Source organism: Harmonia axyridis, chromosome 7 (assembly GCF_914767665.1).
Source record: "Harmonia axyridis chromosome 7, icHarAxyr1.1, whole genome shotgun sequence".
In the NCBI taxonomy this organism is placed as follows: Eukaryota; Metazoa; Arthropoda; class Insecta; order Coleoptera; family Coccinellidae; genus Harmonia; species Harmonia axyridis.
The window spans coordinates 11,574,792-11,646,880 of record NC_059507.1 but is presented as its reverse complement, the minus strand read 5'-3'; the positions used below and the strand labels follow the sequence as shown (position 1 = coordinate 11,646,880).

The 72,089-nt window shown below is 34.6% G+C and overlaps 1 protein-coding gene across 9 annotated transcripts; it reads left to right on the top strand.

The window, feature by feature from the left end:
- The first annotated feature begins 35,408 nt into the window (after positions 1–35,408).
- LOC123685439 (UDP-glycosyltransferase UGT5-like) lies at positions 35,409–71,658 on the top strand. 9 transcript variants are annotated; one of them, XM_045625132.1, is made up of 4 exons: positions 35,409–36,284; positions 69,442–69,664; positions 70,842–71,058; positions 71,166–71,658. In XM_045625132.1, exons 1-4 carry the CDS (start codon positions 35,454–35,456, stop codon positions 71,440–71,442), a joined length of 1,548 nt encoding a protein of 515 aa, XP_045481088.1. In that variant the 5' UTR covers positions 35,409–35,453; the 3' UTR covers positions 71,443–71,658. The 9 variants fall into 9 exon arrangements, with proteins under 9 accessions (XP_045481088.1, XP_045481097.1, XP_045481096.1 ...); XM_045625141.1 differs by lacking the exon at positions 35,409–36,284 and adding an exon at positions 42,797–43,683; XM_045625140.1 differs by lacking the exon at positions 35,409–36,284 and adding an exon at positions 47,229–48,243.
- Positions 71,659–72,089: the final 431 nt, after the last annotated feature.

The window sequence follows — 72,089 nt, the reverse complement described above, 5'->3', positions numbered from 1 at the left end:
AAGAAACAAATTAGTAACTGAAACAGAAAATTTGATCTACAAAAGATTAGAATTCCTTAAACAAAAGAGTAATCCAAGTATTCGCTGACACTATAAAAACAGTTCATCAACAACAATTCCTTAATGTCATTCTTAAATTTTCTGTACTCCAAAACTTTCAGTCTCTCCGGAAGATGATTGAACAAAAGCCGTACCATAGCCGTACCAAAGCCGTGATACCATAGTAGGTTGGCGAGTGCTGAAATTTTGTTGTTCTATGTTTTGGAATACAGAGAATATCTTTATGTCTTGTATCGTAATCATGGTAATCAGAGCATTTTTTCAGCAACCTTGAGTTCTTTTTGATATGCAATAAACAATTTAATATGAAAACGCAGGGAAAACTCAACAATCTGTTGGAAATGAAGTAGGGTCTACAGGACTCCACTGGTGAAAGGCCGAAAATGAGCCGCATGATTTTTTTCTGTGCGATGAATGCACGATGACTCGAGGAGGATCCTCCCCATAACACGATGTTGTAGTTAAGGTGAGAGTAGGCCAAAGAATAATAGACGCAAATTAGAGATTCCTCGGAAAGGACTTGCTTGAGACGTCTAATTGCGAAATAAATGAATACAAAAAAAATTGATACAAATACGGTAGAATTTGTGAACTTATTAATAACGTAATATTTTCCAATTCAATTCGGAACATCTTACTCGGTTATACAAAATTAGGGAATACCGAAATCAGGGATTCGCGAAACGTCATTCAATTATGCAGGAAGACTGAAAGCCACTCCTCAACAGATAGGAACTGAAGACGGAATACTTTATTGCCATCAGCCAGTCAAAGGGAGCACGAAATCCGAGGGCGGGGGTCACATCAACGATTTACAGGGTGTTTTCTAAACATGCGGCAAAAATTCAGGGGGTTGTTTCTTGGACTATTTTAAGCATGTTTTTTCCTTGGATGATTTTTGAAAAACCTCTTTGTTTCGAAGATACAGGGCGAACAACATTTTTCATATTTTTAAAATTAATAATAGTTTAAATAAAAATGCGTACCGCACTGTGTTTACTAAGTAGGTACAATTTATTTTTAAATTTGTTTAACAACATTCCAATTACTAAAAACGGCCAGTTTTTTGACTAAAAATTGATAAGTGCAGATGGTAAAGGAATACAGATTAAACACGGTTTTCATTTGAATTCGTTTGCTGGGTGTAACTTAATAAGAAATGATCCTGGTGTTTTTGAAAGGGTTCGGCAGTCAATGAGGAGAAGATTGGATGCTTGTATGCTGGCTAGAGGTGGTCATTTTCAACAGTTTTTGTAGGTTGAGTTGAATTTTCATGTAATTTTTCATAATAAAATGTTATTATCTGAAATTTTGTTTCCCCTATATCTTCGAAACAAATAGGTTTTTCAAAAATCATCAAAGGACAAAATATTCTTAGAATAGTCCAAGGAACAACCCCCTGAATTTTTGCCGCATGTTTAGGAAACACCCTGTATTTTTCAGATAACCATTAAAACTTAGTTTGCTACGCAAACTTCATCAAGCTCAAATTTCGCGTAGCCAGAAAAAATAATGCGGCATTAAAATTCATAGGGTGGAGAAGATAGCGTTGCGCGCGAGCGGACGAAATGAGTAATTTAATCGTATTTCTCTCTTTTCGGCGGTTTATTTTATTCGTACAATTTTTAACTCGGTTTCACCATTTGCCCGGGGTTGCGCTGGGGGTTATTATTTTCAATCTCGCGAACAAATTTCACGGTCTTTTCTGCCGAGAATACCCTTACGTTGACAATATCGCAATGAAAACAAATCTCACTAGGGCATTCTTCGTCACAATTTTCTCTATGGCCGCCCCGGGCCAGACTGGGCATAACTCGAGTGACAAGAGTGAGGGATGATCCCTTCATATGAAATTGTGAAAAATTCAACACTTTGCGTATCACGTATCACGCTGAACGTCAGTGTACCGGTAAAAAATGGGACTGTACACACACTCTGCGAGTTGAAACTTTAATGATTGCTGCGAAATATTATGTGTGTGGGGAAGAACAACAAGAGTCTCAATCAGATGATTTGTGAATTCATTCATTCCCTGCAAGCATCGGTGGATTTAATGAGAATTAGTTTATAATAGTATGACTACTGCTCGAAAGATGGCTTTTCATGTTACAAGTTCACCATACATGCTCCTGCGCTTTGAATAAGCACACAAGCAATAGTATATTATTCAACGAGCGGTAATGTAGGTCATAACTCACGCAGATGATGTTTGCAGCACGAGCCGCAGGCGAGTGCTGTAATTCATCAAGTGAGTTATGACCATTACCGCAAGTTGAATACTATACTTTATCTACGACTATATCAATAAATACTAAGAAAAAAATACAGACTTAGAATAAAGACAGAAGGAACGGTAAATAAACATAATGTGCTCGATCCCGTACAAGAGAGATGGAAACTTACTGCCACCAATCACAATCGAACTAGCTTCGGCTAGCTCGAATCCAGTACACAGTACAGACATAGAAATTTATTGAAAAACCTTAATAATTGCCTATAAAAATGCATTAAAATATACCAAAAAATATTCTCTGTAAACGATGACTTAATGATCTTACACCCATCTTGAAAATTTTTTCAAACTCCTTTATATTTTTTCGGGCAATTAATTCTGTATGGTAACATTAGCTGTTTGTCTTTTGGAAATGTATACCTTTATAATATTTCATCTTCACTATCTGAATTAATCGTTTTCAGCAAAACATTCACAATAATTAGATATCAACTTAATTTGAAAACGTCAAAAGTGACATTCCCTCGGACTATCCTCCCCTCAATAACAATAATGGAATGTTCCTTTTCGGCCAATCGAATAGAAGCAGAGAAGTATAGAAGCACAGATCCATATTTTCCTATTTATAATAGTGAGTTATAGTAGTGAGTTATTATAAATCACGCTGTTTGTTAATAGATACTACTAATTGCTCAAAAGCAGTTGAATAATGAGTATATAATTCAATAGGAGTAGATAAATGTTTATTTTCCCCCCTTGCTGAGCAAATCACTGATTTAACGTAACAATAGCATTCTCAAGAGTGAACACTACCACATGACTGCTGCTCAGTTCAAAAAGAAATCACAAATATTGTTAGGGTTTTTACATAATTTTCTCAAGCAATAATCTACAGTGTACCTAGTATTTCAATATTTCTATTTGGCTAATGAGAATAAAAATAATTTCGGTAACTTTTCGTTCTTTGCAAAAGAATTGATGATATGGTATCCCAAGAAAGCACTGATATACATGGGCGTACAATTTTGCCTCCCCTGTTTTTTTTCGAGATTCAAGGCTTCATTGTAGAAAACTGGTTATACATTTTTGATTCAAAGTATTGTCCATCGCTGGCCACTACTTTCTCTCATTTTTTGAGCAGTGAACACGTTGAAAAAACTGGTAATCTTTCGAAGCGATCCACGAATTGATTCAATTTTTTTCTTCTTCATAAGACTGGAAGTGCTGGTCAGCCAGGCCGTGTGCAATTAATCGAAACAAGTGATAGTCAGAGGGAGCAACGTCTGGAGAATACAGCGTGTGGGGTAGGATTTCCCATTTCAATGTTTCCAAGCATGACTTAACCACTTTTGCAACATGGGGTCGAGCATTGTCATTCCGTAAAATCACTTCATCATGTATCTCGTTGCAGTCACATTTTGATGCAGAAATCCCTTCCGTCTTGCTTTGCATGCAGTTGTTCACAAGCAAACAAACGCCGTTCAACATATCTCGGCTTCAACTCGTAAGGCACCCAATTTCCTTGTTTCTGAATCATTCCCATGACTTTCAGACGTTTTGAAATGGTTTGTTGTGTCACTTCCAATGATCCTGCCAATTCTTGTTGCTTTCGACACCAGTCTTGATCAAGTAATGCCTCCAGTTCTGCTTCTTCGAAAACCTTCTCTCTTCCTCAGCCATGCTAATCTTCGAAATCAAAATCACGACGAAAGTTGGAACTAATGTGAAATCCCTGACTTATAGTGATCATTCAATCGTTCTGGCAATATCGCACATAAGTTTTGAGCCTCCTCCTGTGAGCAAATATGGACAGATCACGAGAATGCCATGTGATGGTGTCCCCTCTCGATAAAACCGAGTTACATAAACCTTTTGAAAATAAATCACGAATAAACGATTTTTTTTATTTGCGATTTATTTAGATAACCAATCTGTTGACTATCTCAGCTATTGAGAGCCCCAATTGAAATTTCAATACTCAAGATAATCATTTTTGATTTAATTCAAATCTCATTCTCAAGTACCTACCTATGCATTAAAATAAACGGAAATTTTACATCTCATATACAGGGTGGCCATTTGAAAACGAAACAGACGAGATTACAGACGAAATAAAGTTTTTCGATAGAAATGCTCGGACAGGTCGATTTCTGTTTCGAGGGGGACAACTTAAGATGTAGGTTACGGACGCATAGCGCTTCAACCCTTGCTGCTACAACCCCCACCCCCAATTTTTGAATAGGGAAGATGGGGTGAGTGATACCTCAATTTAAAGGTATTTTTATACTGATTTCAGCACAGTAATTGTTTTTTCATTTTATGCATTAGTTCTCGAAATATTCATGCGTTAGTTAGTTAGGAAGGAAGCCACAGTCATGGTTGTTTTGAAGCTCAAAATGTCGATTTTTCACAAAACACTACAAGTGCCATGAAAACACCACATCATTTTCAAATACTTAGTTAAGAATAATTCGAGAACTAATGCATAAAATGAAAAAACAGATACTGTGCTGAAATCAGTATAAAAATACCTTTCAAATGAGGTATCACTCACCCCATCTTCCCTATTCAAAATTTGGGGGTGAGGGTTGTAGTAGCAAGGGTTGAAGCGCTATGCGTCCGTAACCTATATCTTAAGTTGTCCCCCTCGAAACAGAAATCGACCTGTCCGAGCATTTCTATCGAAAAACTTTATTTCGTCTGTAATCTCGTCTGTTTCGTTTTCAAATGGCCACCCTGTATAATATAATATCATATATAATATCACAATATGGATCTTTACAATTTAGAACCTACATTTCCCTGAAATTCCTTCGATGATGGATCATTCATTATCCGTGAATTCAAAGAAAAACCCGATCCTTAACACAAAATCAGAACTTGCTCAAGATATTCGATGTTTTGAAAGCTAAATGGGTTGACTGGTTGACAACAGTATCTTCCAATTGAGGCTCAACTAATTTATCATAAGTAGCACGATAACATTCGCCCTTAATCATTACTGCATTAACTGTCTTTGATTAATCCAGACTGTAATGAATACCACACACTAACACGTTTCAGATACATCATTTTCTCATGAATTAAACATAGGTATTCTGCTGTCTGTTAACGAAGCCAAATTGGTGAAAATGCAGATCATCAACTGAAAACGATTCTGTGCTCAAAATCGGCATCCAATTCTTATTGATTAAGATTTTAATTGATGAAGTTATTACATCGTGTGAAACTCTATATAAACCTCCTAAGTTTTCCAAAATTTTTATCTAGTTTAACAAATAGATCTTTATTCAGGAAAACCTATCCAGAACGATAATATACAAATCTGTCTCAATCTAAGAGGCTTTTGTTGTGAAGCTCGATCCAAACTCAATGTAGGTAACTAAAATGAGGCAATCCATTTAATATGCACCATAAAAAAACGAACAAAAATAAGAAAACATATATGATGCAAGAGTGCTATGTCAGTATTCGGACGATGCGTGGCTTAGCAGCTTAGCATCTTTTTCCACATTAAAACCTCTGTATCTTTAGTATGGGTTTATCCGTCATCAGTTCAACTTCTTAGAAGTTGAATGCTGTGATGAGATAGGTGATAATTATTCACAAAGGTTTGGATAGCAACAATGTTTAACTAATTACTTTTGGGCATATTTTTTTGTGAACATACTGTGGAAATACCAACTCCTAGCTGCATTCACATCTTTTTCTTATGCACATGATACCGTATAATAACCATATTTCAATAAAATATTTGCCATACTTTGAGGAGTCCTGTCATAGAATATTTCACCCAGTTTGGAAAAACCAAAATAGGACTCTTCGTAGTTTAAACCCGGTGTATTCAAATATTGGACTGAACTTTTCAAAATCTGATAATACTGACTTGAGGTTAGGATTAATCGTACCTAGTGTAAAATCTATGATAATTTTATCCTCAAATTATAATAAAATAATTTGAATTTTCTGTAACGTTTATCCTCTTTCCCAGAATAACCTATCTCACAACAGACTCAGTTAAGGTATAGTAAGCATAAAGTAGATAACAAACAGTTCGATTTGTCGAGAACTGAGGCGAATAACTCGATTATCTCCCTTAAAAAGTTCGTCTCAACAAGAACCTCTCAACAACTCTTGTAGCAAGAGGGGATACACTCGAGTTATTCGATGCTACTCGAATGTTACCATTTGGTTTAACACTCTGATATTTCACTTCCTGAAGGAAACTATCCAAGAGGGGAAAATATAGTACTTGATTGAAAAGCATCATTAGCAGGGCGTTTAAGGATTTTCAGAGGAAAGTATGCTATAGTTTTGTGGGACGCTTAATAAGTTTGCGTACAAAAATTTAACGCAGAAGCTGTGTTTGATGGAACTCTTTGTTTGAATTTTGGCACTTTTTCCAGTTTTTACCGAGGTTTTTACCATGTTTGCAAAAATTGCATAAATACGAATTAGAAGAAGCAAGTAATAGATGCGGACTTATACCTATGAAATTTTTCTTTTTCTATTCAATGTGTTGAAAATTCAACCTTATGTAGGTATCATTCGAGAATAATTGCCCCCCTGGAAATTTCCACTGTTAACGTTCTGGAATGTAATTATCATAGAATCAAAACACGAATAAAGAAAACCTTGGAAAATAATAGATACATATTCGTAAGAAATTTGATGTAGTAATGATCCTACTTTGAGAATATGGTACATTTTGAAAAATTTTAATCTGCTAAAATTCACCTCACAAAATTAAGAAATTTTAAATGTGTTATGTCATAATTGTGTAATTTTTTTTAGCGCAAAGTTCTAGCTCCAATAGTTTCGAAGGAATAAGTTAAATACATTTGTGTGAGCTACAATTATGTTTCAACCACAAAATAATAAATAGATTATGATAATAATAATAGTCGGTAAAATACAAAAATTATGTATGGAAATAAGTGAATGTTTAAATGAATACTTTCACTATCTGAAATATCCCTTTGATATACTATACTTTTTTGTCTAGAAATACAATTCCAACTGACAAATTATTGAAATCAACTAAAAGAACTGAATTAACAAAAAGACAGAAGTACGTTTCGGAATTCTTGTATTTTTCAACACAAAGATATCATAATTTTGATATTTATGTAAGGAGATTGTTGTATGTTACATTGTATGTCAAAGTGACAGAAATAATTAAAACTGAATTTTGTATTAGAGAGAATTTGAATGTTGAATTGAATTGATTGAATAATTAACTTTGAATGTTGTTCATTTTATTTCAGGTATGTTTTATAATTAATTAAATTGTGTTACTACCTGTTGTATTTTCCATGATAAAAAAATAAACTTTTATTTCAGAGAAACACTTCAATTGATTATTCAGTGACAGTTGTTTTTTTTGGGATATAACATTATAAAACAACATTCTTGTTGATATCACAAACATGGACAAGCTACGGTTTGATTTTAAGATATGTGTAGAAGATTCCAAAACTAATGTGCTTTGCATAACTTCTATTGAAACTACTGATGGCCGTAATTATGAAATTCCCGATATGTATCAAAGAGCTAGTTCACATACACAAGTAATAAAAACTTCAGCTTATAATAAGGTTAAAAATTCAATTTCCAAGAGAAACCAAATGTGCAAACGTTAGGTTGCCTATTTTTTTCCGGTCACAACTCTCGGTTGCCAGGTATAAACAGGTCAATCTATACTAGCATTTTGCAACGGTCTGACTATTTGATCAAAATCAATATGATTAAAGATTATTTTATTATGAACACGGTGGTATAGGGTTGCCTGCGAAAAATCAGTCCAGAATCCCGGTTGTCGAATTTTAAAAAGTTAAATATTGCTGCGAGTGAGGACACAGCATAGCAGCTGTTTGAAGTCCGTCCAGTGAAAGAAAGAGAGTGCGCATGCTATTTGTTCTTGGAAATGAAAAGGATAGCGATAGACTCGTATATGCGTGCATTATTTTGGAGCAGATAATTATCAAAATAGATGAATAGTTATTTAATTTCTTTTTTAATCAATTAATTATTTATTTGAGTATATTTTCTATGTGACACTAAATGAAAAGGATAGCGATAGACTCGTGTATGCGTGCATCATTTTGGAGTAGATAATTTTTGAAATAGAGGAATAGTCAATTAATTATTTATGTGTGTATATTTTTTATGTGACACTAAAGAATCTTTACTAAAAAAAAAGGTTATAGTAATACATATATAATACTAATCTTGCAAATTTCATCTTTATTATTAGACGACAAAATGAAAAACAACAATTAAAAAAATACTTCTGTTTTTCATGAAAAATTATAAATACAAAAATTTTTTGAAATTATTCAGGTTCCGAGTCATCGGACATATAACTATGATCTCCAACTTCTGAATCTTCTTCGTCATCATCACTCTCCGTTTCAGTTCTTTCGACAATGTCTTCTATCTTCAAAGGTGTATGATCCCCAATGAATCCTACTGGTTTAAAATATTCATCTAAGAACCAACCGCAGTTCTCAGGCTGAAGTTTCACGCATATTGGATCCGTTGCATTAAGCCACATGGAATTTACAAAAATAGTTCGTGATATTTTTTGAATTAATGGTATCCAGCATGGTGGTATGGAGTTGGAGTCGAAGCCTTTTATTTTTTCTAAGAAGTGCTCACTGTCTTCTTTGGCACAATAATTTTTCATAAAAATGCGATATCTCATGCGAAAATAAAACAAGATTTCATTTCAAAATTTGAACGACAAAAAAAAAGGAGAAAAAAACCGAACAGAAACAAATAGGATCAAAATAGCAAATATAAACAAACAAATTTATATATTCAAATAAACAAAAGGATATAAATAGAAATAAAAACTAAAATCTTTCAGATAAAAATAACATTAAATAAAGAAATGAATTACTACAGTTGAACATAAAAAAAATTATTGAAAAATCAGTATCAATGTGCAGTCAAATCATCGTCTTTAACATCCAGACATAAATTTTCACTATCCATCGAATCGAGCATATTTTTTGTAGGTTGAAAACGACAACAATCACCTATCTCTTCAAGTCCTTCTTTAGCATGTTATAATATATAGTAAAGATGGCGGGTGATGAAGACGTATGTGAAAGTGGCTCTGACAAAAATGTTAGAGAAATGGAAATTAAATGCTATCAATGCAGAAAAAAAGTGGTGGATTCAGTGAAATGTTACAAATACTTTGATATTTTCCACCCCAAATGTATGGATATATCTGCAGGTTCAAAATCTACATCTTGCAAGCACGAAGAGGGTAATATTTATAAACTCGCTAAAGAAATCAGTGAACTCAGAAGTGAAAAAGATATCTTGAATATTGAGGTACTTTACCTGAAAGAACTTTTGAAGGAAGTACAAGAAAAAAACAAAATATTGATGGATAATAACTCCCTATTGAATGAAAAAATTATGACTCAAGGTGAGAATATTGATAAAAACAATGAAATTTCTATCAACGTCAACAAGATAAACAAAGATAAGAAAGTATCAAGCAGCAAAGAATGTCAACAAAGTCAAGAAGTGAGAAATGAAGTTAGTCATAAGAAACCAACGTATGCTGAAAAGTCAAAGCCTAGATCACTTGAACTACTAACCTCTAAAAATAACTTGACAACTCAAAAGACAACAAGTATACAAACAAATGATAAGATTACAGAAGACGGACACAACTTGAGAAGAGAATCTAATCGAATTAATGAACAAAGAGGACCTTCATCACAAGGAAACAATGAATGGAAAACAATAAGTCGTAATAAGAGCAGAACAAAAAGGAATATTATATGCACAGGTGTGAACAAAACAACTAACTCATCTATCAAAGGTGTAATGAAAAGACGATGGATATACGTTGGAAGAATACAAGGTAAAGATATATCTGAACAAACAATCAAAGATTATCTCAGGGACAAAATTAAGAACGAAGAAATTGAGGTTAAAAAGCTAAACACACTGGGTAATAATTCTGCATTCAGTGTCGGTGTCCACACAGAGGAATTATTCAGTTCCATTTGTAACCCTGAAAACTGGCCGGAAGGAGTTATCGTAAGGGAATTTTCTTTTCGTAGTTTATTTCGAAAATCTGAAATATAAGAAGAACTTGCAATCGTCAACATTCATAGGCAACACACAAAACATCAATATAGTGAATCAAATAAAGCCGGCAAATTGCACTAAAGAATTTCGCATAATTCATAAAAATTTACAATCCATTGGTACAGCATTCAACAAATTGGAAGTTTTAATTGATCAAGAAAATTGTGACGTGGTTGCAGTGACGGAACATTGGAGAAGTGAGGAGGAGCTTGAATATTACAAGCTCGGTGGTTTCAACCTGGTGTCGAGTTTCTGTCGTGATTCGGGGAGGCATGGAGGTACCGCCATTTATTGTCGTTTCAATGTTGAGGCAAAGGAAAAAGGTAGTTTTAAATCACTTAGTGTGGAAAACGTCTTCGAGTGTTCGGCAGTACAAATAAATTTTCATAATATTAAAATTATAATTGTCTGTATATATAGGCCAAATTCTCCACCTCATGGGAACATAGATATTTTTTTTGAAAAACTAACTTACATACTGGAACAAAGTTTACTTGAATCAATGAAAGTTATTATTGTAGGTGATTTCAATATAAATCTTTTGGATAATAACAAGTCTGCACGTGAATTCAGATTGCTTCTAGCTTCTTTCAATATCAAGATAACAATCAATGAACCGACACGATCTGCTTCTATGACTTGTCTTGATAATATTTTAACTAATATTATTGGTACATCTAAAGTTCTTGAAGCTCACATATTTGATCATTCGGCCACAGAATTCAAATTTAACATCACAGTGAATGAAAAAAATTATACTGAGACAATTTTAACTAGGCATATTAATGATAGATCTATGAGTAATTTTCTATCTGATTTACAAGATATTGTCTGGGATGAGCTATATTCGATGGAATCAGAGCAGGTCAATCAGAAATGGGAATTTTTTTTCACTCTTTATAAAAATAGCTTCGAATATAATTTCCCCCAACACAAGATTAAAGTTAATAAACAAAAAAAAATACTATAGAAATGACTAAGGAGGTTAAATATTTAAAAGATTTATTGGATAAACTTTTCATTCTTTATAAGTTCAGGCCAGAACTCAAGATGCAATATAGTATTATCAAAAAACGATATGACACTGAGCTATCTTTAATGAAAAAAAAGTTCTATTGTGATTTCATAAAAAATTCTAAGAATAAATCTAAATCAGTATGGGAAGTTGTTAACACAATTACTAATAACAAAGAAAAAAAACTTGATGCGAAGAATATGATAGGGAATCCTGGTGAGTTAGTTGAAAACTTCAATAATTATTTCACTGATATTGCTCCAAATATCTGTAAAACTCTTCCACAGCTGGGAGATTACTCTATACCAATATTTTCCTTCCCAAACTCAATATTTATGTTTGATGTTGATGAAGCTGAACGCTGAACTGGTAGTTGGAGTCAACTCGTTAAAGAATATTAATGCGAGAGGCTATGATGATATTTCCCTTAGTGTAATAAAAAAATCCTTACCTATAATTGCCCCACACATCTGTCATATAATGAATTGTGCTTTTAAAAATGGTATTTTTCCTGATTCTCTCAAGATAGCAGTGATATCACCCCTGTATAAGAGCGGCGATTATGATAGTTTAGAAAATTACAGACCAATCAGTTCTTTGTCGTCTTTTGCGAAAATTTTTGAGAAAATTCTTTCAAATCGATTGTTGAATTTTTTCGGAAAGTTCAAGATTCTGAATGATTGTCAACATGGTTTCATCAGGAACAAGGGTACTGAAACAGCTCTATATGATCTGACAAGAGCAATAATCTGGTCTTTGGAGTCAGGGGAGGTGCCGATGGGTCTATTTCTCGATCTATCTAAAGCCTTTGACTGTGTGGATCACACCACTTTGCTAGGTAAAATGGAACAATGCGGTATAAGGAATAATCAACTTGAACTGATAAGGAGTTATCTGAGTGGTAGGAGGCAGAGAACAGCTTTGAATATTGATGGCACTACATATGTATCTGGTGAGAGACAGTTGCTGATGGGAGTGCCTCAGGGCAGTATTCTTGGACCCCTTTTGTTCGTTGTTTACATAAATGATTTCGCTGGATTATTTGATTTTACACGAACTCATCTCGTTATGTATGCGGATGATACAAATATTTTGATAAAGAATACCAATATACCTTTGTCAATCGAATCAACCAAAGAGATTCTGAATTGTGTGAGTCAATGGTTTGCACACAATAAACTAGCATTGAACGTCAAGAAGACCGAATGCATCATGTTTTCTCCTAGATCTCGGGATTTCAGCACACAAGCCTTATATTATAATGATGTTGAAGTAAAATTTAGCAGTTGTAGCAAATTCTTGGGTGTATTGTTGGATGCACAGCTTAAATGGGAGGAACACACAGAATATGTCCTGAAGAGACTCTGCTCGGTGGATTACAGTTTAAAAGTTGTAACAAAACAAGTAGGTGAAATTATCCTCAAAATTATATATTATGCAAATGCACAATCAATAATGTCGTACGGTATTATTTGCTGGGGAAGCACTAACCTGAGATCAATCTTCGTTGTGCAAAAAAGAATATTGAGGAATATATTTGGATTAGCATATAGGGAATCTTGTAGAGGCATATTCAAGAAAAATAATATACTGACTATTTATGGTCTGTATATATTTAGATTATTTTATTTTTTCATAAAAACCAACATCTTTATAGTTCCTACAAGAATACAAATAACTCTAGACGACTAGAACCATATTTTTACCCTAAACATTCACTATCACTAACTGAAAAACATCCAGAGTATGCTGCATTGAAGTTGTTCAATGCTTTACCTAGAGCTTTGCACCTAATAAGTGTACATAAAGAATTTAAAAAACTAGTATATAAGTTAATACTTGATTGTGAGCCTTACAATATAGAAGAATATTTTGATTTTTGTAATAGATAAACTTTGTTATTCGTTGCATTTTTTATGAATTTATTTTTAAGTTTTTGAAATCTGTTGATATTTAGTTATGCCTCTTGTATTAGTTTATTTGATTTTTCAATATGCTTATATATAGGGGTTATTTTTGTAATTTGACCATTTTCGTAATTTTGTCATTTTGATGTGATAATTTGGGAAATAAAGTTATTATTATTATTATTATTATTATTAATAATGCTATATTTTTATTTAGAAATCTGTTTCTATTTTTTGTTTCGATGCGGTTAATAGCCGAAAATATTCTCTTGCATTTGGCATTCGAAATCTGAAATATGCAGCCACCCAAATTTGTCGATGAAATTCCAGTTAGACATATTTTTTTCCACTGAAGAGAATACCAAATGTGAGATAATGGTATATTTTCAACGGAAGTTTACACACCACCTGTTTTCAATGAGGCACCCTTCGGATATTCCATCATTCTTCGTATTTATTCTCAGCCGACAGAAGTTTTATGATTTTATTATGTTTAAGTAGGTACGTTCTTCTAGAAACACGTAGAACGTAGAACCTCAATGAGAATGAACAATGAATTGATTCATAGAAACAGTCTAGACATCCGAATTTCCATATTCCCAATCGCCTCGGTTATATTTTTTAAAACTACCAAAATCTACTAAAATCTACCAAAGGATTTCTTCCTACTAAAAACTCCATGAAAATGCGAAAAATCTACTAAAAAAGTAGATTTCTACTAAATCTGGTCACACTGTATTCGAGTCTATCGCTATCCTTTTCATTTCCAAGAACAAATAGCATGCGCACTCTCTTTCTTTCACTTGACGGACTTCAAACAGCTGCTATTTTGTGTCCTCACTCGCAGCAATATTTAACTTTTTAAAATTCGACAACCGGGATTCTGGTCTGATTTTTCGCAGGCAACCCTATACCACCGTGTTCATAATAAAATAATCTTTAATCATATTGATTTTGATTAAATAGTCAGACCGTTGCAAAATGCTAGTATAGATTGACCTGTTTATACCTGGCAACCGAGAGTTGTGACCGGAAAAAAATAGGCAACCTAACGTTTGCACATTCTATGGGCTTCATACTTTCGATTGGTATAGAATTTATCTAATAAGCAAACCGGTGAAATGTTCGAAAAAAAAATTTTTTTTAATTATTAATTAAACCTACTCTGGACTAAAATTTGTTAGGCAACCCATATGTGATATATTCATTGACATGTTGAATTAAATATAAAATACGTTTTATCAAATAAGCATCTCGGTGAAGGTCGTTCTATATCGGGATCTTAGACTATGTCTTCTTAGAAGAAAAGCTTGAAGATCAGCTGAATGTCTCTGTGAATGCCTCTGACCAGCCACTGATTAAAGCGTTGGAAAAATTACTTGAAAAGAGTGGAGGTCAAACTTCACTTAGAAACATAGGCGGAATAGCAGATAAATTCACCATCGAAAAATTTGATGGGAGAACTTCGAGCGCAGATCAATGGATTACTGGATTCGAGAAAGAATGCGAGCGATTTCAGATATGTGTGGATGAAAACAAAATTGAGATCCTGAAATAATTTATGGATAAAGGTGCTATGGATTGGTATAGTTGTACACTAATGAAACTAACCATTGAATCAAAATGGGAAATATGGAGAGAGAGTTTCTGTGAAACATTCACAGGTAAAGGTTGGTCTTCTATAAGATTTGCGTTCTCATTCAAATACCAAAAAGGCTCTTTATTAGAATACGCAATAAAAAAAGAAAAACTTCTGCTAGAAGCAAGAAATTCAATTGATAGTGGAACATTGATAGATCTGATTGCAACAGGTTTGCCAAATTTTGTTATCAACATGATTGATAGAGGAAATTTAAAAATAGTAGAAGATCTTTATAATGAAATAGGAAAATTAGAACATTTGGTATATAAGAAAAATTTTGAAAGGAAAAATGACAAGTATTACTCTAACAAAGAAAATACAGTCAAGTCACCTTGTGAAATTTGTAAAAATAAAGATAAAGGAATACGTTTCCATCCTACAGCAGAATGCTGGTTCAAAAAAAAAGAAGAAAGAATGCAACACGTTAATAATTCAACATTAGAAGTAGAATTCAACACCACTGATCCAAAAAACTAATAATTCCACCATTAATTAAGCTCAAGGTAACATTGAATGACACGTTGGAAGTATCCGCTATTTATGATACAGGCTCAAATGTTTCTTTAATAAACTCGAAACTCATACATCTAAAATCAAATGAAAATAAATCTATACAAGGAGTTAACTTGAGAACAATTAATGGTGTGAATAAAACAGATGGTATGATAACAGTAAAAGCAAAAATATTGAATATAGAAGAATACATAGATGTATTCATAATAAGTAATGAAAATTTTGAAAATGATTTTTTAATTGGATTAGATTGCATAACAAAATTTAGATTGATACAAAATGAAAAATTGGAGATAGAACAGAAAATTCCTGATTCTACCAGAAAACCAGAAGTGTTTCAAATAAATTTCAATGAACATGTAGACGTAGATATTTTTGAAGTCCTAACAAGTAATTTGAATAATCAGGGAGAAACATCTATTCAAAATCTTGTATGATAGATAAATATAAAAATATATTTGCTAAAGATAAATATGATGTTGGCTCGGTAAAAGATTATGAAGCCAGAATCGATCTTATAGTGTATAAATACTGTAGCAAAAGACCTTATAGATGCACGATTGAAGATAAGAAGGAGATAGAAGCACAAATTTCAGAATTACTTAAAAGAAATATACCTAATTGAAGAATCTTATAGTCCCTCTGCTGCTCCGGTAACATTAGCATATAAAAGAGATGAAAACAAAAAATCAAGACTATGCATAGATTACATTTTTGAAGTAGACTCATTTAACTTTTATAATATAAAGTAAATCAAAATAATATAATAATGTAAGTAAATAATTGTATTGATTGGAGTTACCATCAACCAAAAGATAAAATCAAATTCTCGAAAATTCTAATAACAATCGTATGATGATTTGCTTACTCATTTCACAGAAGAGTAAGTTAGGAGATCTACGACTTCAGCTCTTGAGATTTGGATCTCTGTGAATATTACCAGAGGAACTTTCCTTTCGTTTAGCCTACGGTGTTCTCAAATGCAAGTAATTTTTCACTAACTTGCATATGAGAACACCGTAGTCTTAAAAATACAATAATTCCGAAACGTACGTATGTCTTTTTGTTAATTCAGTTATTCAATTGTACAGTTTTGAATAATTCAGTTTTCTTTTGGTTGATTTTGATACTTCTTTGTCAGTTGGAATTCTATTTGTCGACAGAAAGATGATATACAGGGTGGCCATTTGAAAACGAAACAGACGAGATTACAGACGAAATAAAGTTTTTCGATAGAAATGCTCGGACAGGTCGATTTCTGTTTCGAGGGGGACAACTTAAGATGTAGGTTACGGACGCATAGCGCTTCAACCCTTGCTGCTACAACCCCCACTCCCAATTTTTGAATATGGAAGATGGGGTGAGTGATACCTCAATTTAAAGGTATTTTTATACTGATTTCAGCACAGTAATTGTTTTTTCATTTTATGCATTAGTTCTCGAAATATTCATGCGTTAGTTAGTTCCATGTTTCGTTTTTTATTAGCCACGGACCCGCTTTCTTGAAACTTTGACACTAATTCCAAAACATACTTCCTATTAACATGTTTATCTCAATGATACTTAGTTAAGAACATTTCGAGAACTAATGCATAAAATGAAAAAACAATTACTGTGCTGAAATCAGTATAAAAATACCTTTCAAATGAGGTATCACTCACCCCATCTTCCCTATTCAAAATTTGGGGGTGAGGGTTGTAGTAGCAAGGGTTGAAGCGCTATGCGTCCGTAACCTACATCTTAAGTTGGTTGTCCCCCTCGAAACAGAAATCGACCTGTCCGAGCATTTCTATCGAAAAACTTTATTTCGTCTGTAATCTCGTCTGTTTCGTTTTCAAATGGCCACCCTGTATAAGAAAGTGAAGGTTTTGTAATTTTGATACTTATTTTTGATACAGTGGAGTTTGTGGAAAACGAATCGCCATCATTTTCAATGAATGTGGCAAAATACTTGATGAACGTATAAGAATATAATAAACCGTTCTGAAAAAAGTTACAGTGTTTTTGTTAGAATATTTTCTCCACAAATTGAAGTATCCCGTGGTTTAACGAAAATAACGAACCAGCGTTTAAACTCACAATATCTTCACCCAGAACGATGCAACAAGATTGTTTCATGAATAATAACCATGATGATGTTATGATACGAATCCCACCTTTAGCGTCTTTCTCTTTTCCCCCAACATCCTACACTGAGCGTGTCGGTCCAGGAAAGCCTAAAATGATAATAGCATTTCCTTAATGAAACAAATGCAGAGATGAGCATCGAAATTAGCACTGGTTATGAATACAACCGGCAGAGGTCGGCTTATCCGACTCCTGATATTCACAGGGTATATGAAGTTTACGTGTGCGGATTATTAAATTGGGTAAGGTGTGTCGATGGGAGTATGCAAATGTTCTACAAGCGTAGCGCCACTTTTATTAAAAGGAACAGGTTCGTTGCTGGCAGTGCGGGCATTATATTGTTTCCTCCCTCTCGGTTTTATTACTATCGGCGTTAGGAAAGGCAAATTCAGATCGAACGAGAGAGGGGCCATTTGCGCCTTTCCAGGAATTTTTCACGGTCGAAAACGTTACGGTTTGATACAAATGAATTTTGTGGCCATTCGACAAGGTTGTTCTTCCGGTGGTAGGGAGGGTATCGGTTCGTGGGTGGCGGAGGCAAGTCATAACGTGTATGTACAGGGTGGGCAAATAAGCAAGGTAAGCGGCTTATCTCAAGATCCACTCATCTTAGAGACTTGCGGTAAAATTTTTTACCACTAAATTGTACAAGGAAACACACTGGAAATTGTTTTGAAGTTCATACCTCTACCGCTAGGGGGCGTAATAGCTATCGTCGAGTAGAAAAATGAATTTTAATCGAAAATGTTTCATATAAAGTGAACTAAAAATATCATCACTGTAATCCTTGGAAAATTCTCTATCTTTTTGAATTGTCACTTTCGATTTTACGACATCAAATGAAGGTAGGTGAAAGGGAGAAATCTGACTGATTGAAATGCCTGTAACTTCAGTTTGGCTCAACATTTTTGAGCAAATTAGATCTCGTCTGAAAGATAATATCTTGTTGATTGAGAACAAAATAAATGCATGATAAATTTGTTTTTGCAGCTTTCGATAAGGGGCGCTAAGTCAGAAATTGATTGTTTTGTTCATTTTACTCCGAAATGTCAAATGTAATGATAGGATTCTCTTAACAGAATAAAAAATTCCATCAAGTTTGCATGAAAAAACCTGCAGGTCGCAAAGCGATAGTTTCAGGCTTTCTGAAGTTATGGCCGAAAGAAGATATTCTTCAACTAATGCACTGCGAAAAACCAAATTGTGTCTTCAAGTGCTGACAGAAAAAGAAATCCCATCAAATTTGTATGCAAAAAACAAAAGGTCGCGAAGCGATAGCTTCAGGCGTTCTGGAATTATGGCCGAAAAAAGATATTCTTCAACTGATGCACTGAAAAACTAAATTGGTTCTTCTTTCGGCCATAACTCCAGAACGCCTGAAGCTATCGCTTTGCGACCTTTTGGTTTTTTCATACAAATTTTATGGGATTTCTGTTTCTGTTAGCACCTAAAGACACAAATTGGTTTTTCGCAGTGCATCAGTTGAAGAATATGTTCTTTCGGACATAACTCCAGAACGCCTGAAACTATCGCTTTGCAACCTTCAGGTTTTTTCATGAAAATTTGATGGAACTTCTGTTTCTGTTGGGAAAATCCTATCATTTCATTTGAAATTTCAGAGTAAAATTAACAAAACAATGAACTTCTGACTTAGCGCCCCCTATCGAGAGCAGCTTAAACAAATTCATCATGAGTATATATTCCTTAATCAACAAGATGTTATCTCTCAAACGAGATCTAATTTGTTCAAACATGTTGAGACAAACTGAAGTTACAGACATTTGAATCAGTCAGATTTCTCCCTTTCCCCTACCCTTATTTGATGTCGTAAAATCAAAAAAGATAATTTTAAAAGACACAGAATTTTCCAAGGATGACAGTGATGATATATTTTTTCAACTTGATATAAAACATTTTCGAGGAAAATGCATTTTTTTACTCTACGATAGCTTTTACGCCCCCTAGCGGTAGAGGTATGAACATCTAAACAATTTCCAGTGTGTTTTCTTGTACACTTTAGTGGTAAAAATTTTTACCACAAGTCTCTACGATGAGTGGATCATGAGATATATCCGCTTACCTCGCTTATTTGCCCACCCTGTACTTATTGGGATTTGAGAGGGAATACTACCATGTGACTGCTCAGTTCAAAACGAAATTATAGATTTTTTCACTTAAAATCACCGATTTTCATGGGGTTTTCACATGATTTCTTTGAACTATAATCTGAATTGTAGTGTAGTGACTCGCTTGCCCGAGAGGTGGCGTTGCCGGCTTCGCGTCACTCTCTAGCGAGGCATCGGTGGATTTATAAAGACCCCCCATTTGTGCAGAGTCACCACTCCACGATGGCGTCAAAGGGTGTGTCTTGGGTAGAAATCGCTGGATAGCCCAATTGATGAGTCCATCAGCGATTTCGGGACGAAACTATAAAACTTAGTGCAATATCGGTATTGCACTATGTTTTGAATTGGGAACTCTCGATATTTTCTCCTTCCACTTCTTGAATTCATATTCTAAGATCATTTCGTTGGCCGTTTCTGAATCTATTTCATATAATTTTTTTAATTCCTTGAAATCAGTCGAAGAGTCATTACTCTGATCAATCAAACATGTTAATGATGATAACACAGATTGATAAGTAATTCATTTGAATCTGCATATCCTACATATCAAAGTTTCATTTTCATTTTACAATTTTATATCCTTGATTTTTCCGGTATCATTCATGATTAAAGAAAATTAAAGTAGATGATGAAGAATAATTCCTATGTATATCCCATATTTCAACAATTTCTTCATTATCCTTGTGAAACGTGCAACTAATTGGTCGCTTATGGAACTTCAAGTAGTTTTGAGATGCTTCTGGTTCATGTTCCATACACTCGCGCATCTATACATCATGCAAATGTACGTGACTTGCATGAGCAGTGTAATATTTCCCAAATTTTTAGTGGTTCCTTCTTTTTCTCGTTTATCTTTGACTGTACTAGAGATTCCTTGTTGTATTGATTACTTCACGATTTCCAACAATTAGCTGTATGATTTTGATGACCCATTAGATCATTTTTTTGCAATGGCCAGGTTCTCAGGTTCTCTATTATCGTGTTTATGAAAAAACGTCTGGGAGTTTTGTTTGATTACACCTTCCCTGGTCAAATTATCCTTGGAATAGCATGCTCAAGTTCAATGCAGGTAGTTTTTGAGGTCTGCTATTATACCATTTGTTACCTTACTACGAACGGTCAAGTATCAATCCAATCCTCACAACATTTAGCAAAGTTTTCCTGGCCATATTTCAAGGTTCAATCAAATCAATTACTGTAAATCACACAACCATTTTGCATCAGCTTTCATTACCTTCCAAATAATAATTTGTTGTGTATCAATGAGTAATAACTCACTGATTTGGTATCTCACATCATAAATTAATGAACTCCACCTGTTAAGTTTTCTCATCTCGCTGAATTCCTTTTTCATGAGCTTTAAGCTTTATTGAAATAGAGTCCCGTTCTCCAGTTCGTTATTTGTCATCGGCTATGAAATTTATGCCAGGAGCTGAAATAATGGCCCGTATCTCAAGACACAGTCATGGGATCAGCACTATAGGGAAATCTAACCAGGGCTGCAGATCCAGAATTGCTTATAAATAAATCACGGGCTTTGATTATGACATGAGATGCGCAATGCGCCTCAGTGTTCCGTTATGCAGGACTCTCATACCATAGCGTGCTACAGCGGTAATAAATATTTAACATGACTAACTGTATTATCATTGATAGCTCAATGTATACTGGGCGGAAAAAATTTATGCAACGAAGTAATGTGTCTAGGTCGACTAGAGATGATTCTTCTATCCTCATCGATTAATATAAAAAATACCAACAATTCAGAGAAAGTTTGTCTGATGGATTAACGTTTATTATTTATACCAGCATGTATTATCATTGATATCTCAATGTATACTGGGCGGATAAATTTTATGCAACGAAGTACTGCGTCTAGGTCGACTAGAGATGATTCTTCTATCCTCATCGATTAATATAAAAAATTCCAACAATTCAGAGAAAGTTTGTCTGATGGATTAACGTTTATTATTTATACCAGCATCATTCATTGCTTCGATGATGAAACCTGCCCCCATGATTTCATCAGAAAATTATTTTTTCTAAAAAAAATATCATCTTTTGATAGTTGATAGCTACCTTCTGAAATCACGATGATCTCCATTTTTTATTTACAATTTCTATGTGCCCCAATTGGAGATATTGCTTACAGAAAATTACTCCTTTTGTGCTATGATGATAGTATAATGTGTTTTTTTTTCGAAGTGTAATGCCAACTTTAAGTTGGCATTACTGTTCAAGATGGCGACCGATTTAACAGCTGTCAAGTGATTTATTCTCAGTTTGGTTTGGCAATTCATCACAAATAGATTCACGCCTAAACAACGCTTGCAAATAGTTCAATTCCATTTCGAAAATAATGATTAATAATGGGTATCGCGCACTACGTCCATTAGCGATGAAGCGCACTTCTGATTGAATGGCTACGTCAACAAACAAAACTGCCGCATTTGGAGTGAAGCTAATCCTCAAGTGTATGTCGAAACACCGTTACATCCAGAAAAACTGATTGTTTCGTGCGCTTTATGGGCTGGTGGAATCATTGGTCCGTACTTCTTCAAAAACGATGATGGCCAGAACGTTACAGTCAATGGTGATCGTTATAGAGCCATGATTACTAACTTTTTCATTCCTGAATTGAACAACCATGATGTCCAGGAGCTGTGGTTCCAACAAGACGGCGCAACATGTCACACATCTCGTGCCATAATCGATTTATTGAAAGACACGTTTGGTGACCGCCTAATTTCACGTTTTGGACCTGTGAATTGGCCTCCAAGATCTTGTGATTTAACACCGCTAGACAACTTTCTGTGGGGCTATGAAAAGTCACAATAATAAGCCACAACCCCTTGACCTTTTGGAAGACAACATTCACCGTGTTATTGCCGATATACGGCCACAAATGTTGGAAAAAGTCATCGAAAATTGGACGTCCAGATTGGACTACATCCGAGCCAGCCGTGGCGGTCATATGCCAGAAATCATATTTAAAATGTAATGCCACAAGATTATGTTGCGGTTAAATAAAATTCATGTCAATCGAATAATCCATCGTTGTTTTATTGCAATTTAAAGTTCTATAGCTCTAAAAAAAACACCCTTTATAAGAACCTCACAACGTCAGACTGGTACGAAAGCTGTTAGTTTCTATATGTAATCTCCCCAATAGATTCATAAAAGATTTGCCATTAAAAAAAATAGATCAGATGAAATATAACATTTGAAACACAAACTAGAAACTTTATAATTCAGAGGATTATCGTATTCTTCAAATCAATCACCACAATTCATCCAATTGATACTGAACAAGTGAGAATCAGCTTCTGGCCAGGCCTCAGTGCTCTTTTGAATTTTTTAGAGTAAAGTTCAACACAAATCAATCCACATCATCGTCCCGGAAACCAACAGGAACCTAATTAGACCGGAAGCCATATCGGCTATCCCTCGCTAAAATCCAAATCGGAAGTCACTTAGCATCAATCATGAATTATTGATAATCTTTGACGTCAAAAATCTCATCGAATCATAGCCGATCATCCGTAGACAGAACAAAGATCAACTAGGAATTCGTTTTAAATCGCGCTAATGAAAATCAATCAAATAATGGCTAAACTTGCCTCATAGTAGAGGGTAATAAAAGTAAAAGTAGGTAAAACACTTTCATCTATCAAACCTTTATAACAATATAATTGCTAGACATTATGTGTGATATACAAAATCATCTAAATGTCCTCATCGTGATATCTTATAGTACTCGATCATTGTGAGGTAATTTTCGACGACTTGCAGGCAAATTTTGGGTAATATTACTGTTTGTTGTACCATTTTGCTGGACTCTCTTTCAATTCCATATTATTAGTTCCAGCCCAAAAAAATAGGTAATAATTGGGAAATTGACTGTTTGAGTGACATTTTCCTTATTTTCAAAGAAGTACGGGCCAATCAGACAAAAATGCACACCATACAGTGACTTTTTGTCTTTTAGCAGTTACATAAGGATTTTCATTTCTCCCATGTGACAATTTCGCTTGACTAGATAACCACCGAAAGTAAAATATGCTTTGCCGCTGAAGAAAATCGAATCAAAAAATCGTCATCTAAACGTTATTGTTCATTGGCATATGTTTTACGCATTCCTAGTCAGCTTGCTTTGGTTCTTGTATCAGCTGAACCTTATGAGGCTGGAGAAGCAAATCCAAATGCAAAATACGCCAAAGCGTGCCGTAAGAGAGGAATAATAATAAATTCACAATTTACAGGGTGCGGCAGAGCCGCCTGACGAGTTTCAAAGGGCTATTTAAAAAAAATTGCGAAAGTTGGAGAAAAACGGTTTCATTCATTCGAAGCAGTAGAAAATATAGTTATTTTGCTCAAGTTTTGAGAACGAGATCACTAAGATGGCGGCCGTCGGCAGCGACACACTGATGTAGTCGATTTTGGAAGTCTTAGACTGCTTTTTGGCATATCTCGAGCGGTACGGCCCGAATTTCTTCGGTTACTCGCTGCTTGAGTTCTGACAGGATGTATGGACGATGTTTGAAGACGTTATCTTTAAGGTGGCCCCAAAGAAAGAAGTCGCAGATGCAGATGAAAACTTCTCTCTTAAAACAGCTAATTAAGTTCACGCTGTGTGGGCTGTAGCGCCATCCTGCTGGAACCAGATGTCACCCAGATCGTGTTCTTCAGCAAGTTCTTCCAATTCATGCTGTAGGAAAATTTACAACATTGACACATAACGCTGGGAAGTTACTGTGACGGTGCCATTTTCCTTCTAGAAAAAAATAAGAGCCTATCACTCCGAATTTAGGGACAGCACGCCAAACTGTGACTTTAGTTGAAGAGGATTACATGCAGCCCGCTGAGTCGCGATCACAGAACGGTTGTTTTCGTAAAACTTGAGAACGCGATGCACTTCGATCCAAATCATGGTACTGACTAAAAACTACTGACTCTAAGGAACACAAAGACCCTTTCCGCACTGACCTGCCTCCACCACATCCTGAGCAATGACCTGTCAAAACTCGTCAATCGGCTCTGCCGCACCTTGTAGTTCATAAACGAGCCATATCATTCAAACCTTCAACTGAACATTAGGACGATTCGTATGACAGTTCTGTTTGACATATGTCACTGACAAAAAATATATTCATATTTATATGAAAGCAGAAAATTACTCGTAGGATTATCGAACTCTAAATCTCAATCACTAAAATGCTTTCAATTAATACCAAACGAGTGTCAAACAACTTCTGACCAGACGTCACTTCTCTTCCAGAATTTTCACAGTAGATTTCAACGTCAAATCGATCCACATCATCGTCCCGGAAATCAACAGGAACCTAATTGGACCGGAAGCCATATCGGCAATATCTCGCTGTAATCCGAACCGGGGATTCCCTCGGCATCAATCACGAATTGGTAATCTTCGACGTGAAAAATCACGTCGAATCATAGCCGATCGTCCGCAGGGAGCAGTGTATCGAATGCGGAGTGCCAAATGCAAAATTCAGACAGATATGCCATGCCACTAATCGCCCCTGATTCAATTAAAAGGTAATCAGAGAGAGGCGGACGCCAGGACGTACGTAATCAGCAAGTACACTGTTCGCGATTAGCTCAGGATTCGAAGAGGTGGGGAGGGTTGAAAATCGGTTCTAGTATGGCCCAACATGATAATATACCATCCAATAATTGGTAGTATGATGGATTTGTTGATTACTCATTCAGTACTGCGGAACAACGGACGTTAATCCTTGAATGGATATTGGTGCGTACTCATTTGTGTATTTGGTGTCGTTTACAGTAGGGGACACCACTGACGGATCTGGAGGAGGGGTTGATTTTGATTGGAATATCGAAAAGAAATGAAATTGTTTCAAAAATCAGACAAAAGTGGGTGATATTCATCAAGGAGCTTCATGAATTATCTCGTAAAAAAACTTTTTTATTGGTAGAACAAAATATTGAAAGTAAAAAAATAGAAACATACTCAGTCGACGCAAAGTAGACAGACGTTACGCACGAAAATCTGGAGCACTGGTGTACTTATTCCTGATTCAATTAAAAGGTAATCAGAGAGAGGCGGTAGCCAGGACGTACGTAATCAGCAAGTACACTGTTCGCGATTAGCTCAGGATTCTGGGGGGTGGGGTGGGTTGAAAATCGGTTCTAGTATGGCCCAACATGATAATATACCATCCAATAATTGGTAGTATGATGGATTTGTTGTTTACTCATTCAGTACTGCGGAACAACGGCCGTTAATCCTTCAATGGGTATAGGTGCGTACTCATTTGTGTATTTGGTGTCGTTTTCAGTAGGGGGCACCACTGGTGGATTTGGAAGAGGGTTTATTTTGATTGGAATATCGAGAATAAATGTGACATCTGAAGTTGATGCGTAAATCAGATAACAGTCAGTGATATTCATTCAGGAGCTTTATGAATTATTACGTAAAAAAAACTTTTTTTATGGGTAGAACAAAATATTGAATGCATAAAGACAGAAACATTCTTAGTCGACGCAAAGTAGACACACGTAACGCACGAAAATCTGGAACACTGGTTTCCTTATTCCTGATTCAATTAAAAGGTAATCAGAGAGAGGCGGTAGCCAGGACGTACGTAATCAGCAAGTACACTGTTCGCGATTAGCTCAGGATTCGGGGGGGTGGGGAGGGTTGAAAATCGGTTCTAGTATGGCCCAACATGATAATATACCATCCAATAATTGGTAGTATGATGGATTCGTTGATTACGCATTCAGTACTGCGGAACAACGGACGTTAATCCTTCAATGGGTATAGGTTGCGTACTCATTTGTGTATTTGGTGTCGTTTACAGTAGGGGGCACCACTGGTGGATCTGGAGGAGAGTTTATTTTGATTGAAATATCGAATATAAATTAGATATCTGAAGCTGATCCACAAATCAGACAACATTGGGTGATATTTCTCAAGGAGCTTCATGAATTATTTCGTAAAAAATATTGAAAGTATAAAGACAGAAACATTCTTAGTCGACGCAAAGTAGACAGACGTTACGCACGACAATCTGGAGCACTGGTTTTCTTATAAGCGAACAAACTAGCACAAATTGACGCTGATTGAAGGTAACCGTCGGCACCGATCTGGAATATCCAGATTTTCCATACCTAACCATCAGAAAATTCGAAAAAATTAAAAGTCCCTCCATGGGAATTTTGTATCTCATCATCGACTGAATAGATTACGTGGAACTTGAAAATGCTTACAGTCTGAAAATTAGTCCATTATTTCAATACCTAATTACAGGTTATAAACTGAAATTTTCAAATAAAAATTTGAAAATTTTCTCGACGTTGTCATTTCTCCTGAACGCGAGTTACGGACTTGAAAACTCATTTTGTTGTAGATCAGAGCTCGATCTTCTATAATTTTCCATACCTAACATTAAAATATTTGAAAAAATTGAAAGTTTCTCCATGGGAGTTTTGTAGCTTTTCATCGATTGATTATATTACGTGGATCTCGAAAATGCTTACAGTCTGAAAATTAGAAATAAAAGGTTATCAACTGAAATTTTCAAACAAAAATTTGAAAATTTACTCGACGCTGCCATTTCTCCTGGACGCAAGATACGGACTTGAATACTCATTATGTTGTAGATCAGAGCTTGATCTTCAAAAAACGTTTTTATTCGAGGGGTCTGAAATGAATATTTCAGGAGATATAACGATTTTTGTATAGATATTCAATTTTTACTGATTTTTTCCAAAATTTCAAAGTCGAATATTTTTGAAACTGTGAGTTCTGCGAAAAATCGGTTAGCGGTGTTAGGTGTTAGCATTGACTTGCCTAAGTACCCGAAATTGGAACCCACCCAAAAATTTCTATATCGAAAAATTTTTGATAAATTTTCCATACCTAACCCTTCGAAAAGTCTCTCTATGGGAATTCTGTACCCCTGTAATCATCGATTGATTAGAATACGTGGATCTCGATAATGCTTACAGTCGGGAAATTCGTCCATTATTTCAGACATTATAGGTTATAAACAGAAATTTTCAAACAAAAATTTGAGAATTCTCTCGACGCTGCTATTTCTCCTGGCAAAAAACGTTTTCATTCGAGTGGTCTGTGATGAATATTTCAGGAGATATAACGATTTTCCTTAATAATTCTTCGTATAAGAATTATTGCCGAGTTACTTTACCTTTTTGGTACGATGTATAACCTAATCTTCACTACCATTATGACGAAATCTATAAATTAAAGCAATATTTTATAGGTAGTAGCATCATTGAAAGTCTAATACTTCGAATGCAAATTCAATTTTTGCATCTTTACGAAAATGTAAATCTATGGAGATTTCACGAAATTGGTAGTGGACAAAAAAAAACCCAAAGATTCAGAAAATAACTCAAGTCTTGTTGGCCATAGTTCTTAACGCATTATACACGAGCACAACTTTTTGTCCGAGAAACTAATGTTGCCAGGGGAACAAAATGTTGTTATTTCAATTCATCTGAAACCTATCCATTAGACAAATCGCCCTATAAATCCCGTAAAACACATTCAATATTGACAAATTGTTGTTTGTAAATCAATAAGTTTACCTAAGGCGTTCCTTGGACGATACATTAGCGATTCTATTAGCTCCATCTATTGTGTTGTGGTTATTTTTCGGTTTCATTCTGGTCAGGAAGACGCAATCGCATCATTAATTCATATAAATTGTACCGATAAAAAAAGTAATTACTTTCAGTGTGGAGTTAAGTGAATTAGGCCATTTCCCGTTATTTATTATTTCAATGTGCGATATGGTCTTGAGCGATGAATTAATTATTATTTTATTCTGATGGAACGGAATGAATATACTATTGAGCGAAATCAATATGAACAATTCGAGAAAGGAATGTAGATGATTTTGCTCTTCCATTTATATTCGTAATTCCTTAATGCAACATATTTCAATGATCTCGTTTTAGTATTTAGTAAATAGAGATGAAATTGATAAAAGCTAATGACATGGATTTAAAATATTACACATCATGATTTATAAAGAGAAAGAAGAAATATTTGAAAATGTATCTATTAACTTTGAGAACAAGGAGGTATCAACAAGGAAGTATCAAGAACAATCGTAATAATTTTCGTACAATGATTCTCTTGAATCTTTTGTGCCTCTTCTGATGTGTCAACTCATCCGTTCCATTCTTCAAAATTGCTCCTCCAGAGCAAACATTTCCAAAAGACTCTCTGACCTTAGAGATCTCGAAGCCAAGGCAGTGTGTTCTTTCCTCTTCTATATTCAGAATACACAGCCGACACCCCCAAGTCTGAACTTCTGTAGCCATATACCCAGATGAGGGGTCTGTGACTAATATTTTAGGAGATATAACGATTTTTGGATGTGAATTAAATTTTATTGTTTTTTCCCAAATTTCGAGTTCGAATTTCCCTTTCTTCCAGTAATATTCTGAAATTTTCCAAAAAAAATTGTTACATCTCTAGAGGCTGCTACTTCTTCTGGACATAAGCTATGCATTTGAAACCTCTCTATGCTTTAGATCAGAACTCGATCTCTGAAAAACGTATTCATTTGAGGGGTCTGTGATGAATATTTCAGGAGATTTAACGATTCTTGGACAGAAATTCAATTTTACTGTTTTTTCCCGAATTTCGAGTTCAAATTTTCTCAAAACTCTGAGTTTTACGAGTAATCGGTGAGCGGTGTCAGAATCGACGATATCTAATTGACCGAATTTCGAACTCGCCCGTATATTTTTTTGCCGAAAAATTTTTACAGAATTTTCCATACCTTTCAGACCTTAGAAAATTGAAGGAAAATTAAAAGTTCTTCCATTGGTATATTGTACATTTTGGTCGATTGATTCGATTACGTAGATCTCAAAAATGCTTGCATTTGGGCGATTAGTCCATAATTTCATGAATTATAGGTAATCATCTGAAATTAAAAAAAAAATTTGATAAATATCTAGAGGCTGCCACTTCTTCTGGACATAAGCTGCGCATTTGAAACCTCTTTATGTTTCAGATCAGGACTCGATCTCTGAAAAACGTTTTCATTTTAGGAGTCTGTGTCAAATATTTCAGGAGATATAACGATTCTTGGATAGAATTTCAATTTTTACCGTTTTTCCCGAATTTAGAGATCAAATTACCTCAAAACTATGAGTTTTACGTAAAATCAGTGAATGGTGCCAGAATTGACGATCCCTAAATAACCAAATTTCGAACTCACCCGAAAATATTTTTGTCGAAAAAATTTTGCAGAATTTTCAATAGAACCCTACCTTAAAAAATGTTGAAAAATTAAATCTTCTTTCATTGGAGTATTGTACCTCTTTATCGATTGATTCGATCACGTAGATCACAAAAATGCTTGCAGTTGGGCGAGTAGTTCATCATTTCAGGAATAATAGGTAATAATCTGAAATTAAAAAAAAATTATAAATTTCTAGAGGCTGCCAATTCTTCTGGACATGAGCTACGCATTTGAAACTTCTCTATGTTTTAGATCAGAACTCGATTTCTGAAAAATTCATTCATTTGAGGGGTCAGTGATGAATATTTTAGGAGATATAACGATTCTGTTTTTTCCCGAATTTTGAGTTCAAATTTCCTCAAAACTATGAGTTTTACGAGTAATCGGTTGTCAGAATCGACGATATCTAATTGGCCGAAATTCGAACTCGCCTGAATATTTTTAAAGACTGCCACTTCTTTTGGCCATAAGCTAAGCATTTTAAACCTTTTTATGTTATAGATCAGAACACGATCTCTGAAAAACGTTTTTATTTGAGGGGTATGTGACGAATATTTCAGAAGATAGCATGGTTATATTTTTTCCACGACCGATTTGTAAGGTTTATGATTGTGAATATTCAAAGAACAAGAAGGTATCCTAAACTAAATCAACTTAATCTGCAATAACCGCGGTAATGTGGATAGCAATGTGGTATTAAAACCGCTGGAAGTTCATTTAAAATTCTCATTATCTCATCTAAAAACTGGATAGATTCCCTGTAAAGTTTTTCAATATTCACAATCGAGGGAGTTGTATGGCCGTGGGGAATGAGTTGAAACCTAAAATAATTAAAGCATTGGAAGAATTGGATGGCTAATCAAAATGAATTCAGAAAAGAGCGCTACTCAACCTCAATCTCTGCCATTTAACCCCATTTAGATCGGGATGAATGAGTATATGACTTGTGTATTCCAAATAGCAGGTTAGGTTTAATGAGTATAAGAGTCTAACATTCTTCGACCTTTCATGAGGTAGTCCGTTCATGAGGATTTAATACCCAAGGACTTCCTCTTGTTTCAACATCCGAAAAGGAAGTTGATGACTTCAGAATACAAGTTTTGGAGTAACCTGATACGCAGAATTGTTTTGAAAATTGGTTTAAACGTATGGAAAAGTATATTCATCTTCATAGCTTTATTGTATTGTCTTATCCATTCCAGAAATATTAAAGGCAACACTCGTATGTCTCATTTCAATAAATAATTCATTTTTTACTTTGAATAATGTGCAATTTAAACAGAATAAACATAATTACTGCGGTTCACTGCAAATCATGGGACAATGTCTTCACAATGTAAAATTGATGCACAATGATTAAATATTAGGGATAGAAATGTAAACATGCATTACCCAAACACATCATACAATACGTTCAAGAGCGCCAAAATATGTATCCATAAAATAAGTGTTAATGTGCTTTAAGAAGAATCTCTCACGTTGGTGACTTCTTCAATTTTGTGCAACAATGTTCTGGATAACCCGTATTTTTCATCTAGAAAAGTATGAAAGCAATTAAGACCATATCGCGAATGCTCCTGAGCTACTTGCACAAAATTCCCTCTTTGATTCTCTGTGGTAATTATCAAATATGCCCCTGAATCACCCCTTCCCTCTTGAGTGGTTTTCCCATTATGCTGCGGCAGGGCTCAGAGTCGCCAACTTTAACAGTTATCAACGTGATAAAAATCTTGGCCAACCTAATGACCCAACTTTCCCCTATGTTGGCGTAAATGATCGCACCGAGGTAAAACGAATATGACACTGGTCGAAAAATCTTCCGGCTTGTCGTCAGAAGTTGGAGTTATATTGCATTGCGCATCAAGAAACATACTGTGGGACCTGGATATTCCCGGATCTCCTCGTTTAAAGGCGACACATACATGGGCCACCGAATGAGAGCAGGGAATTCAACAACAATAAGGTCCCATCACAACATACGCGTTTCAGGAAGTCCTATTTGGCTTCCTAAAAGGATCGCACGTCTTGACGGAATGATTGCGGTTTGTACGAAAAGTTTTGGGATGGATAAAAATTTTCTAAGAGTGGACGAGAGGATACCATTAACTGAGAGACTCTAAAAGTGAGTGATGGGCGGAATCGAGAACTCTCGAGGATTGTATGGTCATTCGGGAACTAGGAACATATACTCGAAATAGTGTTATTTCAGTACTCGAAATACCAGAAGAGAATCTATAGCTAACGGGTGTTTTTTTTGACTGCATAATAAATTTCGATGGTTGTTGTCTATGGCTTTTTTTTTGACAGTTGACAGTTGAGAATGTCAAAATGTGTTGACATTTCAGTTCAGTAAGGCTTTGCATGAGATTCACTAAGATTCACTGATCAGATTTTGTCTAAGACCTAGAGTAATCAACATAGATAGAGGAAGATAAGCAATTTTTACATGTCCCCAATATGGTTAGATTATGTTGTCAGATTGTGATATATTCTCAAATCCACAATTTTACTTCGAGTAAATTGTTATGAATGTAGACTATATTCATTTGAGTGATTCCCAATTGAAAATGCTAATTTGAATACTTGGAATAAGATATTTTTTCTACTTGTCGAATTTACAATAAGCAGAATATTTATTATTTTCTGCATCTACCTGCTGAAATCCAAGGTTTGGGAACTTTTGCTTTCCTAGTGTCATCGGTTGTTTCACGTCGTTCGGTGCACTTGCAGTTTGTTTTCAGAATTTCCGATATATTTAGGTATTTATTTCAATATATTATGAGTTAATATAAAACGGTGATTCCCTATGAAACATAAGAAGTGAGTTCTTTGTGGAGAAACTCGCGAATTGAGTGAAATATTGTATCACTGATAAGGTTTCATTTCCGCGCGCTTCATGTCAAATTTGATAGTTCATGTTGGGACAAAATTTGCTTACTGAAAATGACAGATGCTTCCCGCTTCCCGTATCTAAGTTTATTACTCTGAGGTTTAAGCGTATTCTGACGACTCGGCTCAGTGATTTCATTCATATTATAATCAATCGTCCAGCCGAGATTGATCTTTCATCGTAATTTGTGACATGAATAGTGATGTAGCAAACCAAGATGAAATGACTCAATCTTCTCAATCCTAGTCTTATCTTGGAATCTATTGATATTCTGTAAGGTAAAATACCTCTACTGATTATCTGAAATTGAATACGCATAAGAACATTGACTTTTATCATCCTCAGGCGATATATGAGAGTAAATTGGAATTGGAAACAAAAACCATAGCAACCGCTGTTTTATCATGCCAGAGGTTCGAGTATATCAGTGCGATGAGGTTTACGAGGTGTATCCATCTGGGCGAGATTTTTAAGTCACTATTGATACATAATTATTATCAGGGTTTCGGGAGAGTCATTTGAAATCCTGATCAAACTGCTCACACACTTACTGCTAAGTACTAGTTGCCTTGGATTTGTCGTTAGTCTCGTCTGAGTAGGTATCCCGAATCTTCTGATCATTAAGTTAGGACTTGCATGAACATCCTGCATCTTGGTGATGCGGGACATTTGTTTTGATTGAGATGGTTAAGTTGAATCTCTTGAACATATTTCACAATACCTTAGGTCTGAGAGTGTTTGTTGGTATACCGGGATACTACACAGCTTAACATTTTGAGATATGTTATATTTATTTTAGCAATGACCTGATATAATGCATGGCGACTACTAGATGCCAACCGTATCCATCTTGAAAACGCATACAGAACGAGTAAGGTGATTTCTGTATTTTTTGTTGAAAATCCTTTGCTATGTTGCCGATATAATTATTGTTATTAAAATAAGCGTATTCATTTCATTCGTAATACAAAATGGTTCTGATTGATTTTGATTTAATTTCATCTGTGTTAATCAGCATTCATGTGTAGTATCGATTTCATAGATGAATTAATCTTTCAGTATAAAATGAAACGTTTGGAATAGAATCTCAAAATTAATTTGGTGAGTAGTAGAAGGATTGTTTTGATATTATGACAACGACATCGATCGCTGATGTCATGCCATGGCTAAAATGAATGAACTATAGTTACCTTCACGTCGTAACCCTTTCAATTAGGTGACATAGTTCTGGTGATTGAGTTGCAATTTTAAGACTTATTGAGTACTATCATTTTTTTTGCTATTTTTATTATTATTATGACGGGGTATTATTTCACCTTGACTCAGAGGTCCTTCGCCCCCACTCTGCATCCGCCACTGCCTTTCAGTTTTCAGGAAAAAATTCTGAAGATGTTAAATTACAAGATATCGGTGGTCAATTCAGGAAACATTTTTGCAAAATTACGATTGTTTTGGTACTTGTTTGGCACTTGGTGTCGTCTTGTTGATAATAAACCTTAAGACCTCAAAATTAAGCAATCTCTAGCAGAAATTCGGAGGATCAATCACTTATGATTTTGCTGACATTTTAGCTATTTGTTCCTTTTCCAAGGTTTATCATACAACTAACAAAATATATAATTAAAATGACCATATATTCAAAATGCAGAAGTAGTTTTTTATGTGTGCCATTCTGTAAAATATGAGATATTGAAAAATTGCTTAGTTTTTTACAAAATACGGTGTAATGTCGTTCGAAGAATGCCGAGGAATCGAGAAACCTAGGTCTTCTTCAACACTGAAGGCTACATCAGCAATATTTCCTATTGTAATTGAGAAACGCACACGGTTTCAATTCTTCACATCACAAACGCCTCCCAACAGCTCAACACTTTTCATCAGCTTCATTATTACCAGACAGAAGGTGCTGTGACCCAATGCGATGTTGAAGCGTTTATCTCTTCATTTTTAGTAATGACATCTTCGAAAGTGATAGCTGACCAGATAGCGGACCATTGAAAATGAACCCACTCATTAGAAAACCATTATATTGTAATGAAGTTGTTTATAAATGGTTTTCTTATTTTTGATATGGTATAGTGTTTATCGTTTGACGGAAGCATTCTTCTTCAAACTAATCGCTGCTATTTTGAGCCCTTCTCTAACTGTTTAAATCGAAAGCTACTTAGATAACAGTATCTAAAGATACTTCGGCATGCGGAAGATTTCGTTATAGATTCTTATTCAGTTCATTGATGTGACCTACCTGGCATTCAATCGGTAACCGCTTCCAAGTGCGAAATTGAAATAAATTTCTGTTGAAAAAAAAATTGATCAAGAATCGAATCGAAAAATTATCTGCAAATTATTTAAGTTTTTTTGAATGTCCCCCGTAATATCATATCGAGTATCAAAAAATTCCTGTGATAACCGAAATTAGAAGGACAAACATTAATTCAACCGGATATTTTTTAAACCAATTGAGCTGATGAAATCCTTGTTCATCGCAAATTTATTTGCTGTATCGTTTGTAATCTAAATACGTTGATAATCGTGAATTAGTGTAGCGAAAATGAAAGTTGTTCTTTATATTCTCGCAGTAATAGTGTTTTTTCAATCGTGTGTGAATTCTTACAGAATTTTAATAGTTCTGCAAGAACCTGTTAAAAGCCACTTCAATGTGTTTAAACCTCTTGTTCGGGAGCTTGCTAGGAAGAATCACAATGTTACTCTTGTTGCGCATTTCTCGTCAGGAATTGAAGAAACAGAAAATTACAGGGAGCACCTTCTGGAAAATAAGCACGACTTGGCAGCATATTTCTCCAAGATCAGAGAAGAAGGAAATGTTAAGTTGGACCGATGGGGCTCTGTATCCAGGTTTGCCAAAGCATCGTTGATATTTTGCGATGACGATTTATCTGACAAAGCCATCGTAGATCTTAGGAACAGCCGAGAAGAATATGACCTTATCATTTTGGAACATTTCTGCAACGATTGTTTCTTAGGAGTAGCTGGTGTCTTCAATGCTCCTGTTATTGGTATTTCCTCCACGGCTTTACTAACTTGGCACAATGATAGATTTGGAAACATTGATAACCCATCGTATATCCCAAATCCTCTCTACTTATTCTCTAACAGGATGAACTTTTGGGAAAGGTGTGAAAATTTTTTAGTTACCATGTACACTAAGTTATACTATAACATGATTACAAGTAATAACGATATACGTTTTGCCGAAAAATATTTCGGGGAGAAGATTGACTCAATGAGTGAGTTTGCTGCTAAAAGGACAAGTTTGATATTTGTGAACACGCACTTCACATTGAGTTTTCCAAGGCCGTTAGTACCGAACGTGGTTGAAATTGGAGGTATACATTTGCCGGAAAATCAGAGACTTCCTCAGGTGAGTGACTGCTACCATTGTATATATAAAGGGTGTTTTTTTTAGAGCTATAGAATTTTAAATTGCAATAAAACAACGATGGATTATTTGATTGACATGAATTTTATTTATCCGCAAGATAATTTTGTGGCATTACATTTTAAATATGATTTCTGGCATATGACCGCCACGGCTGGCTCGGATGTAGTCCAATCTGGACGTTCAATTTTCGATGACTTTTTCCAACATTTGTGGCCGTATATCGGCAATAACACGGCGAATGTTGTCTTCCAAATGGTCAAGGGTTTGTGGCTTATCCGCATAGACCAATGACTTTACATAGCCCCACAGAAAGTAGTCTAGCGGTGTTAAATCACAAGATCTTGTAGGTCAATTCACAGGTTCAAAACGTGAAATTAGGCGGTCACCAAACGTGTCTTTCAATAAATCGATTGTGGCACGAGCTGTGTGACATGTTGCGCCGTCTTGTTGGAACCACAGCTCCTGGACATCATGGTTGTTCAATTCAGGAATGAAAAAGCTAGTAATCATGGCTCTATACTAGGGCTGCCATAAATGTTGGAACATCGACCGGGACAAAAATTAAAACTCCATCTGAGAAGTATTCAATTATTTTTTCTCAGGGTTTCTAGGATTATTGACTTTTTTGCATGTTGAATTATAACACATTCTCCAATAAAATAAGATTTATTCGGACATATCCACTGAAATAATTTATAAAGAACAAAAATAATATCAACTCGCAATAAAAACAACATGAAGTCGCAACAATAAACAAGTAGGTATGGTACACTTTTTTTAGGCTTGATCTTCGGTGCCATTTTTTTTAGACCAGTTTTGGCCTTTTCAAGTAATTTTTTCTGACATAATTATAAAATTCTAAGAATGTCATTTTATAATTATAAATAACTTTGAATATGCTCTCCACTGTGCTTACTGTGCTTGATGCATTTCGTTCTAAAACCACTGTAAAGATCTTATAGAAAACACTCGTTCCACATGAACATTGTGTTCCAGAATGGCGAGAATATATTGGCACATTTTGATGATATTCGTCTTTATTTCATGTTCTCTTGTTTTATTGAGAAATGACATCTATTTATTGTGTATGTTTTTAGTTTTCTACTCATCTGAAATTTCTGCGAAAATAAAAGAATTCAAATAGGTACTTAGATTTTTCGTAAAAGGAATCTTCAAGCGTGGAACCTTTCCCATTCAATATACAACAGTTTCTTCTACTAGATTTGATCAAGGAACAGCATTCAAAAACAGTCATACAAATATATCGAATTTTGTCATTGGCCGAGTCCATTATATTCGAGATATCGGGTGTTGTGAAAAAACTCTGACTTCACTGTCAAATTTAACTTATTGCATTGTATTCATCGTGCTTTAGTTTGTTATAGACTTGTCTTGTTTGGTTCCCAAAATATTTATTTAGTAATCTTCTATACTCTTTCTTAGTACCTATCCTCTCAATTAATTTTTACTTTAATAACAGTAATTAATGATTTTTCAATCCTTTCAATCGGTTTGTCAATCAGAAATTCTTGATTGTGTAGAAATAGAGTATAAAGTTCTAATAAAGAGTCAAAAAAGAATCGGTTACAGCTTTTGAGGCCCTTTTTTCAGCTAAGAAATTTTTTTTCAATGACCCCATAGCTTCAGCGAGCGTTCAATAGCTAGAAGTAGTGAAAGCCACCGAATTCTAGAATATGAAAGTACCTTGCTGTAAGTGGTTTCTGCATACTCACGAATACCTTTCATCGTTCGACAGAAAATATCGAAAAATATTTGAAATTTTAAGACCAATGGACAACCGATAGTTTTGTTGTCTTTGGAAAAAATCTCTTCTAATTAAAAAAAATCGCCTTTATTTTACTTCGAAGTAAGTACCTATTTGTGTTATCCGCACTGACAGCGAACATATTTTATATGGAAATATTAAGGTCCTCTAAGGATCCAATACATAATAAAATGATTGTATAAGACGATTTATTTGGCCATGTGTCCAATTTTAATAATTTTATTTTCAATACTTCGGTTTCTGAAAAATAATGTTTGAGCAAGGGAAACAGCATTTCAGATTTATGATTACTGGAATCCATTGAGATTCCATAAAAACAAATTTTGTCTCACCTACTCTGTATAAGGAAATATGAATCTCATAACGGTCAAATTACTGACCGGGACAATTGAATAACTAACCGGGACACGGGGACTCAATGGTCCAAACCGGGACATGTCCCGGCGTACCGGGACGTATGGCAGCCCTACTCTATACCGATCACCATTGACTGTAACGTTCTGGCCATCATCGTTTTTGAAGAAGTACGGACCAATGATTCCACCAGCCCATAAAGCGCACCAAACAGTCAGTTTTTATGGATGTAACGGTGTTTCGACATACACTTGAGGATTAGCTTCACTCCAAATGCGGCAGTTTTGTTTGTTGATGTAGCCATTCAACCAGAAAAAAACGGATAAAATGGACGTAGTGCGCGATACGTATTCAGCACAGAACCATTATTTTCGAAATAAAATTGCACTGTTTGCAAGCGTTACTCAGACGTGAGTCTATTCATGATGAATTGCCAAACCAAGCTGAGAATAAATCATTTGACAGCTGTTAAATCGGTCTCCATCTTGAACAGTAATGCCAACTTAAAGTTATATACCTCGAAAAAAAAACACCCGTTACTACCTTGTGAGTAAATTGTACATTTTCATGATTCTGACACAATATTTTGGATTAAGCTTAAAATTGTTAGTTTATATTGACTCTCAAAATCTAAACTCGATTGAATCTGTTGTTAGACGAAATTTTGCACGAAGCTTTGTAAAGTTATTCTATACAATCTATACCGGTGAGTCAATAGTGCTCGATTATTAGATAATTCTTGGAAATTTTGGGCTAAGAGAATAATTCAAATTTTGAAGGAATCGACAATACTCGTGCATAGGCTTGAATTATTTTTGACTCTATAGGCTGTTTCGAAATCGGTGAAACTCGATACCATCCTGTTTTTTTGAATGCTTAATTTTTATATCATACTCATATTCTCCATGGAACTCTGATTTGAAAATACTCCACTTGTCATAATTTATCTGTGGCACTTTTTGACGTAGGCCACTTATTTCGAAAAATTCAATGGATATAAAGGTTTAAATGAAGATCATTTCTTGAAAACCGTTCGAAATAATTTTATGATTTTTTTATTGAATTCTTGAAAAGTTTTCAAGTCTGATGTGAATTTACGTATCAGTCTACAGGTGGCCCGAAAGACTCTGCAATTACTTTATGAATGATCTTCAAACATATCAATAAATCCATTTATTTGGCATGCCCTAATTTTTTTTGCCTGTCGGATACACTAGTATTTTTTGGTGAGACTCTCAAATGAATAGTTTCAAAATGCTTCTCGTTTCATGTTTTGTACAGAGGCTGGCATTATACTTTTCATGCATACAGTTTCGAAGTGATAAGATTTCTCAACTCTACTTACTAAAAACTTAAGACCACTGTTATGTATCCTACCATAGTCCTTATACTATGATCCTACTATTGGTATGCCTATGATTGCTGACACATAGTGTACTTAATATTGTTCTGTGTTTAGAAAATGAGAGTATTCAGAGGTAAGAAGGTATTTGGTTGTGAAATATTGAGAAGTACAATATCATTATATTTGATGGCGAACAGACAATTTTTTAATTCCGGAAAAAGTACCTCCTCGTGCGGGACTCGAACCCGCAAACTCCGAATCACTAGTCCTGTACTCTCACCAACTGAGCCTAGCGATTCGAAGTTGTTAGCCATCAGATGTTATGCAATTATAATTAATTTGAGACATTAACCAATTTTTTTCAATTGAGAAGTACTTTGGAAATTAAATACAAACTAAACAAATTGGTAAATTAATGAAATTCGAACAAAATGATAGCCTGTTGCCGATTGAACCAGACGCCCTAAAACCGTTGTTCCGCAAAAATGATTTTGATTTTAAAACTATAAGGCAACACCACCGAACAAGGTCAAAAATAAAAAAACGAACGATTCAGAGGAAAATGTAAACGAGATATTACATGTTATCGTATTCGCAATGATATCGGCACACCTTTGATGTGTAATAACTATGTACTCGTAACTCGGTGAAATTTGAAGCGTTTTAATATAACATGACATAGTTTCACAGCCCTGTGCGAATGGACAAATTAGCGGAATTATATATTAAATGGTACAAACAGAATAATTTCTACGACAATGAATTCCATTGATGCTAGAATTTTAAAGCGCGAATTGTAGTGGTTTGTATATTTCAATTCACGTGTTCCAATCTCTATGACAATCACGCATTGATGAAATGTTCGTTAATGAACAGCCAGCTGGATGTTCAGATAAGCTTTTTTCTGCGGTATGGTATGATATATCAGGTATTTCCATCAATTTCATATTAAGCAGTGGAGTAGTTTGAGGGGGTCAACTTTGTTCTTTGGTAGCTTGAACTTTAATTTCTTTAGGGTTTTACAATAACAGGATTCATTTTAATAGTCTGGACAGCAGTTATTTCTGAAGCTGTCATTTTTTGACATTGGCGCCATAACTGAACATGGATACACCATACATGCTTCAACAACGCAGCGAAATTGTTGAAGAGCACTTAATTAAAAATAGAGAAGGTTGTGCAGTTTAGAGTTGCACAAGTTTGACTTGAATGTTTGAGATTGACTTGAAATACTCAAGTCAATCTTTCTGACAAATGATTCAAGTCAAATCAAACTGGACAATGGTTACAGGTTTGAAAATTCAAACTGTTCGTCCAACTAGTTTGAAAGAGTTTGAAAAATAATTGAGTAGATATACCAATACCTTGAATGGGTAAAATATTTATGTTGAATATAGCAAGTAGGTACATTGTACATTTTTCTATATTTGACTAGATCTTTTTCCCCAGATTTCGAATATATAACATATATTTGGTCTATCTCTCTCATTCTGAGTACCACAGAGTTTCAAATTTTAAGAACCACCTATCATGCTCAGTAATCAGTTTTCAAGTGGTAGGCTGCGATAACGCAAAATGCCTTTTTTGAGTTATCTCGTTGTTAACGATATATGACATACGTTTTTCACTATAAATTGGATCTCTAAAAAGGGCGTTTTGAGTTATCGCAGCCTACCACTTGAAAATTGATCATTGAGTATGCTAGGTGGTTCTTAAAATTTGAAACTCTGTGGTACTCAGAATAAGAGAGATAGACGAAATATATGTATATATTCGAAATCAGGGAAAAAAGGTCTAGTCAAATAAAGAAAAATATACCGGGTGTTCTATTTGAAAAAATGAATTTGCAATCAATATGTTGCCCACTCTGTATATATTTCATTTTTTGAAATCATTTTAAAAAACACTAGTCGATTTCGTGAAACTTTTATTCGAAAAATTTTTTTGTACCTCTTTTAGTAACAAAGTTGAAGGGGGGTCAAATTATGGTGAAAAACCCGGTACATTTGGTTGTTATATAACTTAAAATATTTGTTTTTGAATTAAGAGGTCAATTCACGAGTAGAGGCAATATTTACTTATGAGTTTAGATATTTTATTGAATAGCATGAATGTAATTGTATCTATCTTATTATATTCGCAGAGATTTATATTCAGATGATAGAGCTTATATGGAATTCAATTCAAAAATTAACTCAGGTATTTGCCTGACTGTGTAGCACAGATTCATAATATATATTGATGAAAGAAACAATATTAAACAACAAAAAACATTATGAGATTTTAATAATAAACCTTTTTTTTTTGATTATTTGTAAAGCAACAATTTTTTTTTGACTGGAGGAAGCATAAAAGCATAAAGTTAGCAAAAATAACACTGACAAAGCGCCACCTGCTTATTCCACATCAGAACTAGTCATTATCTGAAGTTTTCTACTTTCAAGACCAACTAATGAACTTTTGTAATACTTGACCCATCCTCTACATAACATATTATTCCTTCAAGATACCCACTCTTTAGCGATTGCATTTAATCATTGAGAAGTATCGCAAAAAACGGCTTCTCATCTAATATTTTTGTATACTTTCATCTACGACTAAACTCACCATATTGCTTCAAGATCAAGATGCTTTATATATAATCAATTTTTATCTCATGTCAGTAGATAAGTAAATTGCCTAACAATACAACGAACAGGCTATTGAATCAATGGATTTTATCAGCTATGTGATTAAGAAAAAAATTTACTCTTGTTGCAGTGGCGCACGGGGAAGTAGGTAGATTTGAATATTATTTTAATTTTTCGAATTTTGTGCATATTGTGTAGATTGCCCAATTCATCAAATATATAAAATTTCACAACTATTTTGAAAACTATTCTAATTTTAACGGCAGTCAAAATTCACCGAGTTCACGAAACTGACTATCTAATCGTGTGATATCCATACTACGCCAATGCGTGGACTTTATTAATATAGCAACTTCAAGTAGTAGATGTCTCAGTTTTAGATTCGGATAACTTTAGATGTGTAAAAGTGGTAATATTGTTCGCAAATTCTTATAAATCAAATACAGAATGAAAATCAAGGTGTTATGTCTCTTTTCGATCATTTTGTGTCCAGTGAATTCGTTGAATATATTAGCTTTTTTCATAAATCCTGCTCATAGTCACATGCAAGTATTCAAACCGTTATTGGAGGAATTGGTGAAAAAGAACCATAATCTTACCGTTGTGACAACTTTTGAACTGAACATCGTGGGAAAAACCTACAGGGAAATCAAGTTGGAGATTCCTCCAATACTAGGGGTCATTGAAATGAACGATAAAAACAACAAAAAGTGGTTTCAAATCAAAACACCATTTTTAATGGCCGGAAGATCTCTGGAGCACTGTAGTTCTGCCTTCAGTAACGATAAGATCAGGAATCTTCTGAGCAGCGCAGAAAAATTCGATCTCATGATAAACGAATTTTTTTCTACAGACTGCACATTCATTATGGCCGATTACTTTGACATCCCTGTCGTTGGGTTGTCGTCATCACCGATTCTTCCATGGCATAACGAAAGATTTGGCAACATCGATAATCCAAGCTATATACCTACAACTTTGATGTTTTACGGCAATAAGATGACTTTCAGGGAGAGGGTTGAAAATTTTGTAATTATGCATTTTCAAAAATTTGTCTATAACAATTACATTTTGCGTAATGATGCCCATATGATCGAGAAATATTTAGGAATCAAGTTGGCTTCTATGAAACCCTTGATTTACAAAAGATCTAGTTTGATGCTGGTCAACACCCATTTTAGTTTGAATCTTCCCAGACCTCTGGTTCCAAATGTGATTGAGATTGGAGGAATTCATTTGAAGAAGTCTAAGAAACTACCAGAGGTAAGTGAAAACTGCAATATCATTGGTGTTGACGATTCCTCAATATATACAAAAGTGTTCAATCGAATGCTACACAACACAATAACACGTCACAGAAGCTTCAAAAGATGTCAAAATTACGGAACTTAGAGTTCAGTTTGGATCGAGATATTGAACGTTAAGTAGCACTATATTTGTTGTTGTTTGAAGAATGGATTGAAACGAGTTCCGTGAATTGAAAAATTCTGTTTGTGATAGGAAAAAATACTTTGCGAGCAAAGCAAAGTCTTCATAAATGAATCAGACATTAACGGTTAAAGATGGTATGCTGATTTCAACTTTAGATCTAATGAAGAAGTTAGGTTATTAAGCTCCTTTCGCAAGCAATTTTTCTACAGAAAAAGTTGTGAAGAGAAAGAGAGGCGTTGAAGTACATGTATTAGTCTTGAAAGTACAGGGTGTCCCAAATTTACTGCTCACTGAAAGCATCTCGAGAACTATAAGATTCAGAGGAAAAAATCGTCGCCAATGATATCACCTATAACTCGCACATATTCTGTGGAACAATTAAAATTAATGAAACCCGGGAAAACACTCAAGTTTGCACCTGGTCAACTCTCATTTAAAGTCGAATCATAAAACTCGTTCAAGAATTGATTGAAACCAGAGAAATTTACAGAGAACGAATTAGAACAGATAACTTCCGGGTTTTACTTTGGAGCAAATAAAAGGAATAGACGACAGCTCAGAATGTAAACAGTTACCGTCATGACCTCTGATTTTCTAAATTAACATTCTTTGTTTAAGTTTCTCGAATCAAAGTTCTGAGTGACTCTGCTGAAAGTTTTTCAATTATGGGTCCATTTGATCCACGAAGTCTGCAAGTAAGATATTTGAATTATTGATATCGGTACCTTGCAGGGTCAGAGAAGAGTTTCCGTTAGTTTTTCGTGGAACATTCAGCATTTCTGGGAAAAATAATTATACTCTGTTTGACAGGATGTTTTATTGATTGAGGCTCAATTGTGACGTTCCTCAATCAACTTATTTGTTTAATGTCTAATAGGCTCCTTAAATGAATATACCTATATTTTGACGTTTACCTACACATATCTTCAAAAATCTTGCCCCCCTAGGTTTCTCAAGAAATAAACAATTTATGTACTGGAAATGAGATGAATATTTTCCTCTATTTCAACTGCAATATATCTGATAGAAAATCTTTCTTGGTTACTCTTTGCTTTATGCAGAATGGGACAAAATAGGAAAATTTAGAAAATCCTGAATATATGGATTATTTATTTTTGATTAATTATAGTTATTCCACAACTGAATCGAAATTCGATTGTCCATATTACCACCTCTTCTTTCAATCAGCTGGCCAATACACCTAGACATCCCATGATACAAGTCATCATTAAATTTTCATGCATATGGTTCCATTCTTCCTGAAGGGCTAAACTCAATTGCTGAAAAGTTAGAGTTGGGTTTTGGCGATTGGATATTGCTCTCCCTTAGTAATCCCATACGTACTCAATTGGATTCATGTCTGGTGAGTTTGCTGACTAGTTCATTCTCTTGAAGAATGTTTTGAACCCTTCAGTGAGATTTGGTGGGTCGTTATCATCCTGATAAATGAAATCATCCTCAAATTCGTTACGCAGAAAAACAATGATTGGTTCAATAATGTTTTCTACGTACATAGCACCAACACATTATTTATTGATCCGTCTTAAAAGGACACTTCTCGGATGAAATTGAGTAGCTCTTGTCTGCCTGGACCTCTCCAAACCCTTTTTCGTCGGCTATCACTTTGTAAACCGAATTGTGGCTCCTCTGAAAAAAGTATGTTGCGCCACTGTGGTAAAAGCCAGTTTTGGTGGTGTTCTGTCTATAGCCAATGGGAAACTCTATGAGGTACTCTTGAAGGTCTTCTTGACCTTAAATTTGAGGAATGCAACCGCCTCCTTATAGTACTGGTTGATACTACCCGTCTATAGGTCATCAAATAATGACTTCAGAGGGCTTTACAGATACCTTTCGTTTCCTTCGAGTAAAATTTGTGATACAATGGTATTCCTCTGCAGATGTTACTCTGGGTCGACCAGCCATCATGCACCTTATTGGCTGTGGAATATTCAAACGTTGCGCTATCTGGTGGTTCGACAAAAATTTTTTTGATGTAGGGCTACTATTCTGCCTGGTTAAACTGAGAAATTGGATGTGACGGGTGTTATTTTTCGAGGTATATAACTTTAAGTTGGCATTAGTGTTCAAGATGGCGACTGATTTAACAGCTGTCAAGTGATTTATTTTCAGTTTGGTTTTGCAATTCATCATGAATAGACTCACGCCTGAACAACGCTTGCAAAGAGTGCAATTTTATTTCGAAAATAATGGTTCTGTGCGGAATACGTATCGCGCACTACGTCCATTTTATTTTGTTTAGCGATGAAGCGCACTCCTGGTTGAATGGCTACGTCAACAAACAAAACTGCCGCATTTGGAGTGAAGCTAATCCTCAAGTGTATGTCGAAACACCGTTACAACCAGAAAAACTGACTGTTTGGTGCGCTTTATGGGTTGGTGGAATCATTGGTCCGTACTTCTTCAAAAACGATGATGGCCAGAACGCTACAGTCAATGGTGATCGGTATAGAGCCATGATTACTAACTTTTTCATTCCTGAATTGAACAACCACGATGTCCAGGAGCTGTTTGGTGACCGCCTAATTTCACGTTTTGAACCTGTGAATTGACCTACAAGATCTTGTGATTTAACACCGCTAGACTACTTTCGGTGGGGTTATGTGAAGTCATTGTTCTATGCTGATAAGCCACAAACCCTTGACCATTTGCAAGACAACATTCGCCGTGTTATTGCCGATACACGGCCACAAATGTTGGAAAAAGTAATCGAAAATTGGACGTCCAGATTGGACTACATCCTAGCCAGCCGTGGCGGTCATATGCCAGAAATCATATTTAAAATGTAATGGCACAAGATTATCTTGCGGATAAATGAAATTCATGTCAATCGAATAATCCATCGTTGTTTTATTGCAATTTAAAGTTTTATAGCTCTAAAAAAACACCCTTTACCTGCATTTACCACTGAATGTTCTCAATACTACAACTCTTATTATTCGGTGAAAATTGATTGACTTCGAATACACCTGTATTCTCCCGAACAAGAAACATTCTTTGCTGCTTTATTGTTTTTATTTTAGTGATAACATAGTGAAAATTCCGCACACAAAAAATTGTCATATTACATTCAACAAGTTGAGAGTTAATAGGGGGGGCCAAGACTTTCGACGATGTATGAATGTATGAACATACTGTAAAAAAAACATTATTTGTTAGGAATTTCTTCACTCTCCTCTTCATTGATATGAGGTGAATTACTTTCTATTCCCTATCAAATATGTCTTTCATACTATTAGATAATCCCAATGAACATTCCGTTATATATCGACGTGGATGATCTCCTTTAGATTAGGCTATGATTCTCAGTACCACAACGACATGCTATTTATAAACATATCTATCTACTCTGGTTGATCGTATTAGAATACAGTAAAGAAACAAGTTTTGGCGTCTTGGCATGCCGTGAACTTCATATTAATTTCTCATCGAATTTCGGAGTGTTCTCTGTCAAGGTTGAAAAACACGTGGTGAATCATTTTTAGATATCCTTCGACAGTGTGTATTTGTTTATTTTTCTGAGAATTCAGGAAACTAGTGTAGTGTCAACTAATCGCAATGAATTTTAACGTGACGTGGACGTTTTTGTTACTGTTTCTGGAGAATGTATTTAGTTTGAAAATACTAGTAGTATTCCCTCATGAGGGTCAGAGCCATCTATGGGTTTTTGCTCCCATCATACGGCAGTTAGCGTCAAGAGGACACGATCTAACTGTTCTCACCCGTTATAGCTTGTCATTGAAATCCGATAATTACGTAGAGATGATTTTGAAAGGAAAATTCAAAGGAGTACATGATTTTACTTTAGAAATGTTTGACAAGACTTCAGTAGAACTGTCACTAGGAAGTGCCGTTGTTTTATCATTAATGGGTTCCGAAGCTTGTGATTCTATGTTTTCTGATGCCCAAACACAAAAATTGATGGCTTCGAATCAGAAATTCGATCTTATCATAGCTGAAATGTTCAACAGTGAATGCTTCTTGGCCTTTGTCGACCAATTTCAAGCTCCTGTAATAGGAGTATCATCAACAACACTCATGCCTTGGTACACTGGAACATTTGGTCAACCAGATAATCCATCATACATAGAGAACAACCACAAAGCTAGTATGAGCATGGATTTTTTGGGTAGAGTTGAGAATTTCATCTTGAAAATGTGGTATGATTCTATACACTTCTTCCAGCTCAAGTACAATCATTATTTGATTGAAAAAAAATTAAGGAGAAAGATAAGTTCATTTGATGACTTGATGAGGAATATCAGTTTGTTATTTGTGAATTCTCACTTCACTCTTCATCAAGCGAAACCTTTGGTGCCAGGAATTGTTGAAGTTGGGGGAATCCACGTAGGCGTTGCAAAGAAGTTGCCAGAGGTGAGTTGAGATACAGGTTTTGATTTTGGAAAAAGAGAAAGATTTCTTGAGAATACTAATTAGATCTTCACCCGACCTTATCACTAGTCCAACACTGGACTAGTGATTCGGAGGTTGCGAGTTCGATTCCCGCTCGAGGAGGTATTTTTACCGGAATTGAAATTTGTCTGTCATGCCAATTTACAGGGTGAGTGTTTGACTTGTATATATGTATATTTCAAGGACAAGGACTTCTGTAAAGAAGTTGTTCTCACTGTGCAGATATTGCAGTTTTTTGCTGACCTAATATTGTAGTCATAAAAATTTCCTCTTCTTTCTAAGAAATCTTTCAGATATCGTGGTACAAGATCATGCTCTATCTTGTGAATTAGGGTTAGATTGGCCTTCTTGATATTTTTTTCCACAGGTAACCAGTTCAATTCATTATGCATGACTACTACAGGTGTGAGCTTAGGTATACATCTCAGGATTATTCTCATGGATTTATTCTGTTGAACTTGAAGTCTACTTATATCTCCTTGTGCACATGATATCAGCAGTGCAGAATAATAAGTAAAATGGGGCATAATGATTGTATTGAAGACCTGTCTCCTGGTCCACTCCGACAAAAAGGCAGAAATATGAGCAAAAAATGAATTCTTCTTCCCTAATTTCCTGCACATATAGTCAATGTGCAGAGAAAAACTCAATTGCGGATCCAATACAGCACCCAGATATTTAATCTCTGAGACATAATCTATATTCACTTCATTAATACATACTCTCAAATTTGATTCAGAAAATTTTTTACAATCTGATTTTGAACCTAAAACCGTACATTTTGTTTTTAAAGTATTCAGTTTCAATCTATTCTTACAGAGCCAGTCATAGAGTAAGTTCATTTCAGAATTAATAATTTCCGTCACCTCCAAAAAGTTCCTTCTTGCCTCACATAAAACTGTATCATCAGCAAACAAATTAACAAATGACTTCTTCAACACTGTATTCAAATCATTGACATAAACTTTAAGAAGCAGAGGACCCAGAATGCTCCCCTGCACACCTAACCTACTTTCAATTTTTTCTGAACACCTATTCTCTATTTTTGTTCTGTTATATCTAAAACTCGAATAATCTTCATTCCAATTTAAAACCAATCCCTTAAAATTGAATAAACTCAATTTCTTTATGAGGATTCCTCGATCAACTGTCTCGAACGCTCTTTTCAAATCTACAAAGACGCTTATAACAATATTCTCCTTATTGATTTCATGTCTCCACCTTGCACATATGTACTGCAAGGCCGTTTCACAAGAATGTTTTTACCTGAATCCAGACTGACCAATGTAAAATAGGTTGTTTCTCTCAAGATGCTTACTAAGCTGTAGATAAACAATTTTTTCAATAATTTTATCAATGACCGGCAGTAGATTTATTGGTCTAAATTCTTCGGGAATTGTTGGTTTTGACACTTTTGGTATGGGAATCATTATACTGATCTTCAATTCGTTTGGAACTTTACCTGTCTCCAGTGAAGTATTTATCAGGTATAATTATGGATACCCTATAAAAGAAAACAAATTCTTAATCAGTTTCTGAAAATCATTACCTTCGATTCCAATCCATTGGCGATATATGTATAACTGAAAGTTGCATTTTTTATGGATTATCAAAAGCCTGTATCTTTTCAACCGAGCAGAATCAGAAAAAATGATAAAGGAAAAAAAGGTTTTCTTTGATCTCAGGGACCTTCGGTTGAAATATAGCTACAAATCTAAGGCTCACCCTGTATATATTCTCATAAATAACAAATTTCATCAAATTCTGTCAAACAAGATGCTAGATAGAAATTTCACGTTTTTACATCCGGAAAACCTAAAATGCCTATGGCATTATTTTCGATCTAATAAGAATTTACTCCTCCTGTCAAATTGGCTGAATTTTTGGATAAGTTATAGTCCAATTCATTCCAAACAAAAATTACTAGGCAAAAGTTTTTCTATAGGCTAGTTTTGACGCTAAAGGCCCCTGAAAACTTTCATTTGTTCTCCAGTGTTAAACAATACAAAAAATAATTTGGATAATCATCACTATTCTGAGTAATTAAGATGTGAACAGTCATTAATATGAGATACTATTAAAAGCATTGTTTTTAGGTACATTGGATCAGTTATGCAGCTGATTACAATTCTTTAAGTTCAATGATTCGAAAATGGTTACAAAGCGCCTTAGCAAATAGTGTTCACACAGTGTTCCTTTCAAAAGAAAGCGAAAGTTATATTCAAAATGTTCATTACTAAAAAAATTCATCCAGTTGGAGATTCATACCACAAAAATCCCTGACGTTACAATAATATATTCGGAAAGAGAGTCTTTTCAAGGACGTTTTGTAATATGTCTTTTCCCATGTCTTGATATTATGATGCTCGAAAAATATTTTTCAGAACTAAACATTTCGTATATAAGTTTCGCTTTCATTTCAGAGGAACACTCTGTATATTTCTTCGAATGTGATATAGAACAGGATTCATAAAAATTTTTTGATCGTAGATCGCTAAGGCAATTTGTAACCATTTTCGAATAATTGAACTTCAAAAATTGTAACTAGCTGGAACACACTGTAAAATTGACCAAATGCAACAACGCCAAAGAACAATGCTTTGAATAGTATCGAATATTGATGACTGTTCACATCTTGAATAGTAATCAGTGTTGATTATCCAGGATAATGTGTTGTGTTGTTTAAAAATGGAGAACAAATGAGAGTTTTCAGTGGCGTCTAGCGTAAAAACTAGCCTATAAAAAAACTTTTGTCTATTGAACTTTTTGTTTGGAATGACCCGGTCTACAAATTATCAAAAATTGAGCCAATTTGACAGCAGGCCACTTTTCCTGATAAAATCGTACAATCAGGACTCCAGGAATAAATACCGGGAATTTTATTGAATGCATGTTCAATTTGTACTTCATCTACAGCCATAATAGGACAACTTCACTTAATTCCATTAAAATCCATTTAAATCCATTAAAATAAACGAGAGGATAACAAAGTTGTTCAGGGCAGTGTGAAATACATTTTTCGAGATGACATTTTGAAATCAGACATTAACAAATCCTCTACCTTCAATAAACTCTAAGGAGAATAAATGAGATATTCTTTTTTTATGGAAGGGAATGTTATTTAGAAGTCACCACTGAATAATATATAATAATAAGATTCTTGGTTTAATTAAACATTAATATAATCTGATATCAGTTCCACCAGCAATATCATTCAATTTCACTGCTGCATTTCAATTAGTAGCTTAGGTATTGATAATTCAATGGTTTCAACTGACAATGATTTATCGATGCTCAAGAACGCTCTAGAAATCATAATGCTACGTTCTCATGGATCGCGTGACAGAGAATTAGAGTGAAGGAGGATTCTTGAACTTGTTGAAGGTTATTAGACACTATCTCCTCACTGAGAGCACGATTATTGCAGTACTCTTGTAATTAAGAGGTGAAACATGAACGTTCTAATATTACTCCTCAAGATTTCTTACATTGTCGTTCCGTCGTTAACTTACAATATATTAGCAGTGTTTACTCATCCTGGCAGAAGCCATCAAGCCGTATTCGGTCGAATAGTTCGCGAGTTAGTGTCAAGAGGCAATAAAGTGACTGTTGTAGTTCATTATGGCTACGATATACAAAACGAAAACTACACACAAATCGTCCTTGAGGACTTGGATAAAACCGGAGGGAATTTCTTCGACTTGAAGATGTTCGAAATGCCAGTTGTGTTATCGCAAATGATGCATCCTTTTCAATTAGCTGATCTTGGATTGGTGTCGTGTTCCAAAATGCTCTCTAATCCGGATGTTAAGGAATTGATTGGATCTCAGAAGAAATTCGATTTGATTTTGGCGGAGTTCTTCAACAGTGAGTGCGTTCTTGGTTTCGTCAACAAATTTCGAGCACCTCTTGTTGGTGTATCAACTGGTCTATTGATGCCGTGGCATGGTGATAGGTTAGGCAATCCTGATAATCCTGGGTATATAGCGAATAGCCATCTAGGGACATCCTCCAGAATGGGGTTCTTGGATAGATGCTATAACTTTGTGGGGACACAATGGTACAAGGTTGTATATTGGTGGAGACTAAACGATTGCCAGAAGATCATTGAAGAACATTTTGGCAAAATTATTTCTTCTCTTCATGAACTGATGAAGAATACCAGTCTGCTGCTTGTGAATTCACATTTCTCCTTCGCCTTTTCGAGACCTCTTGTTCCGAGCATTGTTGAAATTAGTGGCGTCCACTTGAGCTCAGTTAAACCATTGCCGACTGTGAGTTATTTTTTATATCCATTTCTCTAGCTCTACTGTTTGTACTGATTGATATAAAGAGGTGATCAAGTTCGAAACCTAAACTAATCGTTGAGAATAGTTTTAGTCATTCGCATATTTGATAGCTAGTGCTGAACTTGGTAGTACTAATAAGAACCAGAAAAAAGGACTTTATTTCTAAATGGAAAATCATATACTAACTCTAAAACTTCAGTTTGGGCGAATAATTTTTTTTTTGTTATATTCCAGATTTCACAGATGGGACATATTGACCAGTTGTCATATAATATTATCCAACGTTCGGTAATGTAGGTCATAACTCACGCAGATTCAGTTTGCAGCACGAGGCGCAGGCGAGTGTTGTAATTCATCAAGTGAGTTATGACCATTACCGCAAGTTGAATAATAAACTTTATCTACTCCTATTGAATTAAATATTCATTATCTACTCCCATTGAATTATATATTCATTATTCAACTGCTTTTGAGCAATTAATAGTATCTATTAACAAACATCGTGAGTTATAATAACTCACTACTATAACTCACTATAATAAATCGGAAAATATGGATCTGTGCTTCTATACTTCTCTGCTTCTATTCGATTGGCCGAAAGGGAACATTCCATTATTGTTATTGAGGGGAGGAATGTCCGAGGGAATGTCACTTTAATAATTTTGACGTTTTCAAATTAAGTTGATATCTAATTATTGTGAATGTTTTGCTGAAAACGATTAATTCAGATAGTGAAGATGAAATATGTTATAGGTATACATTTCCAAAAGACAAACAGTTAATGTTACCATACAGAATTACTTGCCCGAAAAAAATATAAAGGAGTTTGTAGCAGTAAGGTCATTAAGTCGTCGTTTACAGGAATTTTTTTTGGCATATTTTAATGCATTTTTATAGGCAACTATTAAGGGTTTTCAATATAGTTCTATATCTGTACTGTGTACTGGATTCGAGCTAGCCGAAGCTAGTTCGATTGTGGTTGGTGACACTAAGTTTCCATCTCTCTTGTAGTCGGGATCGAGCACATATGTTTATTTCCCGTTCCTTCTGTCTATATTCTAAGTCTGTATTTTTTTCTAAGTATTTATTGATATAGTCGTAGATAAAGTATAGTATTCAACTTGCGGTAATGGTCATAACTCACTTGATGAATTACAGCACTCGCCTGCGGCTCGTGCTGCAAACTTCATCTTCGTGAGTTATGACCTACATTACCGCTCGTTGAATAATATACTATTATTCAACTACTTTTGAGCAATTAATAGTATCTATTAACCAACAGCGTGAGTTATAATAACTCACTGCTATAACTCACTATAATAAATCGGGAAAGATGGATCTGTGCTTCTATGTTTCTCTGCTTTTATTCGATTGGCCGAAAGGGAACATTCCATTATTGTTATTAAGGGGAGGAATGTCCGAGAGAAAGTCACTTCAATAATTTTGACGTTTTCAAATTAAGTTGATATCTAATTGTTGTTAATTTTTTTGCTGAAAACGATTAATTCAGATAGTGAAGATGAAATATTATATAGGTATGCAGGACAAACAGCTAATGTTACCATACAGAATTACTTGCCCGAAAAAAATAGAAAGAAATTTGAAAAAAATTTCAAGATTGGTGTAGCAGTAAGATCATTAAGTCATCGTTTCCAGGTAATGTTTTTTGGTATATTTTAATTCATTTTCATAGGCAACTATTAAGGTTTTTCGATAAAGTTCAATGTTTGTACTCTGTACTGGATTCGAGCTAGCCGAAGCTAGTTCGATTGTGATTGGTGACACTAAGTTTCCATCTCTCTTGTACTCGGGATCGAGCACATATTATGTATATTTTCCGTTTATTCTCTCTATATTCTAAGTCTATATTTTTATTCTTAGTATTTATTGATATAGTCGTAGATAAAGTATAGTATTCAACTTGCGGTAATGATCATAACTCACTTGATGAAATTCATCTGTGTGAGTTTATGACCTACAAGAAGAGAGAAAGAACTTTATTGAAAAAAATTACCTTCAAACGTCAAAATTATCAGAGTGACAATCCTTCCCTCAATAACAATAATGGAATGTTCCCTTCTGGCTTACCGAATGAAAACACAGAAGTAGAAAAGTTTAGAGCCATCTTTCCCGATTTATTATAGTGAGTTAGAGCAGTGAGTTTTTATAACTCACGTTGTTTGTTGATAGATACTATCAATTGCTCAAAAGCAGTTGAATAATGAATATATAATTCAATAGGAGTAGATAAAATTCTTTATACATAATATCTATCATCACGTTATGAGAAATGAACTGAATTCATAAACTTATAACTATTTTATGTGTCTATTATATTCAAAAATTTTTGTATAGTCTATTTCATTTAGTCTCTAGATTTTCTCCACCGCTTCATTGCTTTCTGTTTCTGTTAGTACCTTTTTGAGTGGTCTTTCCTTAAACAGATCGCTCTACTCTAGAGATACGAAGTCTGTTATTTTCGAATATTGAGTCGGGAATTCAATTCTGTCGGTCCGTCCAGCAGTAATCATTATAATTATCGAACAGAAAGTCCTAGATACTTGAAATGTTGAGGGCAGGTTCCGATCTATAATTCAGCAGGTAAATTCGTTAAAGGGCTAAATCTGACCGAAGGTTCCGTAAATATGGCCATTCGAATTTTTGATTCTCTTATAATTTCAAAACTACGAATTCAATGAAGATTTAATTTTGAATTCAAGACGAGTCTCAAAAGCTGCCATCTATGCTTTCCTCATTTCATTTTAAATCTATATTACTAGTTGGGAGGCAGTTAGAACTACGAATAACTTATTCTGGACTGAAGATCTGGCTGAAAAGTACCGGGTTTTCACCATAATTTGACCCCCCCTTTAACTTTGTTAATAAAAGAGGTACAAAAAAATGTTACCTACAAAAGTTTCACGAAATCGACTTGTGTTTCTTAAAATGATTTCACAAAACGAAATATGTATAGAGTGGGCAACATATTGATAGCAACTTCATTTCTCAAATGGAACACCCTGTATATTTTTCTATATTTGACTAGCTCTTTTTTCCCTGATTTCTAATAAATAACATATGTTTGGCCTATCTCTCTTATTGTGAGTACCACAGAGTTTAAATTTCAAGAACCACCTGGCAATCAGTTTTCAAGTGGAAGGCTGCGATAACTCAAAATCCTCTTTTTTGAGTTATCTCGTTGGCAATGATATGACATACGTTCTTCACTATAAATTGGAATTGAATCATTTGGATGCAACTCCATATATTCTCTCCTTGTAGCTTTCTTATTTTTATTGTTCTCCTCATAAAGCGAGAAATATTTCAAATTTTTCCGCTTCTGTGTAGTGCATATTCGATGAATAGTTTTATTCAAAGACAAACGTATGTTATATATCGTTGAGATAACTCAACTAAGGGCATTCTCAATTATCGCAGCCTTCCAATTGAAAACAGATTACTTAGCTTGCGAGGTGATTCTTAAAATTTGAAACTCTGTGGTACTCAGAATGAGAAAGATAGGCCAAACATATGTTATATATTTGAAATCAAGGAAAAAAAAGTTAGTCAAATATAGAAAAATAAATAGGGTGTTCCATTTGAAATAATGAAGTTGCTATCAATATGTTGCCCACTCTGTATATATTTCGTTTAGTGAAATCATTTTAAAAAACACTAGTCGATTTCGTGAAACTTTTGTAGAAAATATTTTTTTGTACCTCTTCTAGTAACAAAGTTAAAGGGGGGGTCAAATTATGGTGAAAAACCCGGTACATCCTTAAGTTGGCGAGATTATAATGTTATTCGTAATCATATCTTAATGAGACTCGTTACATAAATTTTTAATAAAGTGATTTGCAAGTCATTCACTTGTGATAAGAAACCATAATTTATTTGTCAAATTTCGAGATAACAAAATATCTAATTGTTATCGATTCCTCCATCGTTCTAGATTTATTTATATATCTTAAAAAACATGTGGATATAGTTCAGTACGTAGATTTCAAGATATATCACCTGAATATATGAAATCGACGTGTTCTCCTAATAAATTAAATCAAATAAAGTGTGAAAAGTTCTGAAAAAATGTTTAGGTTGCATACAATTTTTTTACTGTTTCAATGTGTTATATTCGCTTATTCGTACAATATTTTGGCAGTGTTCCCACATGAAGGTAAAAGTCACCAATGGATTTTCGGTCCAATCATAAAAGAATTGGTAAAAAGAGGCCACAGTGTTACAGCAATAGTCCACCATAAAGAGAAAATAGACTCTGCAAATTACAAAGAAATATTAGTGGAAAATCCTAGTGCTATTGGTCTCGAAGTGATACCTATGCAGGCTTTAACATCAGCAGGATGGTACTCCCAAGTATTTTCATCTAAATTTTTATTGAATGAAGGACTGGGATCTTGTGACCTAATACTTTCGAATTCAGAAGTGATAGAACTTATAAAATCAGATCAAAAATTCGATCTTATTCTCGGTGAACTCTTCAACAGCGAGTGTTGCCAAGGATTTGCTGTAAGATTTGCTGCACCCCTTGTAGGGGTATCCTCAACGACCATTATAAATTGGCATAATGGTCATTTTGGCAATCCCGATAATCCTGCTTATATACCGAGCAATAACATTTTTTATGACAATCGTATGAGTTTTAAAGAGAGAGTTGTGAATTTCCTGGGTACATTAAATGTAAAGAAAGCGTATTGCGATGCTTTGGATTCGAACAGGAAGCTGCTTGAGAAACATTTCAAAATGGATATGCCGGAGATGGGACGATTAATTAGAAATACTAGTCTTCTTCTAGTGAATTCTCATTGGTCATTGACATTTGCTCGACCATTAGTTCCAGCGATGGTGGAGATAGGAGGTGTTCATATTCAAAATGCGAACAAGCTTCCAGAGGTAAGAAGTTCATCGTTATGTTTTTTTCTCATTAGCGGGGATAGTACGCGGTGAAGCCAGTGACAATATCAAAAATAAGAGACTACATCATAATACAACTGCAGTACAATAACAAAACAATAGTGAATCACGCAGATAAAATAGTTGAAATCTTGGAATCAAATATGTGATAACCATTTCAAACGGTTATATGTATCAGCAGTGTCGAAACTGAGGTTGAGTAAAAAAAAAATATTTTTATCTACTCCTATTGAATTATATATTCATTATTCAACTGCTTTTGAGCAATTAATAGTATCTATTAACAAACACCGTGAGTTATAATAACTCACTGCCATAACTCACTATAATAAATAGGAAAATATGGATCTGTGCTTCTATACTTCTCTGCTTCTATTCGATTGGCCGAAAGGGAACATTCCATTATTGTTATTGAGGGGAGGAATGTCCGAGGGGATGTCACTTTAATAATTTTGACGTTTTCAAATTAAGTTGATATCTAATTATTGTGAATGTTTTGCTGAAAGCGATTAATTCAGATGATGAAGATGAAATATTATATAGGCATACATGTCCAAAAGACAAACAGCTAATGTTACCATACAGAATTACTTGACCAAAAAATTATAAAGGAGTTTGAAAACATTTTCAAGATTGGTGTAGCAGTAAGATCATTAAGTCATCGTTTACAGGGAATGTTTTTTGATATATTTTAATGCATTTTTATAGGCAACTATTAAGGTTTTTCAATAAAGTTGTCATACTCTGTACTGTATTCGAGCTAGCCGAAACTAGTTCGATTGTGATTGGTGACACTAAGTTTCCATCTCTCTTGTACGGGATCGAGCACATATGTTTATTTCCCCTTCCTTCTGTCTATATTCTAAGTCTGTATTTTTTTCTTAGTATTTATTGATGAAGTCGTAGATAAAGTATAGTATTCAACTTGCGGTAATGGTCATAACTCACTTGATGAATTACAGCACTCGCCTGCGGCTCGTGCTGCAAACTTCATCTGCGTGAGTTATGACCTACATTACCGCTCGTTGAATAATATACTATTGCATAAAAAACAAAGCTTTATTACCATCGTTAGGAAAGTCTCATTTAGGTCGAATATGCGCTGTTTCGTCCGAAGAGCTGTTGCCATTTTGAAGGTAATATCATTGGACCTCCCTCACCCCTTGTCCCGATTTTCATAATTCTCTGTTGAAGCGAATATTTCACCAGCAAAATTATTTGTCATGGACAGGAACATATGTAATCACCAGGTGCCAGGTCCGGACTATAAGGTGGACGCAAAAGAACCTCCCAACCAATCTCCTGGAGCTTCTGGCGAGTCACTGGCCTAGCGTTTTCCTGATGAAACACAATTCCTCTCCTATTTGACAAAGTTGGCAGATTCTGAGCGATTGTTACCTTTATGCGGTCCAATTCTCGACAGTACAGTGCCAAGTTGACAGTTGTGGCATAGGGGAGCAGCTCATAGTATACAATTCCCTGACAATCCAGTTTTCCATAAACGTCATCCCGGTGAATTCATCAGTTACCTACTTCAGATTAAATTCAATAATTTTTTTCATATGCCTAATCTGAATTTGGCAAACTTAGGTACACTTCTATTATCACGCTTATTCAATAATCGATTGATTCGAATCGAAGGTTACGCACTGTTGCCAAACTCCACAAAAAATCTGTGACTATCTTATCGATCACGATGAAGCCTGTTCGAGTTTATCTTAATAATGCTTCTTAAGTAACCGGAAAGGAAAATTACCTAATGAAATTCGACTGCGACAACCTCGACCCTCACAATTCAGACGGTTAAACGAGGTGATCAGTATTTATTTGACTGTCTCATCTTAAACAAGTAGAAACAGATATTTTCCACAATCATCTGTTTATCAGAAAGATATGCTTATCATTTCGAAATGAAGTGAAGGAAAGCTGCTCGTCTTTATAAAGAGCACTGGAAATTCGTTGAAATGAACCAACGATTGATTCGCGTAAATCGTATAAATCGCATCAAGTGAGATCCTACATAAACTGAAGCATATTTATAGTATCGTTGTGGTAATGTACGGAAACGTTTAGTAAGAATTGCGCGAATATAGTTTGTGGACATGATTGAGTTTAGATTTGTTATTTTACTTCTACATTGCATCGTCTTTTCCGATTCTTACAATATATTGGCTGTATTTCCTCATGAAGGCAAAAGTCATCAATGGATATTTGCTCCAATCGTCAGAGAACTGGTCAAGAGGGGTCATACTGTCACAGCATTAGTTCATTACACATTCAACATCGAGTCTAATGGATACCACGAAATATCACTGAAGGATCCTAATGCTCGTGGCTTAGAAATCTTCGAATTAGACGAATCGGAGAGTCCATGGTATTGCCAACTTCGTTCTTCTGATCTTCTATTCTCTGAAGGTTTACAATCTTGTGAGGTCACCTTTTCCAACTCCAAAGTAATAGAATTATTGAAGTCGAACCAGAAGTTTGATCTGGTCTTAGCTGAAGTTTTCAACAGCGAGTGTTCCCAAGGATTTGCCCTAAGATTCAAAGCACCTTTAGTTGCAATTTCAACCACTACTTTGATGCCATGGCATAATTCGCGGTTTGCTAATCCAGATAATCCTGCCTACATACCAAACAACCATATTTGGTTCGATAACAAAATGAGTTTTTCGCAGAGAGTTGTGAACTTTTTGGGTACTTTATATGCGAAAATTGTGTACCAAGTGTTTTTTGATTCCAACAGGATACTCCTTGAGAAACACATAGGGCGGGAGATATCAGATCTAGATGCTTTGATACGAAATACGAATCTGATATTGGTGAATTCTCATTGGACATTGACTTTTTCAAGACCATTAGTGCCAGCAGTGGTTGAAATTGGGGGAATACATGTACAAAAATCGAAAAAACTTCCTGAGGTGAGAGAAACATCTATTTTTCAACGCAGACTGCTTCGTATTTTTGCTATTCTGAATATTACACTGTAATCAAGGTTCATCATTATTCATTACCAATTGCAATATTTGAAACGTCATTCTGAAAGGCATATAATATATTTTATGTCAATATTATCATATCATTATATCGCTTGGAAGGTATGTTTGGTAATAAAATCGACACAATTAGAATATTATAGACTGGAAAGGAAAAGCAGTCCATTAATGAGATAAATCTGGTGGAAAATCCTAGAATCATCACAACTTGAACACATAAACCAGAGTTTCTGATCCAAATCACTGCTTTTCTCGAATTTTTTGAGTGAGGTACTTTTTAAGTACTCTCCCACAATGTTTTTCGAGATATATAGACTTTCTTCAAGAATAATGTCTTGAAGTTGCCTCTTCGTTCATCGGATTTAAATGCCGTAGACATTGACCAAATGACTATTTTAAGCCTATACGTATATTAGAGGACGCCAAATATACATCACATCCGAACAAAATCATTCCATTTGGTTGTTACACTTCTAATATCGCTGAATATATATCCAATACCAAAATTAGTATGGTAAATTATGCAAGGATCAACTTGAAGTGAATAATGTTCGAAAAAAAATTCGGTTATAATTTAGACTATATAGAATCTATCGATGTTGAAAATTTTATGAAAAATTGCGAAAAATAATTGCTTTTGTGGTTCGAAGTATTAATATATTATTCATAATTAGATTCGTAAAACTTGACATATTTCTTTAATGAATTTATTTTTGTTCATTTTTCCATAATTCTCGTTTTTTAAATAGAATAACCTTTTATCTAATGTGAAGTTGTCTGTTTGTCCAGAGATTGACATAAAATTTTACATTGTTTCTGTCAATCATTACACATAAATTTGAATTCTTTTCGTCATTTAATCACTAGCATCTCATTAATATTAAACAATCGAGTAATTGATTTCTACATCTTGCTTATAAGTCACTATTGCTTTGAACTTCTGAGAAAGGGAGATAGATAGTGAGAAATAGCTACACTGCAGTTTCTATTTAAGCGAAACATTCACTTTTCGAAATGCATATCTCATTTGATCTGCAGAAATATAGATAGTATGTAGTGTAGAATTACTACCGAATTAACTTTTGTGGAGTGAAATCAGCAAGTGATAAATATGAACCTCATTTCCATATCGATCTTTTTGTGCGGTTTGGTATTGTCTAGTGAATGTATGAACATTCTCGGGATATTCCCTATAAATATTAGGAGTCATGTTCGCGTTTTCCAATCCCTCATGACAGAATTAGCTGTTAAAGGGCATGATGTCACAGTGGTGAGCCACTACCCCTTAGAAAAGCCGATAGAAAGATACAAACATGTCAGTCTGAGAGGAGTTTGTCCTTTATTCGTTGAAACTGTGGATGTTGAGAACTTATACAACTACAACAGAATTGATATGTATGTAGCTCCCACAGAATTGAGCCAATGGGGCCAAGGCATATGCGAATCCACTTATTTCAGTGAACGACTGAGTGAAGTGTGGGATACCAACAGAACTTACGACTTGATGGTGGTCGAAATGTTCAACACTGATTGTTTTCTTCCCATAAGTTCCAAATTCAATATCCCTGTTATTGCAATAAGCTCTTCGGAGTTGCTCCCTTGGGTCAGCTTCAGATTTGGAATACCCTTAAATCCAAGCTACATGCCGAGCATTTTTATGGGCTACCCAAGGAAACTAAATTTTCTGCAGAGGTTCGAAAACTCGTTGTTAACATGGACTCATCTACTTTTCCATCGATTCATCAGAAATGTTAAAGATGATGCTGTCGCTAGGAGGTATTTGAATGTAACTTTACCAGTGAGGGAGTATGCGAATAATGTCAGCATACTTCTTGTGAATACACATCATACTTTGCATAATGCAAAACCTTATCCTCCTAATGTCATTGAAATCGGTGGAATTCATTTGCCGGATAAGAACGAACTACCTCAGGTAATTACTATTAAACCCATTACATTGAAATCACCACTATTTAATTGACGTTTGATATTTTGAGAAGATATTGAATAACCATTCTAGAGTTTTCACTTCAATTGCAATTTATCATCTTGGGTTGAGTTATGCGGTACTGATGATCCCTAATAAGGGTGAAACCGGTATATCGCTACTCTCGCTTGATGACATGCATTCTCCTTGGTTTACTTTCGATTATGATTCCTATGAAATAGCGTGGACATCTTCTGTTTGACAATGGTTATGTTGATTTTGTTGATACATTAACCAGATAGATAATTAATATCGTATGATATTACACACTTGGAAATCGTACTTCTTTTTCTTTCTTTTTGTATTTTCGTCATTCATTACCAAGTGCAGGTGTTAGCTAATTTTATATTATTTATTATTATTTATCAATTGCAATTATTTATATTGATTTCAAAATGGCCATGGAAAATATGATACCTCAAAATATTCACAAAATAGACACATAGGTATATTCACTCTATTTTAAATTTTCTGGCCTTTTTATAAATGTTTACGCTTGCTGTTTAGAAATGGATATAAATTGTTCATACACAGTCATCTTCAATTTGCATCTTCATTTTTGATAATGATTTTGGGAAACTATTATCAATTAGTATAAATAAAAAGAATAGAAGGTATTTGATTGTATTCTGCTTTATATTCGAAATTATGAACTTCAATGTTCACACAATACGAAAAATATTTAGTTGAAAAATGTAGAAATTGAAGTTTATCCAGAATTGCAGTCTCCATTTTGCAAACCACACTCTATTAAAGTACATAATATTCCTTATTTCTCAATATCTCTGTTTTAATTGACGAGATATGTCCTTATCTGTCTTTGATATCATTACTAATTTTTTGTTGTAGCGCGTGTTGAATTCTGAATTGATTATTTTTATTATCATAAATAATTCCGATTCTATGTATGATTGATCTTGATGATGTATTCTCATAAATAAGTGTCAAGCATAGCTTATCAAGTTATGTCATATTTTTACTCATTTGAATATTCATTAGTGCAATAAGTGATATTTCAGAATAAAAAATTCAATAATTTCCCGATAAAATATATAAATTATTCGAATTGAAGAAAATTATTGAACATGTGACTGTGAATAGTGGGAATTATTTGCAACCTTGTCTGACATGTAGGTTTTCAAATAGTGTCTCATTTTGACAGATACTCTCATGTTAGAAGTTATAATTTCGGAAAAAAAAATTGTCTTGAAATATGTATGGAAATGGAAAGAGAGCATAAGAGTATGTTCTAGTTCAACGACTTAGAAAAGGAACATCCAATATTTAGAAGTTTTACACAGCAAAAATAGTTTGTAGAAACTATAGAATTGCCTCATCGCTTCTCCAATTATAAAGAGTTAATTCAATGTTGGCATGAACAACTTCAATTTGTAGTTAATACATAAAGTGCAATTTCAAAATGAATTAGGTACCTACTCCATAAAAATACGTTTTTTACTGTGATTTTGGCTGAACAATTGAATTTCAGTTTCTATGTAACAGATCAAATACCCAATACATCAGATTATTTAAATTAATGGGATAAATAAGTTTCAACAAATACATCAGATTAAAAGTATAATTGCAGTAGCGATGACAGCTTTTAGAAATCAGGAGGGGGACAAGGAGGGGCTAGGATTTTTGGAGGGGAGGCTATGATTTCTAATTCCATTTAATTTACGTCAAATTAATGTTGTGTCTTTTTTGGTTATGTTATTTTTCACGGGGAGCAGTAAAAATTTAAATTTAGGGGGAACCCAGGCCCCCCTGCTCCCTTCTAGCGTCGCCACAGGTAAAGTGATAACCTCAAATGAAGTCAATTTGAATGATCATCTTCGATATAATGCAAATTTTTTGTAATGAAACAAAAACATCGGATAACTAGCAAATAGTTTTTATTATTGAAGACAGAATTAAGAAGTTCGTGATTCGACTAGATATTTGAATAAATGGTGCCATAGTATTCCATATAATGCCCTTCAATTTTCCCAAAGATGATTGTTCATTAATATTTTCAATATTCATAATCTCGAATAATAATTTCAATACGAAATTTTCAAAGCTCCTTATCCCTAGACAATTCGATTTTTACGATCATAAATACAGATTGAATGAAGATGCAGACATCTCTGCGGATGGGTCAGTTATGTGATCTACTTTTGAACCGGTCAAGTTCAATAAACTTCGAGAAATGGTAGCAAAGAGCCTAAGCCAACCTAAACTTTCTAGTAGATATTCTCAAAGTGAGGAAGAAAGTTCATTCCTGTATAATATTCACTTGAAATTAATTAAAACACATCTACAATGAAAAAGTTTCGTGTTGTTTGCTCAGTGTTGTGTTTAATATCCACGATTCACTGCTACAGAATTCTAGGACTATTTCCTTATCCTGGAAAGAGCCACTCTGATGTCATCCTTCCTCTAATGAGAGAACTGAGTAGAAGAGGTCATGAAGTTGACGTTCTCACACATTTCCCCTCAGGTTATGTTAATCCAAATTATACGGACCTAAGTATACGAGGTTCATATCCTATATTTCTGAACACCGAACCAACGAACAATTTAGACCCTTTTAGTTCAAGGATACTCTTCATGTACTTAGATGTGATTGGGATGGGACTCCTTGCTGATAATTACTGCGATGCCGCCTTCAAAACGGAAACTGTGAAGACACTGATCTCGTCCAATCAAACATACGATTTAATAATTCATGAACCGTTTAGTAGTGATTGCTTTTTGGCTTTAAACGAAAAATTGAAAGCTCCTGTGATCGAAATATCAACAAGTGTCATGCTTCCTTGGCATTATGGAAGATTTGGCAACCCTGATAATCCTAGTTACATCCCAACACTCTTTCTGGACAACTCCGATCAAATGACGTTTCTACACAGAGTAGAAAATACAATAGTAGCATACGCACATATGTTTTGGTTCAAGAAAAAACAGAGAGATCATGATAGAATCGTTGGAAAATATTTGAAAGAGCATAGCCCCGGTTATAGAAGTAAGGTTGATTTAATGTTGGTTAACAGTCACTTCAGTTTGAATTTTGCCAGACCTTTCGTGCCAAATGTTGTAGAAGTTGGAGGATTACATTTAGGTCAACCTGAAAAATTACCAGAGGTGAGTTCTCAGAAATCCATGTTTGATTTATTGAGATCTAATATGGAATAATAAAACGTAAAGAGATAAAATTTATAGGAAGAAACTAATTGAAATCCACTGAAGTTCAAATATTTCGTCTAAAACAAATAATTGAAAAGTGAACAAAATGTAATCGTGGGGCTTCCGCCTATTTGATCTTGATGTGATTTCCACGTTCCATCAAATATTCCAAAATTAAAGAAATGCGTCATTTGTTCGAGACGTATTCAAATCTTCATCAACAATCCTTCAAAAAATAATAACAACAAAGCGAGAGCATCTTCAGAATATACCACTACCAGAATCTTATATCGATAGAAAAGTATAATATAATCGCCGAAAAATCACGTTAGCCTTGCCCAAATGCAAATTTCTAAATAGTTGATGTTGCTTTTATGTTAATTTCGGTGCGATAATTCTAAGAAGACTTTTCAGTTACTCTTTGATATTAGTAACACCTTGAAGTGTTAATAGCGTAACTTCAGATATCAGTTATAGTAAACATCTTATCAGTTTAAATTTTTCTTCGATTGAGATAGCAACTCGAAGATCATATAACTCGAAGATCAGAAACTTTTCGGTGTTGTTGGGTGCGACTCTTTTCGAGGAAAATATGAAATTATTGTGTGTGTTTAGTTTAGCTCTGATCTTAATTGATTCCGTGAGATGTTACAAGATCCTTGGATTATTTCCGCATCCAGGTAAAAGCCATTTCAACATAATACATCCTCTTATGATAGAACTCAGTAGAAGAGGTCATGAGGTTGTAGTGGTCAGCCAATTTCCTCTAAAGAAACCCCTGCCCAGATACACAGATCTTTCTCTAGAAGGAACTGTTCCACCGCTACTAGAGATACTACCCCTGAACAATCGGAACCCTGTGATGGCCAGGATATTCCACAACTACCTGGATGTACTTCATTATGGCAGAGTTGCTGATGCTTACTGTGAAACAGCTTTTGCCACCGATGTTATCAAGACTTTGTGGAAGTCAAATCAGACTTTCGATATAGTTTTTCACGAACCTTTTCTGAGCGATTGTCTGTTGGCTCTAAACGAAAAATTCAAGGCTCCAATCGTTGCCATAACAACCAGCGTGATGCTTGCATGGAACAATGATCGTTTTGGTAATCCAGATCACCCTAGTTATATACCAACGCTTTGGATGGATTTTTCTGATAAAATGACCTTTTTGGAAAGGATGGAGAATCTACTAGTTATTTATGGACATAAGTTGTGGTACAAAATGAAACAGATGAAACATGATAGAATTGTAGAGAGATACTTGGGTGAAGATCATCCTCCGTTATCAAATCAAGGGAACAATATGAGCTTAATGTTGGTGTGTAGTCACTTCAGTTTAAGTTTAGCCAGACCCTTTGCGCCAAATGTAATTGAAGTGGGAGGTTTGCATATTACAAGCTCTAAGCCTCTTCCTAAGGTAAGATTAATCTGTATGTACAATACTTCAAGTGTCCTGGCCTGGACATTTGAGTCCTTTAAGAGTTTGGTGTCCTTTGGGGTATTCGAGTTTGTCCATGATACTTAGCAGATTTTTCTTTCTATTTGCTCTTTAATTTCTCAGTCTAATGTCTCCCTTCTTTCTTATTCACAGAAATTCTGATTTTTCAATAAATATTTTTAAAAGAGTACTGTCTTAGCATCAAAAGGTTTTGGGCAGTCGTTTTTTATGGGACAATTGCACCCTTAAAGATCACATAACTGTTTACATAAAGGTATATATGAAATATGATATTTTATGATATGATTGTTGTCAGTTAGTTCATTTACATAGATGAGGGGTTCTCATGGTATGATGAACATTTGAGTGATTGTTTTGTATATCCACGACATTTGAGATCCGAATCTACCCTTGAATGTTCAAGTCGCTCTAAATTCTTTCGTTTGAGAGTTATTGTATTGAGGACAGATTTTACCACGAATTCATCATCATAGTGAGTCGAACCTTATAGTTTGTGACTATTTCCGGGTCCAAATTCAAAAATACAGACGTTGTCTATGCTAGGAATTCATTCTTATCATTTCATTCAGAGTTAAGATTATTTTGATATCATTATTGAAGAACTATTCATTTTAAATCGACATCATTAAAATATTTTTCAAGACCTCGAGTTGACTTTTCATAATTGAAAATTTGATTAGATAACGAAAGATGCTTTTTTGATCCTGAAACTTCTGATGAGTTTTTTCTCATTTGATGAAGCTATTCTAAGGAACAATAGAAACTCCATCTGTCAGTGCCATCTGTGCGCCAGTCTTCGATTTATCGAGCGAGGTGTTACATGTAACATGTATCACTCTTGAAGGTGACAATTTTGATGAATAAAGTCGAATTATCAAGAAAAAATTTTTATTGGTTAGGTCAGGACTTTGAGTGCAGGGTTAGATTCATAACATTCTTAAAAAAATAGGAAAGAAATCAGAGACCTTGTTCTTGATGCTTGAAAGATGTTACTGTCCTTTCAACATTCAATTCATTGAAATTAATTTGATTATGATGAAAAGCTATTATTTTTTCGAAATCATTTGTTTTGTGACTCTGGAATGAAAGCCAAATTTCTAGTACAATGTTTGTTGGGTTCATGATGATACATTTTGCATGAACTATGTCCAGTTTATTTCCCATCAGAATTCTGCACTAACGCAATGAATTCTATTGCCTGAAAAGTTTTTCATCTTATGTTATTTTCCGTCTCATTTCTCCCAAATAAATTGGTGTTTTATTATGCCAAAATGGAGTTGGTTTCAATACTTAGGTACATGCGCATGAAAAGGCTTTATGAATGAAATCTCCTATCTTTTATTTCATTCTGTTGCTGCGCCAATTACCCTTCGATATATACATACACATCAGATTGGATACCTGACTCGATAGGACTTAATTAAATTGAAACCTTTCAATGCTGGATCAATTTCTATCTTTTATTTTCTCACTATCGCTTCAATCTTTTCGTACAGAGAAATGTATTCCAATAGCAATTGCGTGTTTGCACTTTTCACTCTGAACTTTTGTGTGATTCCCATTGCGAGTAGGTATATTAATTTTCTGAAATGTAGAAATAAACATAAAATCTTTTTTAGTTTTTTAAATTGAATATCAAACTACAAATTGTTCAGGAAAAATGTTTTTAATCCCCTTGAAATTTTCACAGTTCACGTTTAAAATGCGGAAATCAGGTAAAACTATGACAGCTATATTTATAAAGTTTGGTAAAATACCGCATTGATCCTCTAAGCTCGGGATAACGATCAATGAATTTTCAATGCCAAAAAGCACAAGGACCCAAATTTATATAAATTCATAGAGAAATTCAATTCGTAGTACTATGGAATTTGAAACCTGACCAAGAAGTTTATGCGCCTTCGCACTTTGTCTTAAAAAAGGTTTTCTTATCTTTTTCCTATAGATCTCTAAATCACAGAAGAATATTTGAATACATCTCTCTCTGTAAAAATCATCTAACAGTGTAAACATCCATGCAGGAACTGTATATTCCTAAAACCTAACTGAAAAGGCAAGTTTGCCTATGTGAACTTATTTTTTTAACTAATTGTTCCGAATGAATATTTCCACTTATGTTGTGGCCATAAGTTCAATGCTTTTTATTTTAACAAGACACCTTCTACTACCGAATATTTTCCGAGATAGAAGGAAATAATATGTATAAAATTCGCTGTGTTCCTTTATATTAATATCACAGGAAATCAATATTTTTTCCATTCAGCATTATTAAATTTTCATCATCTTTTCCATGTGTTTCAAATTCTAATTCGATTCTACTTATTATTCCAGAACATAGAGAAGTTCATAAACGAATCCAAGCATGGAGTTATCTACTTCAGTTTGGGATCTATGATCAAAGGACACACTTTCCCACAAGAGAAGAAGGACGCTTTCCTTAAGGCTTTCGCTCGTCTTCCACAAAGAGTGCTGTGGAAATGGGAAAACGAGACTATGCCTGGAAAACCCGATAATGTGATGATCCAGAAATGGATGCCCCAATTCGATATTTTATGTAAGATTTTTCGCTCCTTCAGGCTATAATTTTTGCGATTTTGTGTATATTGACCACTTTTTGAATTATCTTACATAAACAATTTCCACTCACCGCTGGAGAATTGGAGGTTATAATTGAATCTATCCGTCCGCAGTGTCCACGATAACTCGCAAACGTATGTTCTAGATACTCATTTGCAGGGTATATTCTGAATATATCGGTTACGTTCTTTAATAGGCAAAATTATCTAGTTGGTTTCAAATTCATTTGATCTAACTGGTATCTATACATATTCATTGAGAATTTTATCGAAATTGTTATTTTTTGTTGTGATATTCGATATCTCAGAATTATCCGTGAACTCTGCAAAAAATTTCGGTAAAAAGGTTATCGATAAACAGAACTATGAGCTATCCAAAAATTCAGCTTTATTGTTTTACACTTTAAAAATTATCGAGTTTGTCTGAGCTGATCACCCTGAGACTGACTTTTAAGAATATCTTCGTTTGCAAAGATTTAAAATGTATTTCAATATTCAGGATATGAAATTGAATCGATCATCAAGTAATTGAACTAGTAACAATCAATATGATTTCTAGCGAAATTAAATCTGAAACCACAAACAAGTTGGTTTTGCCATATCTTATTGAACAAAATCATGCGGTATTCCACAGATTTCATGATTATATTTCATTGTTATATCAATACTTAGAACTCTCCTGTCACGGATTTATCTATTGTCAGTCAAATTTGTTCGAGGAAGAATATAAATGTCTTCTGCACTTGTATTATAAATAACTATTATTGCATAAGAGGATAATTGGAACTGGGGTTGACAAATCAAATGAACACGTTATTAATATTCAAATATCGTAAAGTTCTTCATCTATCTGACTCAAAACTTCTGAATCTTCATTCCGGGGAGACTTGTAAGAAGATCCCACAATATTGGAGGATTTTGTAGAAATGACTCGATCTCATCATTGACCATCATTTGATGCTTTCATGATAATCAGAATACATAGTGGTTTGACTCTTTTTTTAGTTAATAATAATAACTTTTCGTTCTCAGTAAATGAAAATTGCTCAGGTTTTCCGATTGAGTAGATAGTAGACATATAATAATTTAGTGTTATGAAAAGGGTACTGTCCTTAATGAAAGTATTTCTTTTAAATATTGCTTTTCTTTGTTTAGCACATCCCAACGTTAAAGCATTCATCTCCCATGGAGGTCTTTTGGGAACCACTGAAGCTGTTCACTGTGGTGTTCCAATGATGGTTATGCCTCAATATGGCGACCAATACACAAATGCAAAAGCAGTTGAGGCTAATGGAGGTGGTGTTATACTTTATTTGAAAGACGCTACGGAAGAAAAGGTTTACAACAACTTGAAGACTATCTTAGACCCTGAGTAAGTTTCAAATTTTAATGCTACACTTCTTAAAAGTTCCATTCCATATTTTGATTTCCAGGAAGCTGAATTACATTACAAAAACTTCAAATTGAATTTTTTTTCAGATTCAGGGCCAAAGCTAAAGCACTGTCAGAACGTTTCAGAGACAGGCCGATGTCTCCTATGGATACTGCAATATACTGGGTGGAATATGTAGCAAGACATAAAGGTGCTCCTCATATGAAAACTGCAGCTGTAGACATGCCCCTATATCAATATTTGCTGTTGGATGTCTTGGCTTTTCTTGGACTCATCTTACTTGTTTTCTCTTACATAAGTTACAAAATTCTGAGTCTGGTTTTGAGATCAGTATTCTCGAAGAAAAAAGTGAAACAAAACTGATGATTGAACATTTGTTATTCGATATGGTCAACTGCAAATTTTATTGTAGTTCAATATATCAACATTGTGATAACTAATTAATTGAAAATATTATCTTTTTGAAAGGTTTATTCTGTTCCCATTCGGAAATCATGAAAATTTCTGGAAATGTCTTTATGAAAAATAGGTACTGAGATTAAAAGTAGTCTTTCGAAGACGATTCAATAAATTATCTAACAAATTGTTTCATTTTGAGTTCCCAGCTGTTCTCTGTGTTTCGTTATTATTATCTAGAACTGTAGATATATCAATTTTCAACATATTTTTTATTTTTTATTGGAGCTATCATTCTTCTTTTTTTTTATATTTCTTTTGTACATCTGCTTGGATGAATTGTGATGTATTTTATCCAAAATTACATGCTCAAGTACTCAAGTGCTAAATCAAGCGATTTATACGATGCATGTAACTCAATTTCTTCACTTGATTTAGTAACTTGCTTAAGCTACTTTACACGTATAAATTGGGTATAAGCATAGAGTAATAAACATAGACAGATGGAGTATACGCAATTTTTATATGTCCTCAACATGGTTAGATTACGTGGTCGGATTGTGATATATTTTCATTTCCACAATTTTAGTATATCGTTATGAATGTATATTATA

Coding starts and splice junctions, on each gene's coding strand:
- LOC123685439 (XM_045625132.1), top strand. CDS start 35,454: ATGAAAGTTGTTCTTTATATTCTCGCAGTAATAGTGTTTTTTCAATCG. Junction 36,285..69,441: donor AAAATCAGAGACTTCCTCAG/GTGAGTGACTGC, acceptor TTATTATTCCAG/AACATAGAGAAGTTCATAAA. Junction 69,665..70,841: donor GCCCCAATTCGATATTTTAT/GTAAGATTTTTC, acceptor TTCTTTGTTTAG/CACATCCCAACGTTAAAGCA.